The sequence below is a fragment of the Apodemus sylvaticus genome, chromosome 2 (assembly GCF_947179515.1).
Source record: "Apodemus sylvaticus chromosome 2, mApoSyl1.1, whole genome shotgun sequence".
Taxonomy (NCBI): domain Eukaryota; kingdom Metazoa; phylum Chordata; class Mammalia; order Rodentia; family Muridae; genus Apodemus; species Apodemus sylvaticus.
In genome coordinates this window covers 109,025,833-109,097,921 of record NC_067473.1, presented here as the reverse complement: position 1 = coordinate 109,097,921, position 72,089 = coordinate 109,025,833, and positions in this window count along the sequence as shown.

The following is a 72,089-nucleotide window of genomic DNA, read 5'->3' as shown; positions in this document are numbered from 1 at the left end:
ATCAAAAATTACCAATAGCCAGTTCCTACTACTTCTGCTTTCATGAATCTACCATCTTGACACCCTCTGAGGCATCATCTAGCTGTGTCTGACCATGTATTCTTTCCCAGCTGTGTCTAATCCTATATCCACTTCCAGCTTTGTCTGGTCCTGCATACTTTCTTCTACATAATCTAAAGTCTCCCATCTCCTCTCACTGTTTATGGAACAAAAAGACTGTGACATTCCCCCATGCCTTTTGCCTCAGCTCAGGGCCCTTTCTCTCTCCTACCAGTAATATTCTCTATCTGTGTCAGCTGGGACTACCTTGTTTTGTGGTAAAGGTCAGAATAATGGATTTCTGAAAGTCCCTTTTCTCTGGACTGCTCTGTACTAAAGAGGTCATGAAAGTCAGCTTGAAGACTTGGGGCTGATCAATGGCTCTTTGCTTCTAGAAAATCTGTGAGAACTGCAGAATATATAGATTTTCTGAGAAGATTAAATGTTATAAAGTGAGCCAAGGCCTCCATGCTGTGCTCACTGCAGGACAATCATTCACTTTGTGGGGGCTGTATGATCCTTGTGGTAATTCCTCCAGCATCAGGGGAGAGATTCCCACTCATTTCTTAAAAGTCAATTTCTCTGTGCAAAGAATGCTTTTGAGTGTTAAGCCAGCTGGAGGATTCCTGTGAAAAGTCTCCTTCAATCTTCCTGTCAAATCATCTTTTTGTCTCCTCTGCCTAATCCTTTTAGGATTCCATTGAATGCATTTGCTTACTGTCTTGCGTCTTCTGCATTTCTGCCTCTGCGCCTTCTCTGTCAGCAGTGCACCCTTCCCAATGTCTTTCCTCTTTGCAACCACCCTACCAATGCAAACATTTAAATAAGTTAAATTCATTTCCCTACTTTGGAATAATTTCTAGGTTCTTTATGAATGATAACACTTCCCCTAGTAAAAAACATTTGCTTTGTGTGTGTGTGTGTGTGTGTGTGTGTGTATGTGTGTGTATAATCATAATTTTAAGTTCAAATAATTTTCTTTTTTTATAAAATATCCTATGGGCCACCTAACCATTTTTCTTTTGGTTTCTGTTTACTGTACTCCACTGGTTTTGAAGGGTGAAAGTTTGGGGGGTGGGGTGTGCATGTATGTGTGAATGCACGTGCGCATGTTTGCGTGTGTGTGTGTGTGTGTGTGTGTGTGTGTGTGTGTGTTAGTTCTCTGTATGTATGTGTGTTGCTTCTTCATTTCAAATTATTTTTAATATAAGAAAACATAGGAGGGAATTCTTTGCATGTTGGAGTTCATGGCTTCAGTCTCCTCATAATAAGCAGTTTTGGCAGTCAACTTTGGAACTGCTTTTTGAGGTGTCAGCATATTGCCAAGGAAGCCACCACAAGTGTTTAGGCCAGGTATGACCCCACTCTTTGTACATGTACCATGAAAAGCACTTCCTTTTAGAGGCAGCAAACTTCCTAACAGAAATATCAGTTAAAAAATAAAATCACAACGAGATTTTCAATGTAATTATCAAGATTATTTTCCTCTCTCCCAAGTCTTCTCTGGGCTTGGAAGAAGTTAAAAGCACCTTGAGAGAGCTCACAGGTGGTTTTGCTGCAAAGAACAAAGAGTTCCTACCATGAATATTAGTGTATCGAAAACAGAAGGAAGAACTGTATCCTTAAAACAGAAATAAGATGTGATGTACTAGTCTTAAGGGAGAACAGAATGAAGCAAGAAGCATGCCTTCTTCTATCTATCCTATAAGACTATTAGGATGCACCTATAGTCTCTGTGCATATCAGGGAAGAATCCTTCTGAGAATGCTCCAATAAGAAAAGATGGTGTTAAAGCTACTTTAGACTCAAATATCAGACTTTTCTTTCCTCTGGTAATGTCCTGTAGCAAGTGAGGGTGTCATTCTTTGTGACTACTGTTCAGCAATAATTCTGAATAATCTATGTATAGTGATATGGATTCAGTGGTGTCTTTCTCTTTCTGCATTTTATTTTAGTGCTAGGATTGCTTTCAAATTTCTTATATGTGGATAATTGCATTACACTTTCATGCTACTGTTTGACATGGTGAAGCAGCACCGTATCTCACCACTCACTGTGCTTTAAAAACCTGATATCTGAGACGAGGCTCAATACCTCAAAAGAATGCAAATAGAATATCAATTGGCTGAGTTAGAATTTAATAATTAAAGTAAATGATTATAATTTTTGTGTTTAGAAATTTGCAATGAAAGGAAGTATATATCCTTTTATTTTTATTAGGCCATTGCCATAGGTTACCACCAAATCTTTTTCATTTCAGAAAATATCAGACCGCTTCTTTTTAAATCCAGTATTTTCTAAAGACATAAATTATAAAAAATGTTCATGACAATGATCATTTCCTGAAGAGATCTAGACAACACTAATGAATTATTCATAGCAAATTAGTCTGCTCACCACTCTTTTGGTATGTCTACAACTGAGTTATCATGAGAGAGCTGCCTATTAGAGAGGAGTTATCTTTTTTCATTTAAAGAGTAAACATTAGCTGTGATAAATGATTTTACTAGATAGCCCAGACATTAATTTGCTTCTACCACAGAAGCAGCAATTCTCCTGAGTGTCAGTGTCTGAATTTACCTAGGTTATATGAAGCCATGGGAGGAAGGAAAAAACAAAAAGAAAGAACAAAGAAACAAACAAACAGAAACAGTGTCCTAGGGCAGCAAGTAAATTTTGGTATGTAAAATAATTTCTTTTCTCAAGATACATAGGAAAACAGACTGTGCTATTGTGTTTAAACAAAAGCAGACCTCATGATTTTTATGATAAAATTTAAAATAATAAAGTATATTTTATACATTATTTTCATATATACATAATCATTTTTTCTCTTTAAGTACCTCGGACCTTTATTTTCTATGGATGAGAGGTTTCTATTCTCTACTTTCCCTGTACATTGACTTGTTAAGTAAACTTAATAAAGGAAGAGTGAATTTGAGAAGATTAATATTTTAAAAGTTAAAAAACTTGATGGTAAATTTTTTCCTATGACTTACTAAAAAATGGAGGCTGAATATTCCATAGATTTATGTTTGTGCTGTTACCTAGTAAAAATCAAAGCACTTATCTGCTTGTCTTGAGTGCTCATATAATATTTATTCAAGTATAGTATTTCTATAAAGTTTTTAATTAATTAATTAATTTATTTATTTATTTATATGTACACATACAGATTTGTATTTTCCACCATGTCCAGTAAGTAACTGGAGGATATTGCAGTTCTATTTGTGGATAATCTGTTGTGTATTGTTAGCTATAATTATAGCTTATAGCAAATTAGTCTGCTCACCACTGTTTGGTATGTCTACAAATGAATTATTATCATAAAAGAGCTGCCTGTGAGAGAGGAGGTTTTAATGGCCAAGATTATAGTTTAAAGCACCGGTTAAGTTCTTGAATTGCTCTTAAGGAGGACCAGAGCTGATTTCTGGAACCTAAGTTCAATTTCTAGCACCCTTGTAGGATGACACAAACTTCTTGTAACTCCCAACTCCAGATTAAAGCCCTCCTTAACCCCATAGGCACTGCACTCATGTACATAAAACCACACCTATGAATATAATTTAAAATGATAATAATATTATAAAATTGCTTAAATTTATATGTGGCTTATGTGGAAAGGCTCCGAAAAGACAATATCAAGGTCAATTTCTATTGGTCTTTTGATTAGTTGCTATGAAAAACTAGCAGTAGGATTCCAAATAATGAGAAACATGCCACATTTACCATGAATCCTCTGTCAAGAAAATCAGTCAACACCCAACTCTCATGCAATGACTAATGTACCAACATCTGTGAGCTGCACTTTGAGATTCAGTTAACCTCACTGTTCTTCTATGACATTCATCAACCTATTCAAATGATTGCTTGGCTTGGGGTTCAGAACTGGATAAAGTTTCTGTTTATAATTTTCTGTAATTTGGCAAAATCTTAATATTCTTTGACTAGATAATATAAACCTTTATATCTGTGATATTGGAGGTTCTGTGACTTGAAAATATTCACATTATATTAGCTTGTAGGGAATGTGAAAACTTTATTATAAAATAAATGGCATTAGCTAGCATATTTGTGAGGATTTCTATGTAACAAAACATCATGACCAAAAGCAACTGGGGAAGAATCCATTGTCCAGAGATAATGGGTGCAGGTCAAGAACTGAAAGCAGCAACTGAAGCAGACACAATGGAGGAATGCTGCATACTGGTTTACTCCTCCTGCTTTCATTTATGACTCAGGACTGCATGCCCAGGAGCAGCACAAACCACAGTGGGCTATGTTCCCTCATATCCACCATTAGTCAAGAAAACGCCCCCAGCAGATTAGTAGAGCACTTTCTCAATTGAGATTTCTCTTTCAAAATAATTGTGTCAAGTTGACAAAGAAACTAATCAGCATAGTCAGAGATGTATCCACTTTCAGGAAGAAGGTTGGAATCACAGGAAGCCAAAGGATTTCCAGTCTGCTTTATCTCTCTTCTTTGCTATGCAAGAGAATATGAGGTGACTGATGATCTTGGTGAGAAAGGTAAAGTACGGGAGGATAAGTGTAGAAGGGTGTAGGATGACCAAGAGTGTGCCTCATTTTATTTTATTGTTTTTTATTGTATTGTATTTTATTTTATTCTATTTTATTGTATTTTATTTGCCTCTAATTTCTGGTATATAGATTCAGACTTTTGGGGGTTACTGAGTGAGAAAATTTTCTCTGTTGTTCTAATGTGAACATAGAGACCTAATCAGCATTAGTTTGGGATAATGCAAAATACAAAGCCACTAGAAAGTTCAAGTGTGGGATTTAAGGGTTGATTCCTTGTAGGTGCCATACAATTTAGCAATAGAGAAGGAAGGATACTAAATTGAATTATATAGCCAAAGATTCAACCCATTGTGGTAACATAATGGCTCTATAAACAGTCTTCCTGTTTGATGAGCTCATTCACCTGTTGGGAAATGCTTCTGCTGGAGGAGGGTGATGTCTCTATTGCCAATGGAGGATAGCTCATAGCCTCTGGATTTGAGATCTATGATCTCACCCTGCATTATAAGATAGATCCTTAAATATCATATTTTCAGAGAAGTCTGTGAGCTAAAATTTTCCAATATGCAAAAGACTATTTCTCCTAAAAATACAGAAAATAGTTACAGGGTATTTAGCATTGAGCCTATGCTTATTAAACACATTTAGTGTTACAGTATTTGATGTGGAATCAGAGCAGAAGGGAAGAAATGTCTGAACTCTGATAACAGTTTTTGATGAAATACATAGAGTTAGGGCCATTGAACATAAGCATCTTTCTGATCTGCCTTCTGCCAGATTGAGTTTCTGCCATAATCAAAGGGGGACTGTTGGACAACTGTATTATTGGCATGAACTTTTAATATGATTATTTTAGGTAAATATAAAGTCTAGGTATTAAAAAAGACTTACTGTGCAGTAACTTTTCACCATTAAGAGACTTGGTGAGCAGTGCCAGTTCACTAGCTTCTGCATCAAGGATGGGAAGAGCAGAAGCACAGCCACAGTGAACACAAGTGACCCATGAAGCTTCTCCTGCAATGACCTAGATGAGGGATGATTATGTTCATTCACACCCAAGCCTGGCCATTTGCTATGTGCTCCTCTTTCATCTTGACTTTTTATATATCAGAAAAATTCTGTTATTACCATTCAATTCTCCCTTGTTAGAAGAAACCCAGAATTTCAAGTTTAGCAATAGAAAAAAAAACTTTAATACAGACTTTCTAATTATGTCGTGCCTCTCATTTGATGTTTTTAAAGCAGAGAATTAAATATAGTCTCACAGCACCATATATCACATTCACCATGGCAGACAAAATGTACAGCATGTATATACATTAGCATGCATATACATCTATAAACATAATATAATATAAATGTTAACATAATTGGTTAGTTTACCATTATTCTCACTATGGGTACACATTATATTTTCTTTGCAAATTTCTCACAAGTTACAAAGAGTAGAAGTACTATGAACCACGTCTCTGAGTAATGATAGAGATGTTCTCAGTCTACTGTTTAGCAAATAGGAAAATAATTTTTAAATGGCACTTGCAAGATATCAAGAAAATAATGGTAGTGAAAATACTTCATATGAGAATTAATGATCTATGAGGAAATAATGTCAACAAAAATTAAGATTTCCAATTCACAGAGAGACATGATCAAACTTAAAACGTCTTATTTCAGACTTTAGAGTCAAGTTCAGAAACCAGAGATAAAAGGTCTGTGACAGATGTTTCTCACAAGTCATCTTAATATAGACTTTACTGTTAGTCCCTTTATTATTTTGTATTAATTGTTTGAGGCTTGCTTTGTAGACATTCCACTTAATGGTTTCCTCTTTTGCTGCCAGCAGTGGGGATTGAACTATGTTTTCTCTTCCTGTTTGTCTTTTTTGCACAACTATTATGAAATTAAGTTGTGTATGATTCTGAAAACACTTAGAGCAGGATCTTTGAGACAGACTTTTCAAAAGCTCAGCATGGGCCAATGTGATGATTAGAATTAATTAATAGATATTTATTCACATATATGTATGTGCACTCATCTTTATGTGTGTACACAGTTCTCTCTCTCTCTCTCTCTCTCTCTTTCTCTCTCTCTCTCTCTCTCTCTGTGTGTGTGTGTGTGTGTGTGTGTGTGTGTGTGTTCACACAGAAACAAAAGATGGGAAAGGGAAAGTTTTATTATTGAACTGATACCTGATTTGAGAATTTATTTATTTATTATGATGTAGAAATAATGTAAGGTATTATAAAATCAGTCTTAAGAAACACATTATACTTACTTGAAGTTATTTAGATCTGCAGGCCAATATAAATCCCTGAGTTCAGCATCTATGGCAACTACACTGCTGACTAAAGCACATCCAATCTTTTCTTTGTCTCTCCAAAATATTACCTTTCAAGTAGCTCTGTGAAAATATTACAATATATTTGAACATATGGATGCCACAAAGTAAAGTATGCATATTTTTCCTCTTTAACATATAAAATGCAAACAATGAGCTGCTTCTTCATGGCAGCATATGCATTTTTGAACTAATCTTTAATTGCTTCCTAGTAAGGTACCTATTGAGACCAAAAGAAAAAAGCCCAATTAACTAAGCATTTTTTTTTCTTAATCCCTAGCTACTAACATCAGGAGATAAATTGCAAGAAGCCAGTGACTTTTGGCCACAGAGAAGCAAAGAATTAAAGAAAGAATTAAGTTGCCAAAATTAAGCAGCTTTGGACCCTGATGCACACTCTATTTGCCCCATTGCAGACTGTCTTTGTGAACTGGATGCAGGGCTACCCCCCAGCACATTGCCCTTCTGCTGCTTCCTCCAAATATTATTACTATCACTACTATCAAATAAAGATTGGAGCAGAAGAATAGGAAAAAGCAGGAACAATGTTCCACAGATTACATTTGAAACATCAGTAGAAAATGTACATCTAAACTTCCTGAGCTTAAGCAAAGCAAGTGAGCATGTTGAGAAGCCCATAGTATATGAAGTTGTTAGAAGGGGCTCCTACATGAATACTACTACTACGACAAATAAATGGTAACTAACACTCACCCTAGCAGACCTTTACTTGGAGCCAGGACATAGATATATATCCAAGTTCCTTGGTTTCTCAAATTTGATCATTTCACTTCAACAGAAATAGATCATTGAGCTTTGTTTTCAGCTTTTTCCCCTTTTTTATTAATTAATTATTCTTATAATTATTTTATACATTCCATGTTTTATTCCCCGCCCCACCAACCCCTGTCCAACCTCAGACTGTTCAACATCCCATACCTTTCTGTAGCCATGTGAATGTCCCCACCCTCCAATCCATCTGACCTCTAAAGTCCCTGGGGCCTCCAGTCTCTAGAGGGTTAGGTGCATCATCTCTGATTGAAAACAGACCAGGAAGTCCTCTACTATATGTGTGCCAGGGGCCTTATATCAGCTGGTGTATTGTGCCTGTTTGGTGGTCCAGTGTTTGAGAGATTCCAGGGGTCCAGATTGTGACTGCTGGTCCTCCTACAGGTTCACCCTTCTCCTCGGCTTCTTTCAGCCTTCCTTAGCTCAACCACAGGGGTCAGCTGCTTCTCTCCATTGGTTGGATGCAAATATCTGCATCTGGCTCTTTCCACTAATTGTTGGGTCTTCCTGAGTGCAGTCATGCTAAGTCCCTTTTTGTGAGCACTCCATCTCCTCAGTAATAGTGTCAGGACTTGGGACCTCCCCTTGTGCTAGATCCCACTTTGGGCCTGTCCTGGACCTCTTTTTCCTTGGACCCTTCTCCATTTCTATCCCTGTAGTTCTTTTAGGCATGAACAATTATGGGTCAGAGGTATGACCATGGGATGATCCCCCTCCCTCGTTTAATGCCCTGTCTTCCTGCTGGAGATAGGTAGACTCTGTAAGTTCCCTCACCCTACTGTCAGGCATTTCATCTAAGGTCCCTTCCTTTTAGTGCTGTGAGTCTCAACTCCCATGTTTCTGGTGTATTCTGAAGGGTCCCCCCAACCTCCTAGATAATTCAGCTTTTAATTGCTTCATATTTAACACAGAAAATCAATATAAAGACCATTTAAATTCATTTTGAATATGAATTTATGTAAAAAATTAAATCTTGTTCATTAGTATTTCAGCTGGTATCTGAAGACCCTCATTTTGATATCTATTACAATTGCTACATATGTATTTTCCCTTATCTTATTATACCTTTCCAAATAAGTAGTCATAGTAACATTCCCCTAAGCAAATAACCCCTTTATATCCTTCATTGGTTATAAACAAAGTAAACACATTTTCTAGTTCTGAAATTAAGCATTTCCTGCTTTTTTAGAGGAATCTGAGTTCAGTCCCCAGCACACATATACTTAGGCTTCCAACCATCTGTAGTTTTAGCTCCATGGAATCTAACTGTCTTTTGGCTTCCATGAGCACTACATATATGTGCACAAACATGTATCAGTAAGCATGTATACATGTACAGTAAAATACTTCTTTCAAATAAAACTCAATAGATTGTTTTAATATGTATTTAAGGGGAGAGTTTTGTTAAAGAGTTTGGTCACTGAAACATTTCTGGGGAAAAACAATCAATCCAGAAGTTTCTGAGAAAACTGAGCTGAGATGTTTGAAATATATGTAGAGACTCTGCTTCTGGTGTGCTTCGATGGGGGAGAAAATGATCTCATTCTGTTTGAGGTAATGCAGCCCATCATAGTGAGGAGGTGTTTTGGTAGGATCATGGAGAGACCACTGCCATTGCTTCTGCAATCAGGAAACAAACAAACAAACAAACAAACAAACAAAAACAAGGTTCTACACTGTATAAATATTTTACAGTAAAATATGTTTATTTTTAATGTTAATTTTATATCATGTCTATCTTATATATATTCACAAGGTGCTCTGGAAAACACTCAAAGTTCTTTATCCTGGAGACACTCTTAAAAATATTTTCTTAATTACTTGATAATTTTATGTAATTCATTTTGATCACTAAACTCCAATCCCCCAGTTCTCCTCATATCTGTCCCTTTACCTTTCCCATTCCTACCCATAAAGCCTTTTATTTACTTCTTTATTGTTTTGCCTCAGGTACTTTGTTTCCATGTATGTCTATTCACTGTGTGCTTGAAATACTGTGGTGATCAAAAAAGGATGCCCAGTCCTCCTGAGCTATAGTTACTGCACAGGGTGAGTAGTCAGGTCAGTGCTGGTAACTGAACCCCTGTCCTCTGTAAGAGCAGCTGATGCTTTTAACCACTGAGCTGTTGGGCAACATTTTTGCTGGATGAAATCTCCAGTACTCTATTTTATGGCCACTCTACCAATTTTAAATGACATTTTAAAATATCAATAAGATGCAGGCTCCAGGCAAGTTTTATTTTGGTCTATAGGTCAATTTAAAAAATATTCTAAATAAGCAACCAATAAAATGATTCACAAGAAAAATACAGAATGTTAATTATGATATTTATAAGGAGGAAAGGGTTAATTTCATAAGAATATATAAGATGTTACATGTGTGCATTTAATTTGTTATTATGTCTGTAAATAATAATAGTCATAACCATAGTGGCAAGAAAAGAGTATCCTTTATGAAAACAAACACATTCAAAGTATAGCCTTTCTGAATGTATACAGCAGAACACTTTACAACATGTGCACACATGTATACACACACACACAGACACACACACATACCAAATTTACATGTTTGTATATAAAATAGATGCAAGAATTTTTTAATTATAAAAGATTTTTTTACATTTATTGATTTATGATATGTGTATACACTGCACTCATGTATATGCACATGCATGTGCATGAGCAAATATGTCATAGAATGCATATGGTCAAGTGACACCTTTCAGAAATTGGTTCCTTCCTTCCACCATCTGGTTATGTGGGACCCAACTTGCCTATGGGTATGCTTGGGGACAAGTTCCCTTAACTAGCTGAGTCATCTCTCCAACACAACATGACAGCACCCATGTTGCCATGGTACCGAGTAGCGGGAATAGGTATGGGGGATTGACAGAACACACAGACCCTGGTCATTCAGTAAGGAGAATGCCAAAGCTTTACCGAGGGACCAGCAATATATAATTGGGGCCAGGAAAAACAACAGGTAAAAACCATCATAGCCATAGGTCTGGAACCTGTTAAGTCCCTACCACATTGGGCAGGAAAACCAGAATCAAGCTAAGCCATAGGATGTTCTGCTCTCAGGAAACTTGTACAAAAAACTCAGCTGGGGGCATTGAGCTAAACTCCCTGAAGCCCAACACAACACACAAGATTAATTAGGAGAAAGTAATAAATGGAACTGAACTTAGAAGACAACGCACCAGGCTTAGATTAAAGGGGTGAAAAATAACACACTATTTGACCTTCACAAGGTACTCTGGAAAACATTCAAACTTCTTGATGCAGGAGATGCTCATAAAAGTATTTTATTAATTACTTGAGAATTTTAGATAATGCATTTTAATCACAAAACTTCAATCCCCAGGTTTCCCCATATTTGTCTCTTTACCTTCCTCTTTTCTACTCATAAAATCTTATACTTGTGTTGCTGCAATTTTCCAACCCAATTACCCAGTAAACGAAATCTCAACTCAATCAATATCAATACAAGCTATAAGCCTAGATCGGGTGGATCTCCCACTATAATACTCTATTCCCATCTATGTTATTCCATATAATTTGTGGTTTCTCTAGGACATGAGCTTCACTACCTCCTCTCTATTGACCCTCCTTAGTTCTTCCCCCTTCCCGGTGATCCTATTCTCCATCCCCAAACTCTCAACTCCTCCTCCTTCCACCTGCCCAATCATTGGCTCTAGCCTTTATTTGAAAAGTTAAGGTGGGAAAAAGGTTCTCAAGGCACTTGTATACATGAATAACATCTAGTCTGCAGCCCCTCCCAAGAGTGGAATTAGCATAAAAATACAAGACCAGGGCTATTCACAACATACCCACTTATTTTTCTTTTCCCTCAGTGCATCTAATTTCTGTTTTTTTTTAAATTTTTTATTCGATATAATTCATTTACATTTCAAATGATTTCCCCTTTTCTAGCCCTCCCCACTCCCCGAAAGTCCCGTAAGCCCCCTTCTCTTCCCCTGTCCTCCCTCCCACCCCTTCCCAGTTCCCCGTTCTGGTTTTGCCGAATACTGTTTCACTGAGTCTTTCCAGAACCGGGCCTGCCCTGAAGAGTGGTTGACCTACCAAGGGTTATATAATTTAAAAATAAATGTCCCTTCTCTCTCAGAAGCTATCAGTTTCCAATAGCTTCTCAGCTAGAGGTGGGTTTTTTGTACCACTTGCCCAATGCTAGGGTTTTGTACAATGTGAGATTGTGCATGTCTTGTTCATGTTATGGAAATCCATGTAAATTCATATACACAACTGACCTGTTGTGGCCAAAATCATTGTTCCCTTTAAGTTTTCTTGTGATTCTTTTTTAGCTCCTTTAAGAACTTTGCTGCCCTTCTCCTAGGTCTTCTCTTCGGTACCCCAGGTTCTGTCTGATGGTTGGCTGTGAATATCAACACCATAGAACAATATCAACTAACTTGACCACCCAGAGCTCTCAGGAACTAAACCACCAACCAAAGAGTATACATGGAGAGGCCCATGGCTCTAGATGCATATAAAGCAAAGGATAGATTAATCTAGCATCAATGGAAAGGGAGGCCCTTGGTCCTATGGAGGATTGATGCCCCCAGAATTGGGGCATGCTAAAGCAGTGAGGCAGGAGTGAGTGAATGGGTAGAGGAACATTCTCATGGAGGCAACGTGAAGGGAGCATGGAATGGGAGGTTTTAGAGTAGAAACAAGAAAAGGGGATATCATCTGAAATGTAAATGTATAAAGTAATTCATAATTCCTGGAGTTATTTTTATATACTGGATATTAGTCCTCTATCAGATAAAGAATTGGTAAAGATCTTTCCCCAATCTGTTGGTTGCCATTTTGTCCTATTGACAGTGTCCTTTGTCCTGCAGAAGCTTTGCAATTTTATGAGGTCCAATTTGTCAATTCTTGATGTTAGAGCATAAGTTATTGGTATTCTGTTCAAGAAATTTTCCTCTGTGCACATGTGCTCCAGCCTCTTCCCCATTTTCTTTTCTATTAGTTTCAGTGTGTCAGGTTTTATGTGGAGGACTTTGATCCATTTGGTCTTGAGCTTTGTACAAGGGAATAAAATGGATCTATTTGCATTCTTCTACATGCTAACCACCAGTTGAATCAGCACCATTTGTTGAAAATGCTATCTTTTTTTCACTGGATGGTTTAACTCGTTTGTCAAAGATCTAGTAACCATAGGTGTGTGGGTTCATTACAGGGTCTTTAATTCTATTCCATTGATCTACCTGGCTGTCACTGTACACCAATGCTATTTCTATTATGATTGCTCTGTAGTACAGCTTGAGGTCAGTGATGGTGATTCAACCAGAAGTTCTTTTGTTGTTGAGAATAATTTTTGCTATCCTGGGTTTTTTATTATTAGAGATGAATTTCCAAATTTTTCTCTCTAACTCTATGAAGAATTAATTTGGAATTTTGATGGGGATTGCATTGAATATGTAGATTACTTCTGACAAGATAGCTATTTTTATTATATTAATCCTGCCAATCCATGAGCATGGGAGATTTTTCTGTCTTCTGAGATGTTCTTCGATTTCTTTCTTCAGAAATTCTGAAGTTCTGGTCATACAGATTTTTGTGTCTTCTGAGATGTTCTTCGATTTCTTTCTTCAGAAGTTCAGAAGTTCTGGTCATGCAGATCTTTCACAGAGAACAAAATAATCCTATTAAAAATTGGGATCAGAGCTAAACAACACATTCTCAACTGAGGAATACTGAATGGCTGAGAAACGCCTAAACAAATGTTCAACATCCCTAGTCATGAGTGAAATGCAAATCAAAATACTCCTGAGATTCCACTTCACACTACTAAGATTTGATAAGGTCAAAAACTCATGTGACAGCAGATGCTGGTGTGGATGTGGAGAAAGAAGAACACTCCTCCATCGAGGGTGGGATTACAAGATGGTACAACCACTTTGGAAATCTGGCAGTTCCTCAGAAAATTGCACATATTACTAGCTGAGGACCCGGCTATAGCACTCCTGGGCACATACCCAGAACATACCCAATACGTAATTAGGACACATGCTCCACTATGTTCAGAGTAGCCTTATTTATAATAGCCAGAATCTGGAAAGAACCTAGATGTCCCTCAACAGAGGAACTGATACAGAAAATGTGGTACATTTATACAATGGAGTACTACTCAGCTATTAAACCAATGACTTCATGAAATAATTAGGTAAATGGATGGAACTAGAAAATATCATCCTGACTGAGGTAACCCAATCACAAAAGAACACACATGGTATACACTCATTGATAAGTGGATATTAGCCCAGAAGCTCGGAATACCTAAGATACAATTCACAGACCAAATGAAGCTCAAGAAGAAGGAAGACCAAAGCATGGGTGTTTTGGTCCTTCTTAAAAGGGGGAACAAAATACCCATGGGAGGAGATACAACGACAAATGTAGAACAGAGACTGAAGGAAAAGCCGTCCAAAGAATGCCCCACTTGGGGATTCATCCCATATACAGTTACCAAACCCATACACTACTGAGAATGACAACAAGTGCTTCCTGACAGGAGCCTGATATAGCTGTCTCCCGAGAGGCTCTGCCAGTGCCTGATAAATACAGAGGTGGATGCCCTCGATCAATCATTGGACAGGGCACAGAGTCCCCAAGGGAGGAGCTAGAGAAAGGACACAAGAAGCTGAAGGGGTTTGCAGCCCCATAGGAGGAATAACAATATGAACTAACCAGTACCCTAGAGCTCTCAGAGGCTAAACCACCCACCAAACAGTACATGTAAAATGACCCGTAGCTCCAGCCACATATGTAGCAGAGGATGGCCTTGTTGGACATCAATAAGTGGAAAGGCCCTTGTTCCTGTGAAGGCTCATTGCCCCAGAGTAGGGGAATGCCAAGACAGGGAAGTAGGAGTGGATGGGTCAGTGAGCAGGTGGAGGGAGGTTGGGATAAGGGGTTTTTGGAGGGGAAATTAGGAAAGGGGATAACATTTGAAATATAAATAAAGAAAATATCTGATAAAAACATTAATAATAATCAAAATATTTCTCTAAGCCTTGGAAAGGGGTGTGGTATATATATTGTAAATGGGACTATGCACACCAGCTTCTAATTCTCTGTGCACTGAACAGTAGTGAGTCTCTATATTTATTGTTATCTACTGCAAGCCTTATTTTGGGTGGGGGGATAATGGTTGTGATACTCTGATCTACATATGTAGCAAAACACAGTGAGAGTTTAATGCTATGTTACAGAGATTATTTTCTTTGAGGCAGGAGCTTCCAGTTTGCTTCTCCTGCTCCAGTGAATTGCCCTATGCCCACACTAATATGGAAAAACAGTTAATAGATTTAATGGGTTACCACAAAATTAAGGAACATGACAAGGACACATGGTGGAGTACATAGTGAAGGCTGGAGAGAGTAATGAGGCATATATATGATTATATTTCCTTGAATACATATGGGAAATTCTCAAAGTTAATAAGTTAAAACTGAAAAACATTTATGTTACATTTTCATTCTCATTCTCTTCCGAAATCAAAGCACAGAATTGTGATTCTCCCACTTCTTTCCTTCTTACTCAATTTAACTCTAATGATTCATTTTCCTTCAATTCTATACCATCTGCCTTATAGATTAAGTGTCTAAGCTCTATAATACATGCAGTTTCATTGGAGTGGCATTTTGAAATGAATGATACATTTGATCTAGGACAATGGGTCAATGAGATTTTTGAAAGTTTCCTCTCAATTGTTGGGTTGTATTAACTGTACCATGACCCTGTCTTTTTTTTTACAATCAATAAGTAAACATACCATCAACTTTTACTTATGATATAGTCACAGAAAGATAAGCCATTATGAAAAATATTTTTGTGTAGAAATTTGATAATATTTAAAAATCAATACTTTAATATTGTCCTGATCATGAATGTATTTTGTTCTCATGGAACCTATTCAACCTTGCTGGCTTGTGTTATTCCAAATCTGAGACCTCCCTCTTCAATTCTGCAGTTTGGTCTGTAAAATTCACATGTATTTGCTAGGAGATGTAGGGAGCCATTAACCCATTGTCTTCTCTCATTCATATCAAGAGCTGTAACTAGTCCTTGACAAAATCCCATGCTGGAGACCACGCCTGCTCTTGGTCAAGTCTCAAGTGCTTGAACAAGAATCCTACCTTCTTTCCTTCTCTGTTGCTGTAATAGAAAAGTGAACAAAAGCAATTGGGGGGGGGGAACAGATGGGGATTATTTGGGGTTATTACCCTAGCACAGTCGGTCATTGAACCAAGTCAGGAAATGCATGTAATTGAGCACCGCAAGGATTTGAGACTGAAGAGGAGACCTTGGAGGAATCCTACTTTCTGCTTTCTTTCTATGCCTTGCTCCACTTGTTTCCTTAAGCCACCCCAGCACCCTGCTGAGAGGGGGCATTGCTTACTTCATTGATGAATCAAGAAAAATGGCCTCTGACCATTGTGATGAATGGCATTTCTCAATGGAGATTATTTTGCCCCAAGTGACTCCAGGCACACATGTAGTGCTCAAACATACATGTAGTGAAACACCCAAGTTCATAATAAAAAAACATAAATGTTAAAGAGAACTAGGTGGGTTCACAGGAGGTTTTAGACAAAGAAAAGGATGGGGACATGTGAACTTCTATTATGATTTCAAAAATAAATGATAATTTTTAAAACTCTTAAAATATTGAAAATATTTTGGCAAATGGACAAAGTATATTTGATCTAACTTATAACTTTCTTCTTCTTCTTATATATGATCTTTACAATTTTCACTTAAATAGACCTCCTGAACATCAGAAACACAGAATCACTGAGAAAAAGAAAGAGTTTAACAATTTTTTCATAGATGTAGCATCTGAGTTAAAGTGTGGCAGTGGCTGATATTCCCTATGGACAGAAAGTCTAAGGTGATAAGAATTGAAGAATGAATGTTTATTTTTTCAATGGTTCCTGTGATGTGGCCTTGAAGTGAAAAATAAAAAGTGATAAGTGCGAAGCAGTTGTCTGTTTATTGGCTGTGGGGAATTGCATGATAAAATACCTGGCAACTGCTATATTATCAAAGTAGCATTCATGCAGTCAGTTGAGATAGGTATCAGTAAGCAGAAACAACCATAAGCTAGAGAAAGATAGACCCATTTTCTACAGCTATAGGGATCTGGGGTAAGGCAAGTTAAGTCTCTTTCCTTCATCAGCAATATAGAAGGTGCCAGAGAAAAGCTGTAAGTCTCTATGATAAAAAAAAAAAGTTATGAGTAGCATACATAATTACATCTTATCAACTCTAAATTATCGCTTATCATAAGGTGAGCTGTTTATACATTAAAAGTACCGAAAGGTGCTGCTAATGAAATGTTTACAGAATCTATTACTTTCATAGAGAGCTTTGTTTTATATGTAATGAAAGGCCTTTAGATGGGCCTTAATTTACATTTCTTTTGATTGTTCCCAAATTGTAAATGTAAGCAAAGTAGGTTGAAGATACCATTAAAATGATTTTATGCTCATGACCTGATCTACCAAGTCACTTTTCCACTACAAGCCTTTTGTGAAAATAGCACCCTTTATCTTATTAGGAAAGTGGATGAGAACAGCATATGGTTGAAAATATAAAGTGTGCTCCTTTTATGAATATTTCAAGGCAGTGAAGGGTGTGTGAGAATGTGCTGTCTTTGGCTCTCACCATACCTCAGTGGGGGTAAGACAGATGATGACTGTGACTGATATCCTGGGTACACTCAATTATCCACTTGCCCTGGATTCCTCAACCCTTTATTTATTTTTTTTCTGGGTTTATCTTTCTTCTATTTTAGCCCTGTTAGTACTCCCTCAGGCAGAGTGACTAAGCAGATAGAAACACTTGACCTGGAGACTTGTTTCAGTTTTTAGAATTCACAGAATCAACCCCATAAATTTGCCCTCTGTCCTCCATATGCAAATACAAGTGCACACCCATGTGTACATACATGTACACACGTAACCATGCACACATATATTTACGCCCACATAAGCACACACACAAGCACGTAAGCATACACACATGAACACATGAACAATTACAAAACAAAACAAAAGAAAAACAACCAACATCTCAATCTTCATTAACTTTTCACCCAATTCTAGATTCTGTCTCACAGGAATGTTTGGAATTATGTTACCAGCTTTTCTCATTGTACTCTTGGATGACACTTCTAAAAAATACTCATTTTCATAGAGAGTGGTACAAAAAAAAGGCTAGTGTTTATACTAAAGGTATCAGAGGAGAAGAATAATTATACCAAATAATATATGTAAACCCAAAAGGATTATGAAGTCCTTTGTGCTCAAATTCTACATAAATGATGAAAATGAAATACTTGTTGACTCTCTCATAATCAAAGCATCTAAGTTTCTTGATATCAACCATTAACTTGTCTAAGGTGCCTTCTTATTTTTAAAAGAAAAAAGTGATATGTGCTTCATACATAACAGAACATGAAAATTGTTTTAAAGATTTACTTACTTTATTATCCATGATGGAGAGTTTGCCTGCATGCATACGATTTTTATCACATGTGTGACCTTCCTGTGGAGGCTAGAAGAGATCATCAAATGCCCTGAAACTGCAGTTACAGAATATTTGGAGTAAGCACATAAATGAAGGAAACTGAACCTCAGTTCTTTGCTAAAGCAGTGAGTGCTCCTAACCTTAAAGCCATCTTTTTTAGCAGGAATAATTGTACTAAATGTTTACTTATAAAAATTTTATGGATTATTTAATTTTCAAACCTGATAAATGGCAGAAAAAATAGTATATTAATATATATTTAAAGAACATAAACAATATAAATGACTAAATCATAAATGCAGTTGAAGTTCCATTTAGTAGCTTAAAACATTACAGTTGAGGATAAATAAAAAAAAATCATTTAAAGAGAATTTCTATTATTATTTTAGAAGAGAGGGCAAAGTTCTTCATCCCTAAGTGTGCTTGAGGGAGCCATATAGGCAAATACAAGCCACAAAATTTTTCTGAGCGAAGATGAATCCAATACGAGTATCAGGATTTTGACACAGGATTTTTTTTTTAATTCAAGTAATATTTACTCAAAACAATCCATATTTGGGGTATTTACTTTATTTATGTCAAGATATGAGTGTCTATGTATATATGCATATGTATGCAGATACTCATAGATCCCAGAAGAGGGTGTCTGAGGCCTGGCAGGCATTTGGAATTACAGGTGTTGTGAGCAGCAGGAGGTGGGTACAGAAACTGAATTAAGTTCCTCTGAAAGAGCAGCAAGAGTTCACTGAGCCACTTCTCCAGGACCCACATTCCATATATTTTTAGACTAGTAATTTTTCATCATATGTGGGAATAAAGGAGACAGATTTTTAATTTAAAGTGGTTTATTTATTTTACTTGTATTTTAAATCACCCACAGAATGAATAAACCTTCTTTCATACTATTGATATTTTAGCAAATCATAACATAACACATCAATCAGAAATGTTTAATTTGCAATGCGTCAGAGCTGACTGCTTTAGTAGTCATCTCTCCCAGGCTGTTTATTGGTGATACCTTGAGAATGTTTTATCTTGTTGTATAACTAGTAATTGAAGCTTAGGACTCCATGAACCCAATCAAGTGTCCTTCATGTTTTCCATTTTAAAATCTTAACAGCATCACTATCAAAGATACCAATTGATTACTTCCTCCTCTTTCTGAACCACTTAGGAGACTTTTTAATGACTTCTTTCCCACTGACATCTTCATTTTATCTCCCTATTTGTATCTCTCTCTCTCTCTCTCTCTCTCTCTCTCTCTCTCTCTCTCTCTCTCTGTCTTTTTCTTCCTCACCTCACTCAACTCTACTCCTCTCTCTCTTCCAACCTCTCTATTTGAATGTCCTATTTGCTATGTCCTTGCATTGACTGAAAGGACAATCTTGTTTAAATCTGAAAAGGTTCTCAAAATTGATTCATTTTGCCCTTCCCTGCCTTTATTATTGCCTCCATTCCCTTGAGTTCAAGAATTCATTATAAATATTTCCATTTTAAGTGCTTTAAGAAATCAAGTATAAGGTAGTACTTTTGGGACAAGATATAGTTCTTTTAGATATCTAACTTTCACTCTGCAATAACTCAATTTATTTTTATAAAAAAGAATATTCTCCATTGGAAACTAGGAAAGATCCCACTACCTGTGAAATTTAAAGGAATGTATTGACAAGGAAAATTCAGGGGAAAAACAGTAAAACTAACTGTATTTCTCTGGGTCCTGAAGGGAAATCTACTGAAATGCTAAATTAATATGTCTCATCTTCTGTCAGAGCTACAGTAACCATTTGTAATCTATGGTCATGTGAATTGAAGCTAAGAAAAGCATTGCAGCATGTTCATTTACTAAGTACAAAGTAATATGCATATTAACGACATGGATGTTATTAAACATTTATTCATTGAGACTTTTTTTAAATTATGCACCTGTGTGTGGGGTATGTGTATGCTTTTGTCACAGAGCACAGTACATTTCTGCTTTATAGCAATATTGAAAATAACTTTTTCTGACTTGGCTGAATTCATGCCACACAGTCAAACAGTAATACTTCTGCTCAGTGTTTAAGAGCCTGCTGTGTATCAGTTACTAATAGTTGGCAAACAAATGCATATAGGAAGGGATGGGTGTATGGATACTGATATTTTAGGGACTGTGGAATGCAATCACATCTGGGAGAACAATGTGACCGTGATCATTAAAAATGAGTCACCATTATATTTATGGACAGTTCTCTCCTACAGGCATAATCTTCATTAAGTACATATATCTGAGACCCCAGATTATCCAGTCTTATGTGCTTCCATTTCTAAGGAAGCCTCAGGCTCCTTTTCTGTTTTTATTCATGTTTTTCTTTTCCTGTACTAATATGAATTTCTGTTGATGTGAGAAAAAATTGACCAAATCCAACATGAGGAGTATATTTTTCCAATTTACAGGTTATATCCCATCAATGAGGGAATCAAATATAAGAACTCAAGCAGTAATGAAGCCAAGAACATGAAGAAACCATGCCTGATGTTTTGCTCATCCCAGCTTGCTCAGCCATGTTCCTTGAACAACTTGGGCCCACCTGACCTAAGATGGCAACACGTATTGCAGTCTAGGTCCCTCTATACCAGTCACTAAAAAAAGAAAATGTTCCACAGAAATGCTCACAGATTAACATGATGGAAGCATTTCCCCAGTGGAAAGTCTCTAGGTTTCTAGGTTCATGTCAACCTGAACAGCAGAAGCTGTTTTTGCTGTTTGTTTATTTGTTAGGAGAGTGTCACATTATGTGTCCCCAGGTGGTCTGGAAAGCACCAAGAAATCCAACCAGTCTCCAGCTTATTGAAGTTCTGGAATGATAGGCCTGAGCTACATGGCTACATGACTACTATTCATCCTTCATGTGTATGAAGAAAATAATTAATCATTTCATTTTTATTTGGATCTTATGGTATGACTGTTTTGCTGAATGATGTTTGTAAATTTTAAACGCAAAGATATAGCAAAGCTACCTTTTAAAAGTGTTTGCGAGTGGTGAACATGTTATTATTGCAGATATCTATTGATTCTAAAATTTACAAAGTGTGGTGCTTCTGTAATAATGAGCAAATTATGCGTCACCAAAATTGCTTAAGGTACTAAAGATGCTAAAGGTGCTTGACATCAAACTTGAACACTTGAGTTCAATCCTCGGAATTCACATAGTGGAAGGAAAAAAATAATACTTGCAAGTGTTGTCCTCTGACCTCCTCATCTGTGCTACATGTGAGTGAACACGTGCGTGTGCGCACACACACACACACACACACACACACACACACACAAATAAACACACAAATATATGAAATGTAGATATAAAAATTTTTTAAAATAGCTTCCCTTCAAAAATTAAGCATTAGAACACTAACCTTTTAGGTTTATTTTTTTTTTTTTTTGTATTTTCACAAAACAACCTGAGTTTATTTTATTTGACACAGATCTCTAAATGTGTCATCAGATCCCCTCAGTGTTGAAACATGAATAACTTGGCTTACCCTGAAAATTAACTCACACTATCAAATTAGCATGCTTAAAGCACAGCAGGACGTGCATTATTTCTTTGTTCTCCCATCCAGATTCAATTTACTATCTTGGGCACTGTATTCATGATTAGGATAAACAAGACACTGGTGTCAATGAGTGTATATAATTAGTCACCTCCCAGGAATCAAGCTCAAAGGAAAGAAAAATACCTTTCCATCTTCAGGCAGCCTCACCTCTGTCCCACTGAGGAAGCACTTTTATTTAAAACACATTACATTATTCAAAGTTGAATTTCATCCATATTTTTGCTCAGCTCAGTTTCTGGTTTGTTTTGCATCTAAAATAAAGTGCTTAATGTAGCAGGGCATGGTTGCCATTCTACTAGAGAATTCAAGTTCTGGTCACTCTATACAGCAAGTGCTAAGCCGGCATGGACTACAGAGTAAGATCCTAGATGAAAAAATTCAAACAGTAAAACAAAAGTAAAAAGATCTGTATAGTCTGGATGTCATATTGAGGAATGAAGCAAATTTGTTTTGGTAGGCTGTTCACTAATTTGCACTGAATTTATTCTTCATAGTTCTAGAAATTAGTCTTTTCAGACTCATAAGAATGAGGGAAGGTGAGAGAAAATAAGAAGGATAGGTTTATGTTTCTGCTTGAAAGATAGATTGCAATAAATAAATTTACTAGGGAGTGGTGAAACAAGTTGTATGGGACTGAGGAGGCATCAGGGGGTAAAGTACTTGATATCCAATGTAAGGACTTGAAATCAGATGTCCATCACCTAAGTAATGTGCCAGATGACACGGTGCAAGCTTGCAGCCCCAGTACTGGTGGTGAAATTTGAAGAAAATACCATCCCAGAGGATGTCTTGCCTAGTAATTTAAAGATTCAGTGAGAAACTCTGACTGTAGTTTAAGAGAGTCAGACACTGAAATCAGCCCCTACATGTGGCATCTACAAACACACACACACACACACAAAGAGAGAGAGAGAGAGAGAGAGAGAGAGAGAGAGAGAGAGAGATAGAGAGACAGAGAGACAGAGAGACAGAGTGAGAGAGAGACAGAGAGACAGAGTGAGAGAGAGACAGAGACAGAGAAGAGGGCAGGAATGGTAAGGGAAAGAAAGAAACAGAGATTAAATAAAAATTATCTTTTTCTAGTATGCAGTATACAGACATTTTGTATCCAAATTAAGTAAAAATCCTATGGTTTATGAAAGCAACAAAAATTAAAGACTAAAATATGGGGATAAGAAAAATATAACCCAAGATTATATGGTGATGGCAGTACTAACTAAAAATCAGAAAACTTATTTATTTTTCTGTTTCTAAGACAGAGGAATAAGGTACACTGACACCTACTTTTAGTCTCAGAATTCAGGAGGCAAAGACAGCCAGGTCTATGGGAGACTGAGGCCAGCCTATTCTACATAGTGAGTATCAAGGCAGTTTAAGGTTATGTGATCAGACACTCTCTTAAAATAATGGAATTTTAGAGATATATGCTTAGGATTACATGTTCAAGCTCATTTATTTTTATTTTTCATGTAGTCAGAAAAGCTGAGATTTGCCACATTTATACCACATTAGAGGGGCAGTCCCTGAACTGAGTAACACTTTGGATGATAAATATTTACATTTGATAAGCTTCTATCTCCAACCTCATTAGCATCTACTCTAGGCTGCGTGAGGATGAACATGTTTCCTAGAGGAAAAAGGTGACAAGGACTGAAAGAGTTTTACTTTTCAATAAACATCTTGCGAGACTTCTAGAAACATTTATCATAAATGGAGTGTATTTTGTTAAGTTGTATTTTAAAAAATACAATATTTAAAAAATCTAATAAGTCAGAAATGAAGCAATATTTTGTCTTCAGAAAATAGTTCAATGACTAAAAAATGTATATTGGCTAAAAGATGAGTGAAGAGTTTTGATCATCTTTGTACTCTATGAACCAGTCATAGATTCTTTCCCCCCATTTTTCCATTCATTTTGCACTGGAATATTTAGCTGCATCTGTGTGACTGTAAACAGTTCTGTAGGCACAATGTTAGTTTCAAAAATTTAAATGTGGCTGACAAAGTCCTGTTGCCTGCTACAGGACTCAAAACTTTCTCCACTTAGGACCTACTTTCTTGTTTTCTTTCTGTTGTTTGTTTCTGTGTTTACTTTTAATGATGAAAATGAAACGATCACAACAAAAGCTTCTATATGAACCATTTGTTCTCATGGATCTAATATATCTCTTCAAGCTTGACCCTAAGTTTCAGAACTCCATTTCTAAAGACATCTCTAAAGAAGAGGGAAGGTTTGCCCCCAAAGCTTTTTGGGAGTGATAAGTGATTGTGGTTATAACCTTCACAAACCATTTGATATTTAATTTCTTGATTCTTTTCTTTTCCTTTCCTTTCTTGTTCATGGTGGTTTTACAAGCAGGGATAAGTGTTGATTAATAGCCACCATAGCATAGCAGTCTGAGGTGTGGGTTTTTAACCAGATGTTTTTTTTTTTTTTTTTTTTACCTTAGTGGCATTGAGTCAGGGTAATAACCACTTTTTAAATTTCAGCATCTTGATCTTTTAACAGTTAAGCATAAAGCACACAGCAGAAAGAAAGGAGATACCTTCTGCTAACCCGTAGTGAGAAATTTGTTTCTTAAAATTCATATATCATATGAATACTTTTTTTTAATCACAGGTGTGGGATAAATGGATATTTCATATTGTCCACAGCAATTGACTATGATTTGCTCTATCATGGGAATGATTTTGCCAGATGAAGATAGTTTTGTGCAAGGTTGTAAGATTTGGATTTCCGGGAACTCTTGAAAGGGTTTATCCTACAGTCCTGTAAAGGGCTGCTGCTGCTGCTTCTCCTATTGCTGCTGCTGGTATTTTCTTAAAGTAGAATTTTCAACTGGAGGTCAGCATGCAGAAGAATGCGAATTGATCGATTCTTATCTCCTTGTACTAAGCTCAACTCAAAGTGGATCAAGGACCTCCACCTAAAACTGGACACACTGAAACTAATAGAAAAGAAACTGGGGAAGACCCTTGAGGACATGGGCACAGGGAAAAAGTTCCTGAACAGAACACCAATAGCTTATGCCCTAAGATCAAGAATTGACAAATGGGACCTCATAAAATTACAAAGTTTCTGTAAGGCAAGGGAAACTGTCAAAAGGACAAAATGGCAACCAACAAATTGGGAAAAGATCTTCACCAACCCTATATCTGATAGAGGGCTAATATCCAATATATACAAAGAACTCAAGAAGTTAGACCCCCAAGGAACCAAATAACCCTATTAAAAAATGGGGTACAGATCTAAACAAAGAATTTTCACCTGAAGAAATTACGATGGCCAAGAAGCACCTTAAGAAATGCTCAACATCATTAGTCATTAGGGAAATACAAATCAAAACAGCCCTGAGATTTCACCTCGCACCAGTCAGAATGGCTAAGGTTAAAAACTCAGGAGACAGCAGGTGTTGGCAAGGATGTGGAGAAAGAGGAACACTCCTTCACTGCTGGTGGGATTGTAAGATGGTACAATCACTCTGGAAATCAGTCTGGCGGTTCCTCAGAAAACTGTACATGACACTTCTGGAGGACCCTATTATATCTCTCCTGGGCATAGACCCAAAGGATTCCCCAACATGCAATAAAGACACATGCTCCATTATATTCATGGCAGCCTTATTTATAATAGCGAGAAGCGGGAAAGAACCCAGATGTCCCTCAGTGGAGGAATGGATACAGAAAATGTGGTATATTTACATAATGGAATACTACTCAGCAGTTAAAAACAATGAATTCATGAAATTTTTAGGCAAATGGTTGGAACTGGACAATATCATCCTAAGTGAGGTAGCCCAATCACAAAAGAATACACATGGAATGCAATCTCTGATTAGTGGATATTAATTAGCCCAGAAGCTCTGAATACCCAAGGAACAATTAGCATAACAAATGACTTTCATGAAGAAGTAAGGAGAGGGTCCTGATCCTGGAAAGGGTTGATCCAGCATTGTAGGGGAGTACCAGGACAGAGAAAAAGGAGGGAGGTGATTGGAGAATGGGTGGAGAGAAGAAGGTTTATGGGACATATGGGGAAGGGGAAACTGGGAAAGGGGAATCATTTGGAATGTAAACAAAGAATACAGAAAAAAAAGAGCCAGAAAGATCAAAGGGAGGGGGGAAGAAACTTCTGGTTTGTTTGGAAAGTCAGTTAAGTCAAATAATGGTTTGCTGGGTGGGGCACATAGGTGAAAAGATGTCTTGCAGAAGCAGACACAGGAAAGACTGTTTTCCTGAAGTAGATACAGGTGACAGAATGTTTTAATTAAACAAATGTGAAAAGACCTGTGATGAAGGAGCATAGATAAGAGCCTACAGACCGTGGGGGGGGGGGAGCTTGGAGCACTGGTTTGGATTGCTCCACCTTGGTATTCTTCACTAATGGCACACATGTTTTGGTTCACCTTATATAATGTTATGGATCTCCACAGTGGTGACACCAGGGAGAACTGCTGGTGAGGTTCCTGAAGCAGCTTGCCACATCTGCAGCCTCGCCGCAGGTGGATTGGCAAGCCTTGGGTTTTCATCAGGACTGAACTATAGGTGTTAGATCAGATCGTGCCGGGTGTTTACCTGCCTAGAGGACTGCAGCTGCTAAGTCATATGGAGTCTTTGCTACAGGACTGAGCTATTAGCAAAGAAGATTCATCTTGCCCCCAAAGAACTATTGCTGAACAGGTCCAGGTCCCCCATATCATGATACCTCTTCTCTTCTCCTACCTCTGGTGGGTGGTGGCCAAGAGGAGATGTTGAATGTTTATTAAAAGTACATTGCAAAAAATATTATACCTATAGTATCTGGTTGCTGCTGTGTTTTGTTAGTGATTGGTGCTCAGAAGAAGCTAAAGTAATTGGATATCCTGTCACCGAAGATCAACTTTCTCCCAAAGAACTCTATGCCCTTAATCAGCAGGAAATAATCTAGTGATATCATTGTCCCCTTTCCCCCCTATCCTTTATTCTCTTCTGCCTAGTAAAAGGGTAGAGAAAGAAGAAAGAAAGACATGAAGAAGTCAAAAGTCCAGCTACACTCACCTGTGATCCCATCCATCCTATAACTGGTGCATGATCCTTATACGTGCATAAAAAAAAGTCATACACAAATGTTTTCTAATGAAATTATTAAGAGCTAGGTTTCAGCAAGGTACCATTCAACTCATAGTATAATTATAATTCTTTTGAATTTGTAACATTTCATTCATTAATTGTAAACAGTGACAATGAGTATAGTAATGACTCAATATGGGGGTCCATTCTCCTCGTGGATTGTTTTTGACCCCCAGCATACTGGGAAAAGGAAGCAGAAGTGGTGAACAAGGTTCAGAAGGCTATGAGGATGAGAGAAGAACTTCCAGAGACTACTGCAGTGAGACAGCTCTACTTTATTGTTCCAGGGATAGGGTATATGATATGAATGAAAGGGGCTAACTGGTCATAACAAGGTACCTCATTACCATGTGGACAGGAAGTGTTGATTGGTAAGAATATAATACTTAATTATCATGTGGGCAAAATGCCAGAACGGGACTTATGTGCTAAATTATGTAGCACTTGCCTAGAATTCTGCACAAGGTCATTTTTCAGACAAGGCCAGGTACCTGTCTTCAGGGACTCTTTCCAGACAAGGTCAGGCAAGAGAGGCTCCACCGTGAAAGGGGGTTCTCCAATTCATGCCAAATTCTTTCACTAACCCCACCTACAATTACATGACTCCATATGAGGGGGAAGAAGCCACAATTTTAGAGGCTAGATTCTTATTGAAGTTGTGGCTATCTCATCAGAGTGAAAGGTGAATTTTATGTTTGAATGGCAGAACTTGAGTAAATACCCTACTCTGTTCTCTTTCGAAAAGGACAATACAAACATTGTGTGGTGCCTACCAGATTTGTGGTGATAAGAGCTTTTGTATTGGCTTTGTATTTAGAAGATTTTTCTTTGTCTTTACAGTATATTTTGTCCATTTATTGGGAAAAATAAATGTAATAAATAATAAAAAATTTAGATTCCTAACAGTTACATAAACTTAAATACACATGCATACACATTCATATATAACAAACAGTAATGTTGATATGTACATACATGAGAAAAATATTCAGGTTCAATATTTTACATTGTAAACACAACTTTGTTTTCTAAATTCTGACATGAGGAATAAAATTGTTTGTGTTTGAAACAAACAAACAAACAAACAAATAAACTGTGTCTGATTTTGCCTCATGGCATTCTGCAGGATCAAGATGTTTTAGGTTTATTGCTATTTCTCCCTATTGTCTGAAGCTTTGTTCTCAAATTACTTTTCTCATTAAAAGCAAATTAAGTAATAATTCCTTCCAGGCAGATACACATCACACACAAACATGCATGGTATGTCTTACAATTAGAACCCTTGCCACATTTTGTCAAACATATGAGAGCTGAAGGCATTGCACACTTGGGTGATATTTGAAATCATAATTCAAAATATAAATCAATGTACCCAGTGGGCATTAAAAATTCATTTCAAATCTCACCCTAAACTGTCAGGTAATTAAGCTAGCATTTTATTGCAGGGTTTGATGATAGAGACCTCCGCTTTCTTTATTGTTCTGACAGCAATAAAATGACTTGACAATATGTTTATGGGAGGTAATTGCCAGCAGAAGGAAAATGCCCATTAAAGTATAAAAATCTGTCAATGTCACCAATAATCCTGAAGATATTATAAAGCAGAGTAAGAAATTTGTTATAAATATGGTATTATTTAGCTTTGAAAGTATTTCCATAAATATTAATAGATTTGAGGAATTCATAGTTTGCATGTGCTAACGGGAATGTTGCTGTCATCTTAGCCAGTAGGAATATTAGTAAGCAGACAAACTAAACATAATTTATTAAATGCTTCCTTGTGTAAAGATGCAATTGAAAAATGCAATTAAATTTGAGCTCAGTAGTTTTGTGGATCACCAAATTATTATTCATTTTACCATTTAATTTTTCTTTCCTTTCAAAAATACTTTTTAATACTGGTAGATAGAGAAGATGCAATGCATTGCTGGGTTTGAGCATTGTTTTATGTCCAATCAATATGTAGAAGATAGATATGAATTCTCAGTCCACTATTAATATGTGCTTTATATTTCAAATGGTTAAAACTTCCAACTGTCCTCAGTTTTGAAATAAGGCATGAAGATAATGATGGCATTTTTAAATACAAAGCATATCAGAACTTAAAATACATGTGGATTTGACATCAGACTAATTGACCACAGTTCTTTTTCTCCATCTTATGGTTTCTCCCCATATCAATCAATCCATTCCTAGAAAGAGTCTTGAAATAAAAATATAGTCACCCACAGCCATTTCTCATTGCTGGTGGAAGTACACATTTGAACAGCCACTATGGAAATCAATATGGTGTTTCCCTGGAGAATTAGGAATCGATCTACTTCTAGACCCAGCTATACCACTCTTAGGCACATACTCAAAAGATGCTCCATTCTACCACAGGAATATTTGCTAACCTATGTTCATAGGAGCTTTATTCATAGTAACTAGAAATTAGAAGCAACATACGTATCCCTCAACTGAAGAATGTGTAAAGACAATTTACATTTATACAATGGAGTATTTCTCAGAAGTTTAACACATGGCATTATGAAATTTGCAGGCAAATGGATGGAACTAGAAAACCATCATTCTGAATGAGGCAACCCAGACCCAGAAAGACAAACAATAGGTATGTACTCACTTATAAATTGATATTAACTATTAAGAAAATGATAATCATGCTAAAATCCACAGACTCAGAGTGGCTAAATAACCAAGAAGTGGCTAAATAACCAATAATCCAAGGCTCTTAGAGGTCACATGGATTTCCCTGGGAAGGGGAAATAGAATAGATTTTGATGATGGACTCTGTGTATGTGTGTGTGTGTGTGTGTGTTTGTGTGTGTGTGTGTGTGTGTGTGTGTGCGTGCGCGCATGCATGTGCATGTGTGTGCATATCAGCATGTGTGTGTGTGCATATCAGCATGTGTGTACATTAGAACAGAACATATCAGGCAGCAGTTGGGGCATTTGGAGGAAATGTGGAAGCCTAGTACTATTCCTGGAAATAAGGGTCCTAGTAATGATGGATACAGGCCTCAAATGATTCTTAATGCTATTCTGCTATATTCATGTATCAGTGTATAGTTCAGTTGTTATCAGAGAGGTTGCCTCCAACAACTGATGAAAGAGGATGCAGAGACCTGCAGTCAAACACAAATCAGTAGAAGAGCTCAGATCTGAGGTCTCCTGAGGAGAAGCTGCAGGCAGGAAAGGATTGTGAAGATGGGTGGTTAGGGTTTAGGATTCCAGGAAAGCATGATCTGAGGGAAGAATCAACTAATGGCTCATGAGGGCTCACAGAGACTTGACAGGACAAAGGTGGATCCTGCTGGCTTCCGAGCTCAGTCTTCTCCATCTACATGATGGTTGTTGACCTAGAGTTTTAGGGAGACTCCTCAGAGTAAGTTGCCCTCTGATTCTCTTCCTGCTCTTAGGACTTTTTTCCCCCACTAAATTGCCTTTCCCAGCCTTGATGTGATAATTTGTGCCTGGTCTGATTGTGTATTTCTGTGCCATGTCCAGTTAATACCACTGAGATGTATGCTATTTTCTGGGAGCAGAAAGGGGCTTCTTGGAGTGGATCTGGATAAGAGGGTATTCAGAAAGGAACTGCGAGCAAATGGTAGAAGGAAAAGAAGCTAAAATCTGGATGTACTGTGTGAGCAAATAGATAAAAAAGAAATCAAAATAATACAAATAAAACATGAAAAAATTAAATCACATTAGAGTGACATTTGAAATAAAAGAACCCTGCTTGTCCTAAAAGGTTAAAATATAGCATTATTTTAATAATTTTATTATTAATCTACTACTTGTTTTCAACAGGGCATGGAAGGAAACAAAAAAAAAGACTAGCCTATTTAGTGGTGATACAACTTTTGACGTTTTCAGAGAAATGAGTATCAAATTCCTTAGATTAGTATAAAGAAGCAGATTTGTGGCATAGATCTCAGTGTAATTCACAGGAGGAGGAGAGCTAGTCTTCTAGAGTCCTTCACTTTCTGTTCTGGGGCTGTGGTGGGAGTGGAGTAGGAGGGGAGTAATAACTGTGTGTGCTGGGGACTTAATGAATCTGAACCTGAGAGAAGGTGGAAAGAGAATTAGAAAGAATGCTTGGTGCCATACCCTCACCTTTTAGGGTATGAACTTTAAAATTCACACTTTTCAGTATACAAATGATAGAAAATACACATTAGAGATGGATATTAAAAAGAAGGGTCCAGTTTCTAGATTTCAGTCAGTCTCAGTACTTAATAGGAACTTCAAGAGACCCAGCACTCCCTCACAGAAGACCATTTAAACCTTAGTATAAATGACTAAAAATAATATTCTAGAGTTAACTTTGAATTTACCTGAAAAAGTGTTTAAAATTAAATGGTTCCAAATACTGCCTTTATTAATTGGGTTATTATCTCTTATATATAACTTTCCACAGAACTGGGATACTTGTGAATTTTCTATCCATTTTTAGTACATAAATAAACTATCTGTGGTATATCAACAACTCTAAGTAATAAATGGCCTGAAAATAAATCAAGGCTTCCTTGAAGAAGAAGAAGAAGAAGAAGAAGAAGAAGAAGAAGAAGAAGAAGAAGAAGAAGAAGAAGAAGAAGAAGAAGAAGAAAGAGGAGGAGAAGGAGGAAGAGGAAGAGGAGGAGGAAGAGGAAGAGGAGGAGGAGGAGTACATAAATGAGAGGAGTAGTAGAGAGTCCCCCATTCCACAGGATGACTATTCCAGAAAAATAAATCTGCCAGCTTTTTCAATATGAACAAATGGTATTTTAAAAACTAATTGATGCCACTCCTGTGAGGATTCTGCAGAGAGGAGGGATTATGAATACAAGGGGGTTAAGTTGTAGGATACCAAGAAAGCATGATCTGAGGGAGGAGTCAACTAATGGTTCATGAGGGCAGATGGAAAAAGAACGTGTCTTCAACATATTGTGACCTAACTTGATTCTGTATGTAGAAGAATCAAATAGAACCATATCTATCACCCTGCACAAAATTCAAGTTCATGTGAATTAAAGACTTCAACATAAAACAGAATATTCTAAATCTGATAGAAGAGAAAGTGAGGAATATCCTTGAACAAATTGGGACAGGGGATACCTTCCTGAACAGAACACCAACAGCTGAGGCACTAAGGTCAAAAATTAATAAATGGGACCTTATGGAACTGTAAATTTCTACAGGGAAAATATACTCAAATGCAGGACCAAATGCAGCCTAGAGAATGTGAATTTATTTTCGGCACCTCTACATCTGATGGAGGACTGATATTCAAAATATAAAAAGAACTCAAGAAATTGGAAATCCACATTCAAATAACGCAATTAATAAGTGGGGTTGAGATCTAAACAAGAAAGAATCCTTTTGGAGGAATATCTAATGACCAAGAAGTTTTTAAAGAAATGCTCAATTATCCTTACTCATCAGGGAAATGCAAATCAAAATGACCCCGGGATTCTTTCTTACACCTGTTAAAATGGCTCAGATTGAAAACTCAAGTGATGGATAATGTTGGTGAGGATGTGGAGCAAGGGAAATACTTTTTCACTGCTGGTGGGAGTGCAACTTGTACAATCTCCTGTTTTCTCAGAATATTAGGAATAGTTCTACTTCAAGAACCAGCTACACTAATCCTGGGCATACACCTAAAAGATGCCCCACAATGCCACAAAGACACTTACTCAACTATGTTCTTAGATTTATTCATAATATCCAGAAAGAGGAAACAACCTATATGTCCTCAACATAGAATAGGTAAGGAAATTTACATTTATACAATGAAGTATTCTTAGTAGTTTAAAAAATAGCATCATCAAAATTCCAGGAAAATGGCTGGAACTAGAAAAAAAATTATCCTGAGTGAGATAACCTAGACTGCAAGAAAGAAACATGATACTCACTTATAAATGGGTATTAATCATAAAGTATAGAATAACAATGATACAAACCACAGACCATAAAAAGCTAAGTAACAAGGAGGGCCCAAAAGAGATGTGAGGCTTGAATCTCATTGTTCTCCAGTTCTTGGAGCTTTCTAGCTACATTACCACACACAATAGATTAGTTAATTTACTGTGAACATATGGTTAAGAAGTGACTTTTGTATGAAGATAACATTGTTTGCATCCACATCTTTTAAAAGCAGATTAACTATTTGATATAAACATAAAAGTTGTCTAGATGAATGAAAAATAAAAAATAATATTTAACATTTTTTTTAGAAGTCACTGCTTATATCATTAGTAATCAACCTAATTAGTGAAAACTTTGGAACACAAATGATGATGGACATCATTTAAAGTTCTGTTAATTTGCATTGCAAGTGTGTTTTTCTTCTTCATATATGTCTCTGCACAACTTGCATACAGTGCCCATAGAGGTCAGAAGATGCATTATACCCTCTGGAACTGGAGTTATGAATAAACAGTTGTGAGATGCTATGTGGGTACTGGAAGACAAATCTGGGTCATCTTAAATAACAACCAATGCTCTTCACAATTGAGTCATTGCTCTGGCACAGCTCCTTAAATATGGGAAAACTGATATATTAGTATGTACTGTCATAACTCAATTCAGTTAAATGACTGGATATTTTTAAGGAAATATACTAGGCTCTAAGGTCTGTCTCCATTAAAGAGCACTGATATAACTTTGATGTCCTTCATAAGCAGACAGTAGAGGGGCATCATACTTATTGGATTGTATAAGCCAATGCCCTGACCTTGGCTCAGGTACATTATAATAGAACTTTAAGACACAAAGATAAACTTAAAAAGTAATCTGGTCAGTGAATTGTGAAAGGATCTACTTAAAATCAGGTTATCCTTGCGTTGATCAGAGAGTGGGTCTCATACAGATTATCTTGCATTTGAAGGCAACATCCTGATTAGACAACCCAGTAGAGATGAATTGGTATATCAATATCTAGGTATTGGGAATATAATTTTACTTAAAGAACTTTTAGCTGAGTCAACAACTGTCTGAAAGATTTGGGTCCCTAGAGATACAATTTAAAGTGCAGAGAAAGGCACAAAATGAATAGAAAATGTAAGCCTGCTCTGTACTCACGTTACCCAGGAGACAGGAGTCTAGAAAAGTTTCATATCAGTCTGAAATGCACACACACACACACACACACACACACACACACACACGTAAGCATGGTTTCCCCAATGCTCTTACAACTTGTACAGTGTGCCCCTCCAAGTCAACACCTCACATATCTCCAGGGAATCATACTGCAGAGTTTGTGATTACCTTGGCTAGAATTGCATAAAAGTTAGGAAAACTTGCCCTGTGTAGAAAAAGGGAAAGAACATTCAAGTTGGAGAGACACTTTCTAAAGTTTCCCAACTTTCTGATGCTGTGCCTGAAATAAAGGCTAAAGATTGAAGGTGGTCATCATCAAAGACATCTCTGACATCATGAGATTTGTAACCCAATTTCATCCCTTTTCTTTTCTGCACTTTTGGTTGAACCAGGGCCTTATGCATGGTGGAAGTATTCTATCATTAATATGAATCTACAGAGTTCATCTCTTTTCATATTTATTTGCTTGTGTTTTTATTTTTATTTTAGGGTCTCATTAAGTGTGATAAGTTGCTAGTGCCTCGCAGAATGCTAGCCCAGTGTTGTTTACCATTGCTTCAGTCTAAAACAAAGAAAATCTCTTGGCGTAAGGAAATAAATCTTTATTCATTTTCTCTATGTGTCTATACTTTTATTCTGGTTATTTGCAAATTATTTTCTCAACTAGTAACTTGAAAATGAAATTATTGTATTTATTTTAATGCTACTTCTTTATGTGCATTACTAGAATTTATCAGAAGAATGTGTAGTAAAATATCATTAACTGAAAGATTTTTTGGGGGAATGAAACATTCTGTAAAATTGGGAACATTTATTTTCCTATATTTAACAGAGATATACTAGAAAATATCTCATCTAATCTCATATTTTAACATATAAAATAAATCACATAATAATATCATATATGTAGATATATAAAGTGTCCTACAATATATAGAAATTAAATTTATTTTATTTTTCAGAATTCTCAAGAAATACTGAAGGAAGAACTATGGTAAAAAACTAACAAGGTGTTAGTGGCTGAAGAGAGAAACATTAAATATTATTGTTCCCTGTGATGTGTTCCATGGTATGATGGGCTCAAAGTAAGAACTGATATATCATTACTGTTTATAAAAAGGTGGTATTTCATAGAAAATGGATTACACACAAGTCTAACAGATACACAAATAAATGTAGCAATTGAAAGGCTACAGTGATGACTCCAGCACTAGCAGTGTTTTTGCTCCAGAAGGGGTTCAGTTTTCTGTATCCAGTTAGGGCAATTCACAACTAACTGCCTATAACTTCAGCTCCAAGGTATCTTGCACCTTCTTTTGGCCTCTGTGGGCAGCTGCATATATATTATACAAATACATACATGTAGATTCACATGCATATGCACACCAATATGCTAAAACTATATAAGTGTTAATTATTTAAAGTAGAATTTGATAAAATTATATACATGTTGATTTTTTAAAGTAGAATTTACAGATTTGGCTGATGAACCAATTCTATGTGTAGACATGGGATGTTTACATTCAGTTTAAAGACACTTATACAGCAGATGTTTGCAATGTTGGTAATTTTGCATTACATCACATGGAATACATTTAGAGTTTTGTGAAAGTGGGATCTACACTTGAAAGTGTCTGACCCTAATATCCAAATGGGAGGACTGGGACAGACACATCATGACTGAATACTTTTTATATAGAGGAAAACCTACAGAACACAAAGACCTTGCTGATTGGGTATTAGGAAGATTGCATGAGGAAAATGGCTATTGTGAAACAAAACTTCTATCTAAACACAACACACATATTAACAAACTGTACTTTACATCAGAAGATAACCAACACTGTTTTACAAATATGTTCAACTTATTGCATGAAAAGCCTCCAGAACTCAACAGGGAGTCCTAACAACTCTAATAAAAGTTATAAAATGAACGAGGTATGTTTGATGTCTTACTCCCTTGAACACACTTTAGGTTCTTTTCTACATCTTCAATATCATACCCTCTTTGTTCTTAGGAACAAACACTCAAACTTCCTTTGTTTTCACATATAAGTTTGACCCATTCTCAAACACATAGTCGACCTTTCACATATATGTTGCCGGTATTCCTTTCAAGTGGCTCCTTTATAGTTCGTTAACTTTTGACTACATCATTTTTCCCACCTATCCAGGAGAAATGTATAACTATGTGAAGGTAATTCTCATCATAAGATGAAACTATCAAAATGTCCTGCAGATGTATTATCTCATTCTTCTCCCAGCTAAAGCAAAATGTTTGAGTAATGGTGGCAAAAACATTCATTCATGTTCTTCAGAATAAGCAGTTAAAACACTAAGGGCATGAATCTAATAAGTAATTAAAAACAAATCACCTAGCTACCTAAATAACTCATTCCACAAATTAAAAAATAAGTCTTTTGACAGTCTTAACTACACTTCCAAATACAATAAGAACACCATTTCCTATATTAGTCATGGTTCCCCAAATGGGAATGACTGATAGAACAGATAAATATTGAAGGGAGATTTATTAGATTGCCTTGTATGATTTGGCTCAGGTAGTTCAACAGTATCCAACTTGCCTTGGAGTGGATGAGGAAACAGAAATTGTTCCTTCTAAGAGGTTGTGTTCTTTGGCAGTACAAGTCTGGCACTGGATACATGGTAAGTTCCTGTAGGCCACTAATGTTAAGTCTATATTGGAAGCCTGAAGAATTTGGGTTATGCAGTAGCAAGTAGCAGCAGTTGGATGAACTTGCTAGTGAAATGTGACATGAGTCATGAAACCTAACATACTATAACAGGTGAATGATTAAATGTCTCGTATCTTGACTCTAAACAGAAGGTAGTACCTACATTTGTGGTAGATCTTTTCACCTCAGATAACCTGATAAAGGAATTCATTAACAGATATGTCCTGCAACTTACATGTTAAATAATTCTATGTCCAGTAAATGGGCAACCAGGATTAACAACCACAGTGCCAACTTAAGAAAATCACCTTGCAACAGAGTGGTCAGGGGAACAAAACTTGTGGAAACTTGCAGAATTTGGCACATTGATTTTTTTGTACCCCTAACATAATATAAAATGGATTAGTCAGTGAAAATCATTCTGAAACTTGATATATAAACAGTTATAGTTACTGAAAGATATGATACAATGGGTATAAATACAGTTGACACATTTAGATTAAAAATTTAGAAAACTGCCAATAAAGACAGTGTAATGAACAAGAACTCAAAAAAAATCAAAGAGATATTTGATTGTGGCATTAAAAGGAAGGAAGAGGTGAAATGAATTTCAATTCCAAAAAGTTTAGAAAAATAATATTGTATAGGTATATATGTTGATAAAATTTATTTTTTCTGCAAATTTGTGTAAACTTGAAGGAATGAAAATTAGTGGCTTGAACAAGTACAATAGTAGACATGAAAACATGGACTTGGATAAGACAATGAGTCCTCAAACCTACAAAAAAATTACAGGCAACCAAGGAAAACAGCATAGAAGAAATAGTCTACCCCAGGGCAAAACATAGGAATAGGTTATACAATACCAAGCAGGCATCCCTGAAAATAGCTTTATATAGACGGGGTGGGTTATATATAGGAATATATTACATGCAAATACTATGTATGGAAAAATAATAAAAAGGAGTCCATGCATCTATAATAATCTATAAATGAGCAAGGGTTTGGAGGGAAGAAAGGGAAGAAGGAAATGATTTAATTACTTTGTAATTGAAAAACACTAAAAGAATACCCACAATAAAACTCACAGACCATATGAAATTAGGGAAGAAGGAAGATCCCAAAATGTGTGTGCTTCAGTCCTACTTAGACAGGGGAGCAAAATAATAATGGTAGAGAGAGGGAAGGACCTTGGAGGGAGAAAGGAGGGGTAAGGAAAAGGGAGGCAGGATCAGGTGTGGGAGGAGAGAGGGGAGAAGTACAGAGGGTCAGCAAGTTGAACAGAGGTGTGTAGCAGTGAGGGATGGGGAACTGGGTGTAGCCACTAGAAAGTCCCAGAGCTAGGAAAGCAAAAGGCTCCCAGGAACCAACAGGGATGACATAAACTAAAATACCCAACAAAGGTGAGAGAGAACCTGAAGAGGCTACCTCTAGGCATGGATAGGAGCTGAAGGGGTTTGCAACACCATAGGAAGAACAATAATATTAACCAACCAGACAGCCCAGAACTCCCAGGGACTATACCCACAACCAGAGTATACATGGATGGTTCCATGGCTACAGATACATATATGTAGCACAGGTTTACCTCATCTGGCATCAGTGAGAGGGGAAGCCATAGGTCCAATGGAGGCTTGTTGCCAGTCTAGGGAGATGCTAGAGTGGTAAGGTGGGAGTGGGTGGTTACATAGGGGATCATTCTCTCAGAGGCAAAGTGGAGGATGAATGATATGGTGGATTTGCAGAGGGTAACCAGGATGTGGGAAAACATTTAAAATGTAAATAAATAAAATAACCACTAAAACCAAAATTTGTCAATACATAGATTCCAGTCTGGCTTTCACCTATTTCAGCTGTTCAAACATTAGGGCTTAGAGTTATTACCATGTGATTAACTCCTTGGCTGATGAATAAGTTATAATAATAATAAAAATAATAATGATAGTAATAATAATAAATACTTATTTCAAATATCCTAGGTTTAGTTTATTTTTATTCTTTGCAGCTAAATAACTTTCAATATTAATTGAGAGTTCTTTGACTAGATATTTGCCCATGGTCAAGAGCACTGTTAATATTTGTGGGTTTCCCAGAAGAGATGGATATATTTTCCAGATTCTTTTATAAAATGATCTGTCCATGATAAAAAAGAAGTGACATACATTATCACAGATATTCTATGGGTAACATTCTAGTGTATGTGGCAGATAGTGCCTAGGCCATTTCTATCATGTTCATACCTGGCTGAGATATTGAAAGAAATACAGTAGGATTTCTGATTTTATGTAAATATCTTATTCCCATATTATGGTGATGCAGTATTAAAAAGTCATTATTATGAGGATCTTTTGTGCCAAAGAAACCAGTAAATTCTTAGGTTTTTCAAAGAATAAAACAATTATACTCTGCTCAAATACTGAGCCTGGCGTTTGCAAAGAATGTGAGCTAAAACCCACAAGATATTCAAGATGAAGGTAAGGAGCCATGAGGATATAGGTAAGCTAAAGCAGAGGAAGGGGAAATCATTTGGAATATAAACAAAGAATATAGAAAATAAAAATATTAAAAAAAGAAAGAAAATATACATTCACAGTTTTACTGGCTTTCTGATGCTAAGATAGCATGCCATGTCTTAAAGCAACTTAGAGGAAAGAATGGGTCTCTTTAGTTTATGATTTCTGAGGAAGACTCTATCATGCCAGAAAAATCTTGTGGAAAAGGACTGCATGGCAGCAGGGGCAGGGAGCTGACATATCACATTTTCATCCATACAGGAAGCAGAGAGACAGAGCAGAGGAAATGGGAATATGCTAATAGATGGCCCCAAAGTGTGTCTCTAAAGAAGTACTTCCTCCAGCAAGGATCACCTTCTGAAGGTTCTGTACTCTTTCCAAACAGCACCATCATCTGGGAGACAAGTTTTTAAATCATAAGCTTGTATAGAACATTTCTTACTTTAACCACATTTTTCTTTCTAAGACAGAGCTGAAAAGTAAAGAGTCCTGGATTAAAAAGTGGAGAAGACAAGAACTACGTGATCAAAGTGAAGAGCTAAATCAGCAAGGACTTAGGAAATTCCTAAAATCTTTGCTGTCTAATGCTGATGGATGCTCCACTGTGCACAACTCAAATAAAGCATTTGCAACCACTTCACTGCTAAAGTGATGGGTGTTTTCAACAAAAACTATGTACTTCGTGTAGCAAGTAAGAAATCAATTTTCTCTAGTATCTACAAAGCATGCAATTTCTCAGTCCTTATGGCTTCTTTTAGATAGACTTCAATGGCCAATGCACCTTGTTCCTTCCAAGCACTAAATTAAAACTCATTCTTTCTCTGCTCAAATAAGTGATTGGAATGATTTAGTGAGGAAAGTATTGTGCAGTCATGAATTAGGTAATACAAATATATTGAAAATGTAAGGCCTAGAACTTTTATCACATGACCCTATATAGGTCACTCAATATCATTTCTGAAATGAAGCTTGCTGCAAATTGTTTTCACCAGTATCTTCTCTTCAGAAATCTCACACCATATTTTCATTGTTTAGGCTTATTTTATTTTTATCTGTGTAATATATAAATATGTATTTGTTCCTCTGTCTGGGTGCCTGCAGGAGCCAAATGTCCAATGCCTTGGAGCTAGAATTATAGACTGTCATAAATTGTCTGACATGGGCACTAGGAACCAAACTCTAATTTTCTGAAAGATCAGAACATATTCTTAACCACTGAGCCATCTCTCCAGCATCTCAGTTGAGGTATAGTTTTACTGGGACTTGTCATACATACAATCAAAGTTATTAAAATATTTAAAATTAAATCTTCAACTTGTACAATTCACATTAGTGTCCTCTAACCCCACAACTGGAAGTCTCCCACTCACTCATCATCTTCTTTCATATCTACTTCCTGTGTATCATACATACCTCAGCCTGGATTTGTCTGTGATACTCATCATTATCTCCTATGTCTACTATAGGAGCCCATACTGAGGCTGACTACTGCCTTCACTTTTTCTTCTTTTACGGAGTAAGAGCATTCTGCTGCTTTGGTTTTGTAAGATGGAATTTGAAATGCTGTGTCATGTTGACATGGTAAAGTCTATGACCGATATGTAAGTAGAAGAAATTAAGAACAAATATTTACTTACCACTGTATTGACCTACTTGCCAGTAGGAATATCTCACAGATGAAGAAAATTGGAATTGATCCAGTGCTAGAACATATTTCTTGAGTCTGTGAAGGTCCCAGTGTCTCTTACTGCAGAGAGAAGAAGTCCGTTTCCAAGTTGTTTCTTTCCTATCCAGAGTTTCCTCTATTAACATACTAACAGTGATGACTGATCCGTATTGAAGGATAATAGGGACCAAAATCTTCTATATATTTTTTATTGAAAGTTGTAAATAATTTTAAATAGTAAATGCTATAATTATATTTATAGCCATAATTATACTCAATTATAATTGCCATATATTTATAATTATGATTAAATTTATGATTATAGTTACATTTATAGTTCTTGTTAATGTTTAACTCTCTGCTATGAATCTATAACTTTAACTGTGAAATCCCCAGCCTTAAAGAAATCACATTGAGTTCTGCATAGGCATAAGTAGAGTAAATAATGTTTATCTTCATCTAACATGTACATAATTAGCATCACTACACATTTCTGTTATTTTTTTCTTTTCTTTATTCGATGTATTCTTTATTTACATTTCAAATGATTTCCCATTTTCTGGGTCCCCACTCCCCGCAAGTTCCATAAGCCCTCTTTCCTCCCCCTGTTCCTCCATAAACTCCTTCCCACTTCCCTGTTCTGGTATTCCCTTATACTGTTGCACTGAGTCTTTCCAGAACCAGGGGCCACTCCTCTGTTCTTTTTGGACATCATTTAATATGTGGATTATTTCTTGGATATTCCAAGTGTCTAGGTTGTTATGTACTTATCAGTGAGTGCATACCATGACTGATCTTTTGAGACTGGGTTACCTCACTTAGTATGATGTTCTCCAGCTCGATCCATTTGTCTACGAATTTTATGAATTCATTGTTTCTAATGGCTGAATAGTACTCCATTGTGTATATATGCCACATTTTTTTGTATCCATTCCTCTGTTGAGGGACACCTGGGTTGTTTCCAGCTTCTGGCTACTACAAATAGGGCTGCTATGAACATAGTGGAGCATGTGTCCTTATTACATGCTGGGGAATAATCTGGGTATGTGCCCAGGAGTGGTATAGCAGGGTCCTCCGGAAGTGCCATGCCCAGTTTTCTGAGGAACTGCCAGACTGATTTCCAAAGTGGTTGCACCATCTTACAATCCCACCATCAGTGGAGGAGTGTGCCTCTTTCTCCACATCCTCGCCAGCACTTGCTGTCTCCTGAGTTTTTGATCTTAGTCATTCTGACTGGTGTGAGGTGAAATCTCAGGGTTGTTTTGATTTGCATTTCCCTAATGATTAATGTCAATTCTTGATCTTAGAGCATAAGCTATTGGTGTTCTATTCAGGAACTTTTTCCCTGTGCCCATGTCCTCAAGGGTCTTCCCCAGTTTCTTTTCTATTAGTTTCAGTGTGTCAGGTTTTATGTGGAGGTCCTTGATCCATTTGGAGTTGAGCTTAGTACAAGGAGATAAGAATGGATTGATTCGCATTCTTCTGCATGCTGACCTCCAATTGAACCAGCACCATTTGTTGAAAAGACTATCTTTTTTCCACTGGATGCTTTCAGCTCCTTTGACAAAGATCAAGTGACCATAGGTGTGTGGGTTCATTTCTGGGTCTTCAATCCTATTCTATTGATCCGATTGCCTGACATTGTACCAATACCATGCAGTTTTTATCACTATTGCTCTGTAGTAAAGTTTGAGATCTGATACTGAATCCTCCTGAAGTTCTTTTACTGTTGAGAATAGTTTTATCAATCCTGGGTTTTTCGTTATTCCAGATGAATTTGAGCATTGCTCTTTCTAGCTCTATAAAGAACTGGGTTGGGATTTTGATGGGGATTGCATTTGTAGATTGCCATTAGCAATATGCCATTTTAAATATATTAATCCTGCCAATCCATGAGCATAGAAGATTTTTCCATTTTCTGAGATCTTCGATTTCCTTCTTCAGAGATCTGAAGTTCTTGTCATATAGGTCTTTCACTTATTTGGTTAGAGTCACCCCAAGATACTTTATGCTGTTTGTGGCTATTGTGAATGGTGTCATTTCCCTAATTTCTTTCTCAGTCTGCTTATCCTTTGAGTATAGGAAGGCAACTGATTTACTTGAGTTGATTTTGTAGCCAGCCACTTTGCTGAAGTTGTTTATCAGCTGTAGGAGTTCCCTAGTAGAGTTTTTTGGGTCATTTAAGTATACTATCATATCATCTGCAAATAGTGATAGTTTGACTTCTTCCTTTCCAATTTGTATCCTTTTGACCTCCTTATGTTGTCTAATTGCTCTAGCTAGGACTTCAAGAACTATATTGAAAAGATATGGAGAGAGGGGGCAGCCTTGTCTAGTCCCTGATTTTAGTGGGATTACTTCAAGTTTCTCTCTGTTTAGTTTGATGTTGGCTATTGGTTTGCTGTATATTGCTTTTACTATGGTTAGGTATGGGCCTTAAATTCCTGTCCTTTCCAGGACTTTTAGCATGAAAGGATGCTGAATTTTTTCAAATGCTTTTTCTGCATCTAATGAGATGATCATATGTTTTTTTTCATTGAGTTTGTTTATGTAGTGGATTGCATTGATGGATTTCCTTATATTGAACCATCCCTGCATCCCTGGGATGAAGCCTAATTGATCATGGTGGATGATCATTTTGATGTGTTCTTGGATTCGGTTGGCAAGAATTTTATTAAGTATTTTTGCATCAATACTCATAAGGAAAATTGGCCTGAAGTTCTCTTTCTTTGTTGGATATTTGTGTGGTTTTGATATCAGTGTAAAGGACATCCACGTAAAACCAGTCACACTGAAACTAATAGAAAAGAAACTGGGGAAAACCCTTGAGGACATGGGCACAGGGGAAAAGTTCCTGAACCAATGGCTTATGCTCTAAGATCAAGAATTGACAAATGGGACGTCATAAAATTACAAAGTTTCTGTAAGGAAAAGGACCCTGTAAAAGGACAAAATGGCAACCAACAAATTGGGAAAGGATATTCACCAACCCTACATCTGATAGAGGGCTAATATCCAATATATACAAAGAACTCAAGAAGTTAGACCCCAGGGAACCAAATAGCCCTATTAAAAAATGGGGTACAGATCGAAACAAAGAATTTTCACCTGAAGAAATTTGGGTGGCCAAGAGGCACCTTAAGAAGTGCTCAACATCATTAGTCTTAGGGAAATGCAAATCAAAACAACCCTGAGATTTCACCTCACACCAGTCAGAATGGCTAAGGTCAAAAACTCAGGAGACAGCAGGTGTTGGTGAGGATGTGGAGAAAGAGGAACACTCCTCCACTGCTGGTGGAGCTGTAAGATGGTACAACCACTTTGGAAACCAGTCTGGCTGTTCCTCAGAAAACTGGACATGACACTTCCGGAGGATCCTGCTATACCTCTCCTGGGCATATACCCAAAGTATTCCCCTGCATACAATAAAGACACATGCTCCATTATGCTTATAGCAGCCTTATTTATAATAGCCAGAAGCTGGAAAGAACCCAGATGTCCCTCAAAGGAGAAATGGATACAGAAAATGTGGTATATTTACACAATGGAATACTACTCAGCAATTAGAAACAATGAATTCACAAAATTTTTAGGCAAATAGTTTGATCTGGAAAATATCATCCTAAGTGAGGTAACCCAATCACAAAAGAATACACAATGAATGCAATCTCTGATAAGTAGATATTAATTAGCCCAGAAGCTCTGAATACCGAAGGCACAAATAGCATAACAAATGACTCTCAAGAAGAACTATGGAGAGGGCCCTGATCCTAGAAAGGATTGGTCTAGTGTTGGAGGGGAGTATCAGAACAGAGAAAAGAGGAGGGAGGTGATTGGAGAATGGGTGGAGAGAAGAAGGTTTATGGGACATATGGGGAAGGGGGATCTGGGAAAGGGGAAAACTTTTGGAATGTAAACAAAGTATATAGAAAATAAAAATATTTAAAAAAGAAAAGAAGAAAATATTGGCATCCTAACAAATTCCAGACCCAGCTTTCTAATTTAGTTCTGGGGTTCTAATACTCCAAAGAAATCATAAATAAGGAAATAGGATTAGATACTTCTTTGACTGACAAAAGCCATCTGAGAAAGTACATGGCAAGCAATTGAGTTTTCAGGAGATGCTCCACTATTTTGCATGCCTGTTATAAGTATACTCTGGAGAGACATAAAACCAAAGACTCTATCCCAGGATTGTTTTTCATTGTGATATGTTTGTCCTGCCATTATTACACAACCTAATGATTCTTGGTCTTCAGCCCACACTATGGGGCAAATTTCCTGCCGATAAAAAGGAAGATTAACTTTCACAAATTAATGCTATTTAGATGAATAAATGACTTTATAAAATTTCCAATATGGTTCAAATAATTTTAGGAAGTAAGTTTAAGGACATGGTTTTAGTTGTCTTGCCAGAAAATTGCAATATCGTTAGAATCAAGAATAGAATGTGCCCTCTCCTCATAGAATAGTTAGTAAAGGCTGTATAATATGGAGTACAATGAGATTTCATTAATTTCACTAACAAGAGAAATAGGAGTGGGACAAATCTGTGATCAAGGAAAAACAGTTATCCTAAGTCAGGTTCAAGGACGAGGTCACCATGATAAAGCAAGGTCATGTTAAGTTGTTTCTTTGAACATATAAGGAACTTATAGAATGAAACACTGCTTTGAACTTATTATCATCAACTTCTGTAAGTTCCATTTTATGCAACATTTTATCTATGAAAATATTTTTAAACATTTTGTGTAGGAAGGTATAAAAAGGAGGACAAAAAAATATCATGTGCAAAATTTGTGATGTCCTCATTTTTAATGGCTGAGTAGTATTCTATTGTATAAATGTACCACATTTTCTGTATACATAGTTCCATTTAGGGACATCTGGGTTGTTTCCAGCTTCTGGCTATTATAAATAAGGCTTATATGAACATAATGGAGCATGTGTCCTTGTGAAACAGTGGAACATTTTTTTGGGGGGGGTGTATGCCCAGGAGATGTATAGCTAGGTCTCCAGTTCAAACTATTTCCAATTTTCTGAGAAATTGCCAAATTGATTTCCAGATTGGTTGTACCAGTTTGCGTTCTGAACAGCAATGTGTTCCATTTCTCCCCATCCTCATCAGCAAATTTTGTTAGCTGACTTTTTGATCTTACCCATTCTGACTGGTGTGAGGTGAAATCACAGGGTTCTTTTTGATTGGCATTTCCCCAACTAAGGATGTTGATTATTTCTCTGCCATTTGAGATTCTTCAGTTGAGAATTCTCTCATTAGCCCTGTGCTCCATTTTTTAATTGGGTCATTTGTTTTTGGAGGTTAGCTTCTTGAGTTCTTTGTATATTTTGGATATTAGCCTCTGTAAGATGTAGGGTTAGTAAGGATCTTTTCCAATTTTGTTGTTTGCCAATTTGTTTTATTGCTAGTGTCCTTTGCCTTGCAGAATCTTTTCCATTTCATTCAGGTGCCATTTGTCAATTGATCATCTAAGAGTTTGAGCCATTGTTGTTCTGTTAAGGAAATTGTTCCCTGTGCCAATATATTTAATATATGTACCTGGTTTTATGTGGAGGTCCTTGATCCACTTGGGTTTGAGCATTGTACAAGGAGATAAAACGGATCAATTTGTATTCTTCTATATGCAGACCACCAGTTAGAACAGTACTATTTGTTAACAATGTTTTTTTTTCCACTGTATGGTTTTGGCTTCTTTGTCAAAGATCAAGTGACCATAGGTGTGTGGGCTTATTCTGGGTCTTCAATTCTATTCCATATATCTACCTGTCTGTCTCTGTACCTATACCACGTGAAATTTTTTTCACTATTGCTCTGTAGTACTGCTTTAGGTGAGGTATGGTGATTCCCCCAGTAATTCTTTTATTTTTCAAAATTGTTTTAGCAATCCTGGATTTTTTCATTGTTCTATCTGAAGTTGAGAATTGCTGTATCTCTGTGAAAAAATGAGTTGGAATTTTGATGGGAATTACATTGAATCTTTAGATTGTTTTTGGTAAACTGGCAATTTTTACTATGTTAATCCTACAGATTCATGAGATCTTACCATCTTCTGAGATCTTTTTTGATTTCTTTCTTCGGGGACTTGAAGTTCTTGTCATTCAAAACTTCTACTTGCTTGATTGGAGTTTCACCCACGTATTTTATAATATTTGTGACTATTGTGAAGGGTGTTATTTCCCTAATTTCTTTCTCCAACCTCTTTTCTGAAGTTGTTTATCATCTGTTGGAAAATATGAACATGAGGTAATTAGCCCAGACCCAGAAGGACACTGTGGTGTGTGTGTGTGTGTGTGTGTGTGTGTGTGTTTGTGTGTGTGACTGACCCTCTTCTTTATTTTGTTTTATATCTTTGTCACAAAGAGTTAATGAACTTGGATCCTCTGGGCTGGCCAGCAGCCTCAGGTCTGGCCAACAAGAAGCCTTTGACCCAAAGTGAAAAGAGCCCAAGTAACTAATCTTTTATTCTTAAACATCTGATGTTATCAGCAAGAGTTAAATGTCCAGAAGCCTGCAGCTTTTGGCTTCAGAATAACAAGAGTGATAAATTGCCAAAAGTTAGTACATTTTGACCCCAGTTAACACCACCCCTGTGCAGGTTTAGGGTTTTCAAAACCTACTTTAAATTATGGTCCTTTAATGCTTTAACCTCCCTTCTAGCCCACCATCCACCGAAGGTAGAGGAAAAGAAAAGTAATAGGAAACAGGGGTTATGGATCTATTTAGAAATAGTTCTTTGGGAGTACTTCTAGTCTTTACTGACCTTAGTTAGTCTACTAGCAAAACAACAAACGTAAATCAGCAGCACCAGTACAGGCAACTCACCAAACATGAATCCAAAACAAACCTCAAGACTCCAATGATCAGTACAATTCTACAGAAGTAGTTAGAAACAGAGTACCACCAGAACTTCTTTGGAGAATTTCTCCTTACAAAGCCACAACAAGTGAAGATTAGAAAAGAAAGCAAGGTGAACCAATGTATGAGAGTCATCAGTGAAGAACAGCAGCAGTGTCAGTGAAGTCAAATGATAACCAGCAAAGAGTTGCAAGGTGAACTAATAAAAGAGGATCATCCACTGTCTATTGGGTTATATTTATACTCTTTCCAAACATTATTCAATTCTCAAGCATCCACTCCATCAAAATATCATATGCACTTTCACTATGCAACTTCCTGAAAAACACGTTTGTTATCAGCAAAACACCCTTTCACATGTCTGCTTCAGCAAAGCATCCTTTTATAAGACAGTTTCTAGAAAAATATCACGTGAGTCAACTGAGTCTCCAAGAAAACAAGAAATTCCTACTTCAATACCCCCTTGTACCTGCCTTGGCTTGCCCTGTGATGTTAAAGTGGTCTTAACATTTGATATTTGCAAAATCTATGTACATACTATTCATTTACTCTAAAACTCAGTATTTTAATTTGTCTTCTGTGGGACCATGAAAGATAGCATGGTTGTTTGAGCTAAGGCTAGAAGCTCAGAGACCCTGAAGAGATAGTAGGAGCTTCACCTGCCCCTGGGCACCAAGGCCCTGTCACTAGTTGCAGTCCCCCAAAGATTTGTGGCCATCAGTCATGTAAGGGCAAGGCCCTAAGCCCCTTCACTCATAAAGGATTTGACTTGTGGTCTTGTAGGCTAAAGGAAAAGATCTCCATTTTAATGAGGTACATAGAGGCCTAGAGGGCATAGCCAATAAGCTTTTCTTTTCTTTTTTTTCTTTTCTTTTCTTTTCCTTTCTTTTCTTTTTTGTATCTAAGAATTTTCATTTTGAGAGAAATACAAATATAAACCCATTGAAACATAAATAATCACACACTTTTGCATAGCATTGATAGATAATTTATCAAAAGTAGGTGATATGTTGCATTAACCTCCTAGGAAGTAGAATATGGTGAAAACATCATGCAACTGAATACAAAGGGTATGTAAAGGTAAACATAAACAAATTAAATTCCAAAGCATCCATGGAACACCAGCTTTTTCTTTTTTATATTCTTTGTTTACATTCTGAATGCTTTCCCCTTTCCCTGTTCCCTCCCCACTGGTCTCATTAGCCCTCTTTCCTCTGTCTATTTCCCAAAATCACCAGCCTCCCATTTCCCTGTCCTGGTACTCCACTACAAAATCAACTATTTTCAGAACCAGGGCCCTCTCTTTCCCTCTTCTTGGGTATCATTTGATATGCTAATTGTGTCTTGAGAATTCAGAGCTTCTGGGCTAATTAATATCAATTTATTAGTGATTGCATTCCATGTGTATTTTTTTGTGATTAGGTTACCTCACTTAGGATGATATTTTCAGTTCCAACCATTTGCCTAAGAATTTCATGAATTCATTGTTTTAAATTGCTGAGTATTCCATTGTATAAATATACTACATTTTCTGTATCCATTCCTCTATTGAGGGACATCTGAATTCTTTCCAGCTTCTGGTTATTATAAATAAGGCTGCTATAAACATAGTGGAGCATGTGTCCTTATTGCCTGCCAGGGGAACCTCTGGGTATATGCCCAGGAATGTAATAGCAGGATTCTCTGGAAGTGTCTTGCCCAGTTTCCTGAGGAACCACCAAATTGATTTCAAAAGTGGTTTTACCATCTTGCAATCCCACCAGCAGTGGAGGAGTGTTCCTCTTTCTCCACATCCTCGCCAACACCTGCTGTCACTTAGTTTTTAACCTTAGCCATTCTGACTGGTGTGAGGTAAAATCTCAGGGTTGTTTTGATTTGCATTTCCCTAATGATTATTGATGTTGAACATTTCTTAAGGTGCTGCTCAACCATCTGAAGTTCTTCAGCTGAAAATTCTTTGTTTAGCTCTGTACCCCATTTCTTAATGGGTTATTTGGTTCTATGAGGTCTAACTTCTTGAGTTCTTTGTATATAGTGGATATTAGCCCTCAGTTGGACTTAGGGTTGGTAAAGATACTTTCCCAATATGTTGATAGCCCTTTTGTACTTTTGACAGTATCCTTTGCCTTACAGAAACTTTGTAATTTTGTGAGATCCCATTTGTCAATTCTTTATCTTAGAGCATAAGCTATTGGTGTTCTTTTCAAGAACTTTTGCCCTGTGCCCATGTCCTCAAGGGTCTTCCGCAGTTTCTTTTCTATTAGTTTCAGTGTGTCAGGTTTCATGTGGAGGTCCTTGATCCACTTGGAGTTGAGCTTAGTACAAGGAGATAGGAATGGATCAATTCACATTCTTCTGCATGCTGACCTCCAATTGAACCAGCACCATTTGTTGAAAAGGCTTTTTTCCACTCGATGGTTTCAGCTCCTTTGTCGAAGATAAAATGACAATAAGAGTGTGGGTTCATTTCTGGGTCTTCAATCTTATTCCATTGATCCACTTGCCTGTCATTGTACCAATACCATGCAGTTTTTATCACTATTGCTCTGTACTAATGTTTGAGGTTTATGATACTGATTCCCCCAGAAGTTCGTTTACTGATGAGAATAGTTTTAGCTATTCTCCTGTGTTTTTGTTATTCCAGATGAATTTGAGAATTGCTCTTTCTAACTCTATGAAGAACTGAGTAGGGATTTTGATGGGGATTTTGCTGAATCTGTAGATTGCTTTTGGCAAGATGGCCATTTTAACTATATTAATCCTGCCAATCCGCATCCAATGGAAAAAAGATAGCCTTTTCAACAAATGGTGCTGGTTCAACTGGAGGTCAGCATGCAGAAGAATGCGAATTGATCCATCCTTGTCTCCTTGTACTAAGCTCAAATCCAAATGGATCAAGGACCTCCACATAAAGCCAGACACTCTGAAGCTAATAGAAAAGAAACTGGGGAAGACCCTTGAGGACATCGGTACAGGGAGAAAGTTTCTGAACAGAACACCAATAGCGTATGCTCTAAGAGCAAGAATTGACAAATGGGACCTCATAAAATTACAAAGTTTCTGTAAGGCAAAGGACACCATCAAGAGGACAAATCGGCAACCAACAAATTGGGAAAAGATCTTCACCAATCCTACATCAGATAGAGGGCTAATATCCAATATATATAAAGAACTCAAGAAGTTAGACTCCAGAAAACCAAACAACCCTATTAGAAAATGGGGTACAGAGTTAAACAAAGAATTCTCACCTGAAGAACTTCGGATGGCGGAGAAGCATCTTAAAAAATGCTCAGCTTCATTAGTCATTAGGGAAATGCAAATCAAAACAACCCTAAGATTTCATCTTACACCAGTCAGAATGGCTAAGATTAAAAATTCAGGAGACAGCAGGTGTTGGAGAGGGTGTGGAGAAAGAGGAACACTCCTCCACTGCTGGTGGGGTTGCAAATTGGTACAACCACTCTGGAAATCAGTCTGGCGGTTCCTCCGAAAACTGGGCACCCCACTTCCAGAAGATCCTGCTATACCACTCCTGGGCATATACCCAGAAGACTCCCCACCATGTAATAAGGGTACATGTTCTACTATGTTCATAGCAACCCTATTTATAACTGCCAGATGCTGGAAAGAACCCAGGTATCCCTCAACAGAAGAGTGGATGCAAAAAATGTGGTATATCTACACAATGGAGTACTATTCAGCCATCAGAAACAATGAATTCATGAAATTCTTAGGCAAATGGATGGAGCTAGAGAATATCATACTAAGTGAGGTAACCCAGACTCAAAAGGTGAATCATGGTATGCACTCACTAATAAGTGGATATTAACCTAGAAAACTGGAATACCCAAAACATAATCCACACATCAAATGAGGTACAAGAAGAAAGGAGGAGTGGCCCCTGGTTCTGGAAAGACTCAGTGAAACAGTATTCAGCAAAACCAGAATGGGGAAGTGGGAAGGGGTGGGTGGGAGGACAGGGGAAGAGATGGGGGCTTACGGGACTTTCGGGGAGTGGGGGGGGGGTAGAAAAGGGGAAATCATTTGAAATGTAAATAAATTATATCGAATAAAAAAAATGTAAGGAAAAAAAAGATTTTTTCCATTTTCTGATGTCTTCTTTGATTTCCTTCTTCAGAAACCTGAAGTTCTTGTCGTATAGATCTTTAACTTGTTTGGTTAGAGTCACACCAAGATACTTTATATTGTTTGTGGCTATTGTGAAGAGTGTCATTTCCCTAATTTCTTTCTCAGTTTGCTTATCCTTTGAGTATAGGAAGGCTACTGATTTGCATGGGTTGATTTTGTAACCAGCCACTTTCCTGAAGTTGCTTATCAGCTGTAGGAGTTCTCTGGTAGAGTGTTTTGGGTCACTTAAGTATACTATCATATCATCTGCAAATAGTGATAATTTTACTTCTTCCTTACCAATTTGTATACCTTTGACCTCCGTATGTTGTCTAATTGCTCTAGCTAGGACTTCAAGAACTATATTGAAAAGATATGAAGAGAGGGGGCAGCCTTATCTAGTCCCTGATTTTAGTGGGATTGCTTCAAGTTTCTCTCCATTTAGTTTGATGCTGGCTACTACTGGTTTGCTGTATATTGCTTTTATTGTGTTTAGGTATGGGCCTTAAATTCCTGTTCTTTCCAAGATTTTTAGCATGAAAGGATGGTGAATTTTGTCAAATGCCTTTTCATCATCTAATGAAATAATCATGTGTTTTTTTTTCCTTTGAATTTATTTATGTAGTGGATAGCGTTGATGGATTTCCGTATATTGAACCATCCCTGCATCCTTGGGATGAAACCTACTTGATCACGGTGGATGATTGTTTTGATGTGTTCTTGGATTCGTTTAGCAAGAATTTTATTGAGTATTTTTGCATCGATATTCACAAGGGAAATTGGCCTGAAGTTCTCTTTCTTTGTTCGATCTTTGTGTGGTTTTGGTATCAGCATAATTGTGGCTTCATAGAATGAGTTGGGTAGTGTTCGTTCTGTTTCTATTTTGTGAAATAGTTTGAAAAGTATTGGTGTTAATTTTTCTTTGAAGGTATGATAGAATTCTGCACTAAAACCCTCTGGTCCTGTGCTTTTTTTGGTTGGAAGGCCTTCTATCTACCCCTTCCATTTCTTTAGGGGTTATGGGACTGTTTAGATGATCTATTTGATCCTGATTTAATTTTGGTATTTGGTATCTGTCTAAGAAATTGTCCATTTCCTCCAGATTCTCCAGTTGTGTTGAGTATAGGCTTTTGTAGTAGGATCTGATGATATTTTAAATTTCCTCAGTTTTTGTTGTTATAACTCGCTTTTCATTTCTAATTTTTTTAATTTGAATACTGTCTCTGTGCCCTTTAGTTAGTCTGGCTAAAGGTTTATCTGTCTTGTTGATTTTTTTCAAAGAACCAGTTCCTGATTTAGTTGATTCATTGTATGGTTCTTTTTGTTTCTACTTGATTGATTTCAGCCCTGAGTTTGATTTCCTGTCTTCTTCTCCTCCTGGGTGAATTAGCTTCTTTTTGTTTCAGGGCTTTCAGTGGTTACATTATGCTTCTAATGAATGCTCTCTCCAGTTTCTTTTTGAAGGCACTCAGGGCTATGAGTTTTCCTCTTAGCACTGCTTTCATTGTGTCCCATAGATTTGGGTATGTTGTGCCTTCATTTTTGTTAAATTCTAAAAAGTCTTTGATTTCTTTCTTTATTTCTTCCTTGACCAAGATATCATTGAGTAGATTATTATTCAGTTTCCATGTGTATGTGGGATTTCTGTTGTTTTTGTTGCTTTTGAAGACTACCTTTACTCCATAGTGATCTGATAGGAGGTATGGGATGATTTCAGTCTTCGTGTATTTGTTGAGGTCTGTCTTGTGACCATTTATATAATCGATTTTGGAGAAGGTGCCATAAGTTCCTGGAAAAAAAAGGTATATTCTTCTGCTTTGGGATGAAATGTTATATATATATATATATATATATATATATATATATATATATATATATATATATTTGTTAAATCCAATTGATCCAAAGCTTCAATTAGTTTCACTGTGTCCCTATTTAGTTTTCGTTTTCCTCATCGGTCCATTGAAGAGAGTCAGGTGTTGAAATCACCCACAATTATTGTGTTAGGTGCAATGTGTGCTTTGAGCTTTAGTAAAGTTTCTTTTATGAATGAGGGTGCCCTTGCATTTGGAGAATAGATGTTCAGGATTGAGAGTTCTTCTTGCTGGATTTTTGCTTTGACCAGTAAGAAGTGTCCTTCCATGTCTCTTTTGATGACTTTAGGTTGAAAGTCAATTTTATCTGATATTAGAATGACTACTCTGGCTTGTTTCCTGAGACCATTTGCTTGTAGAATTGTCTTTCAGCCTTTTACTCTAAGGTAGTGTTTGTCTTTGACACTGAGGTATGTTTCCTGTATGTAGCAAAATGTAGGGTCCTGTTTCCATATCCAGTCTGTTAGTCTATGTCTTTTTATTTGGGAATTGAGTCCATTAATGTTAAGGAATAGTGATTATTGCTTCCTGTCATTTTTGATGTTAATTTTATATTTGAGTGGTTATCTTATTTTGGGTTTGATGAAAGAAGGTTACTACCTTGCTTTTTCCATGGTATAGTTTCCCCTCCTTGTGTTGGCATTTCTGCCTTATTATCCTTTGTAGGACCGTGTTTGTGGAAAGATTGGTTTTGTCATGGAACATCTTTGTTTCTCCATCTATAGTGATTGAGAGTTTTGCTGGTACAGTAGTCTTGGCTGGCATTTGTGTTCTCTTAGAGTCTGCATGAGATCTTCCTAGGATGTTCTAGCTTTCATGGTCTCTGGTGAAAAGTCTGGTGTAATTCTGATAGGTCTTCCTTTATATTTTACTTGGCCTTTTTCTCTTACTGCCTTTAATATTCTTTCTTTGTTCAGTACATTTGGGGTTTTGATTATTATGTGACAGGAGGTGTTTCTGTTCTGGTCTAGTCTTTTTGGAGTTCTGTAGGCTTCGTGTATATTCATGGGCATCTCTCTCTTTAGGTTAGGGAAGTTTTCTTCCATAATTTTGTGGAAGATATTTGCTGGCCCTTTAAATTGTAAATCTTCACTCTCATCTATGCTTATAATCCTTAGGTTTGGTCTTCTCATTGTGTCCTGGATTTCCTGGATGTTTTGGGCTACAAGCTTTTTTTATTTTGCATTTTCTTTGACTGTTGAGCCCATGGTTTCTATGGTATCTTAGGCATCTGAGATTCTTTCTTCTATCTCGTGTATTCTGTTGTTGATATTTGCATCTATGGACCCTGATTTCTTCCCAAAGTTTTCTGTCGCCAAAGGTATCTCGCTTTGCTATTTCTTAGTTGTTTCTACTTCTGGTTTAGGTCCTGGATAGTTTTGCTCAGCTCCTTCTCTTGCTTGTTTGTGTTTTCCTGTAATTCTTTAAGAGATGTTTGTGTTTCCTCTTTCATGATTTCTGCATGTTGACCAAAGTTATCCTGTATTTCTTTAAGTGATTTTTGCATTACCTCCTTATTGGCTTATATCTTTTGACCCATATTCTCCTGAATTTCCCTAAATGACTTTTGTGTTTCCCTTGTAAGGGCTTCTAACTTTTGATGTTTTCTCCTGAATTTCTTTAAGAGATTTATTTATTTATGTCCTTCATGTATCCCTCTAGTAGCATCATGACCAGTGATTTTAAATCCAAATCTTGTTTTTCTGGTGTGTTGGGTATCCAGGACTTGCTGTTGTTGGAGAATCGGATTCAGATGCTGCCATAATGCCTTGGTTTCTTTTAGTAACTTTCCTAAGTTTGCCTTTTGCCTTCTAGTTCTCACTGGTGTTAGTTAGTCTTGTTTTCACTGGCTAGTGCTTCAACCTCCTGTGAGCCTGTAAGGCTATTTCTGCAACACTGGATGACTGGGTTTCCCCTGGTACAGATTGCTGGTGTGCTGCCCTCCTCTTATGTGCCATTGGAGCCCTGCTGTGCTTTACCCCAAGCAATGTTATACTTGGGTTGTCTCAGTGAACCTGGTGCTCCCCATCTGCTTTGTCGTGGAGCAAAGATGGTGGTGGGGAGTCACTCCAAATGCTGATTACCACATAGGGCACAGGACCCACGACCAGTTGGCACACAGATGAATTGATGATCTGCCCAGGTCCTGGGTGCAGGCAGACCCCCGGAGGTTTGCATCCCCAGAGATCTTAAACTCAGGATATCTCAGTACCTGGTGCTGCCCTTCTGCTCTGTCAGGCAGTGAAGATGTCAGCGGGGAATCACTCCGTGTGCTGATCCCCATGTCATACATTGGACCCACAACCGGCTGGCTCACAGATGAATTGCCTATCTGCTCAGGTCCTGGGCGCAGGCAGACCCCCGGCAGTTTGCTCCCCCAGAGATCTTAAACTCAGGATATCTCAGTACCTGGTGTTGCCTTTCTACTCAGTCAGGCAGCGAAGATGGCGGTGGGGAATCACTCCCTGTCCTGATCCCCATGTAGGGCACTGGACCCAGGGCAGGCTGGTACATAGATGAACCACCAATCTGCCCTGTTCCTGAATGCAGGCAGACCCCCAGCGGTTTGTGCCCCCAGAGATCTTAAACTTGAGATATCTCAGTACCTGGTGCTGCCTTTCTGTTCAGTCAGGCAGCAAAGATGGTGGTGGGGAGTCACCCCCAAAAGGTTTTCTTCCCAGATATTCTTCCCTGCAAAATGAATTTAATCTCAGGCCCACACTGAGAAGTGGGTTAAGGTTTTACACATCTACTTTCCAACATGGAAATAAACAATTCAGAACCATGAATGGTCTCTTTTCACCAGGATCCACCATGAGAAGACATGGGGAAGGCCATATAGAACCACCATCTAGACTCTGGCACAGGCACCCAATTCATTCTCAGCTGTTCTTCAGCTACCATTGCTGCATGGATGTCTAAGAGCCTGAGGACCAGTGGGCTTTTGCCTCATGGCAGGCTTAGGGACCCTCTGAACCATCTCAAGCTGTCCTGAACCTCAGACTGTGGTTTCCTACCACCAAGCAGTGTCATGGGGGCTTCTATGCAGTCTTGGAGTAAGTGTGGTCAACTCCTGTGTCCTGCCTCCCTGAGGCAGGCACGCCCTGTGGCAGGCAAACCTACATACCACCCTTTCTTTCCTTCTTTCTTTCCATCTTTCCTTCCATTCCTCCCTCTCTCCCTCTCTCTCTGTCTCCCCCCCCTCTCTCTGATTATGTAGGTCGGGCAGAAATAGAACTCACTATATATGCCTGCTGGCCCCAAAATTCCATCAATTCCTTGTTTTACCCTCCTAGCAGTTGGCATGCATGGAATATTTTATGTTTTCTTAGACTACTTCATTTTGTCAGGAATCAGTTGCAATATTTAGATGAACAAACAAGAAGACTACTAATAATAGAACTTATGTTTTAAATTCACATTAAATTTTAACCACAGCCCCAATCTTTCCTGTCTTCCCAGTTCCACCCTTACAAATGCTATCTCAGATTGCCCCCTACCCTTCTCTGTAGAGAAGGGAGCCTACCTTGGATACCATATCACTTTGGAGCATCTAGTCCCAGTATCTCTGGCCCCTCCTCTCTCACCAAGACCTAACCAGCCAATCCAAGTGGGGGGGGGATGGGGATACAAAGGCAGGGAACATACACTTAGACAACCCCTGTACCATTTGTTAGGAGACCTTCATAAAGACCAAGTTGCATATTTGCTGTAAATATGTATGGGATCTAAGCTGAAAGACCTCAACCTAAAACTGGATACACTAAATCTAATAGAACAGAAAGAGGGTAATAGCCTTGAACTCATTGGTACAAGAGACATCTTCCTGAACAGAACACCAATGGCTTAGACTCCAAGATCAAAAATCGATAGATTGGACCTCACAGAACTGAGAAACTTCTGTAAGGCAAAGGATGATGTCAATATGACAAAATGACAGCCTCCAGATTGGGAGCATCTGGAGCATCTCAATAACCCTACACCATACAGATTGCTAATATCCAAAATTTATAAAGAATTCAAGAAATTAGACACCAACCACCAACCAAATCCAACCAACCTAATTAAAGCTTGGAGTACAAAGCTAAACAGAGAATTCTCAGAAGAAGAATGTCAAATGGCTGGAAGGCACTAAAGAAATGTTCAAATTCTTTAGTCATCAGAGAAATGAAAAATCAGAACTACTCTGAGATCCCATCCTACATAGGTCAAAATGGCTAAGGTTAAAAACTCAAGTGAAAGCACATGCTGGTGAGGATGTGGATCAAGGTAACACTCCTCCATTGCTGGTGAGAGTACAAACTTATTCAACCATTTTGGAAATCAATATGAAAGTTTCTCAGAAAACTAGAAATAGTTCTACATCAAGACCAAGCTATTCCTCTCTTGAACATATACCCAGAAGATGCCATCTTATACACATGGATACTTGCACAACTATTGTCATAGCAGCTTTACTCACAATAACCAGAAACTGGAAACAGCCTAGACGTCCTTCAAAAGAATTGATAAAGAAATTGTGGTTCATATATAAAATTGAATGATATTCAGCTATTAAAAACAGAGGCATCATAAATTTGGCAGTCAAATGGAACATGGGAATATTATCCTGAGTGAGATAACTCAGAGCTGTAAGGGCACAAGTGACATGTACTCCTTTATAATGGAGCATTAGCCATAAAGTGCAGGGCTACCATGCTAAAATCCATAGACCCAAAGCAACATGACATGGAGGTCCCAAGGGAGAATGCACAAATCTCACTGTGGAGGGGAAATTAAATAATATTGGAGGTGGATGGAGAGAGGGAATTGGATAGAAAAGGAGGTGAGGGAGTACAGATGGGATCAGGTTTGGAGAGAGGAAGTGAGAGAGTAAAAATGGAAATTTGGGGGGAGAGGGAATCTCTGGTGACTATCTGGAGTCTGAGATGGGAGAAACTACTGAAAGTCTTAGTTTCCTATGAGAAACTACCAGGGATGACCCTAGCTTAGATTACTACAAGAAGGGTGTGTGTGTGTGTGTGTGTGTGTGTGTGTGTGTGTTTGTGTGTGAGTATAGTGTGTGTGTGTTGAAGTGGCCATATCTTATAGCCAGGCAGGACTTCCAGAGGAGAAAGGGGAACATCAATTCACCCACAAAACCTTCAATTCAAAATTATCTTGCATAAAAAATGTGTAGGGATAAAGATGGAGCAAAAACTGAAGGACTATCTAGCCAATGACTGTCTAACTTTAGACCCATCCCAGGTGAGAGACCCAACCTCTAATACTATTAATGATTTGGTGCTATGCTTGTGACATGAACCTAACATAAGTGTCTCCTCAGAGACTTCATCCAGCAGTGGAAGGAGGCAGATGCAGAGAACCACAGCACACCATCCTATTTTAAGAATCACGAGAATCACATTGCTTTCTGGGAATTCTTCTCCATCACAAAACCTATAAAGATTTTAATTAAGATAAAAAGAAAAAATATTATAAGCCAAGAAATACAGTATTTATCAGATTTTAGTTCTCATTTATGCTAGTTAAGTAGAATACTTTAAACCACTTATAGTTCCACACGCTTTTAACCCCACAACTTGGAAGGGAGTGTCAAGTGGATCTCTCTGAGGTCAAGGCAAGCCAGGTCTACACAGCAAGTTTCAAGACAGGCAGATGTACATAGAGTGACCTCATCTCAAAACAATACAAAACAAAACAACAACAGCACCACCACCATCACCACCACCAATAATAATAATAATAATAATAGCTCTTAAAATGATTATTACATTCCATAAGATAAAACTCAAGTCTAGTTCTATTTTACTGGAACATGAACCTAGATTGGGCTGATCAAAGATAGACCTTAGGAAAGAAACTACTACTATTTACTAAATAAACAGTATCACACCTCTCCCTAAGTGCGTTCTTTATACCCATATATTAATGTGTTCATCAGTTATCCTTGGGGAGGCTTCTTATTGCAGTGATGCTTATTCATCAAGAGCCCTGACACAAATCAACATGCAAAATAAGAAAGTCTGAGAAATGTTCAATGGGATATTTACACCATGTCCTTTCTTTCAAAAGTTTAAAAATTGTCCAAAATGAGAAAGAAAAAAAAACTGTAGGAACCAAAATTAGTGAATGACTGATGTAAAATGGTGTCTTTAGAATGTGAAAGTCTTATTACAAAAGTGAACTCATATCCCTGTAATTGTATAAACAGACTATATAAGATCAAGACAGAGTCCAAACATGAATGGGAAAATTCCACTATAATTAAATTGTACCCTTGAGAATTATTGACAATTGATGGCTGGTGTGAGGAGGAGATTCAGTTTTCCACAGTAATGAAGCCTCTAAGAGATTATCCATGTCCGGTCACCAGTCCTGTACTCCTGCCCATATAGGAAGGACTAACTATGTTCTGACATTGAAAGAAAAGTCTGTACACAAAGCTTAGAAAGAAAGTGGAAAAGGGATAGTGGACGAATGCAAAATCATTAACACCACATTTTTAAAAAATAGGAAAACAAGAGAAAATATAAAAGGCTACACAGGAGAAATACCAGATTTAAAAGCCTTCTACTTTCCATCAAAGCCAACCTCTTTCTGTACTAATAGGATAATGTATTTTCATACAATGTATTTTCAAATTTATATACGACTATATTTTTAAAGTTTACTTAAAGTAACCTCCTTTTTCTACATTTTTATTATTGATAGGGACTGCATAAATATAGTGCTGCAAGCATTCTTATCTTTACTGCTGAATATAGAGCATAATTTATATGTTATTTCCCTGAGACAACTAATAATACCATTTGTTAATTTTTTTCACTGTTTCTATATCTATTTAATATAGTATTTGACATTTTAGATAATCAGAGTAACAATGGAGATCAAGGGAATACAAATTGGAAACTAAGAAATAAAAGTACTTTTATTTGTAGGGTATATAAGTGACCCTAAAAATTCTACCAGGGAAATCCTACGACTGATTTTTTTTTTAAGTCAGACCGAATGACATCTTTATTTTGTATGTTCAAACCCCAATCTAGTCAAGTTAAAAGGATTAGAAATGATTTATGAAGAGAGGGATATTTTTTTAACCATCATAGACTTGGGATTTTAACTTGAGATATAGACAAGTATCTAAGCAATGTGGATATTGAGTGTTTTTAGTTAACCAAATTATACTTAGTTTCTTCCTGGGATAGAGCTGCGGTTTGGCAACTTCTCTGATGACAATGACAAACTGGAGGAACACAGCCAGCTATGTAATTACCACTTACTAAACCCCTTCTGTATTCTTTGAAAAGACTGATTTCATAGCTTCTCTCTATCACCCTCATGGCCTTTGCAAAATAAATACCCTTCTAAATGGTCACATCTGATTTCTTTTGGCTCACAAACGGCTTAGTCAATGAAATAAACTTTGTAGCTTATTTCTTCACTTGACATTGAATCAAATTTCATGGTGAAGCAACAACAAAAAACCAAGTTGTGTGTGTTATTCATGTAACTCATATTACTTCAAAAGTGGTTTAATTCCCAGAAAGTCATTAAGTGAAGTTATTTTCACATTTGTTTATTAATTCACTCACTAATATTTTTGACTCATTCAGCAAACACTAATTAGGTGCTTTCAAATATCAAATGTTCTTTTAAATTAATATATATATGAATTTAATTAATTCATATTTCATTTAATTAATTCATTTTATATATATACACATGCACCAAAGATCTTATTGTCAGGGGTCTCAACCTTGAGTTTATAGTCCTAGAGACAATGGTAGCCAAATAATAAAGAATAAAACAGTTCAATATTATGAGGAATAACTTAGCTAAGAGAAATATTTATCATGAAGATTCTTGTTTATATTAAAAATGAGGTTATATGCCAGATAAGAAATAACCAGTTCTTAATTGTGTTACTTTTTTCATCACGAGAAGAAAAAAAAAAGGTAATCAATTCCTATGTTCATATGGAGATAACTTAAAATTCTTTGCTGTAAAGTTTGCAAAGATTAGTCTAAAAGCTAATTTAAAAAATTATTTTACTATTATATGCATACAGATGTGGGCATACACAGGGAATGTGAACCTAAGCCCGGAGTCTGCAGAAGACTGAGCTATAGACAGGGGAGAACTTTCTAGAAAGGGTGCCAGGCAACAAGCTCAGATTCTCTTCAGGAACAGCAGGAGCTCTGAACTGCTAAGTCATCATCCACTCCTGAATGTGGAATTTTTAACGCAGGAAAGGAGTCACAAGGGAGATTGGGAATTGGCAGACATAATCAGAGTTGAACATAATTCTGTTTGAATGGGCAAGAAAAATGCAACGCTGAAATATTTAATAACTAGAGTAGAGAGATGAAAAAGCAAAGATGGACCTTGCTGGTAAAAAAAAATAAGTGGTTTATAATTTGTATTGCATGGGATGGTGAGTATTTGGGAGAATCAACTAGATAGGGGTGACATGCATTTTGCCCTAACCTTTTATCATTGAGAATGTTGTTTCTGTGAGTACAGGCAGGCACAGGTGTACCATGATGCTGGTACCTACCTCTCATCAAAGGGAAACATTCAGGAACTTTGCCTCTTCTTCCACCATGAAATCCAGGAATCAAACTCAGGTCATTGTTCTTCTACCTGTATAACCTATGTCTTGAGCCATCTTGCCTGTCATACCTTGGGCCCTTAGAAACATGGTTTTCTTGATAGTATCCCCTGAGAAGTGGATATTAGGCAAAAAGCTTGGAATACCCATGATACAACTCACAGACCATACGAAGCTCAAGAAGAAAGAAGACCAAAGTGTGTATGCTTCAGTCCTACATAGAGGAAATAAAATAATGAGGGGAAGTAAAGGAAGGGAAGGACCTGGGATAGAAAGAGGAGGGGGAGGAAAAAGAGGTGCAGCATCAAAGGTACAGAGAGTCAGGAAGTTTGTAGCAGTGGAGCTGGGTTACTAGGGGAAGCCACTAGAAAGTCCAAGATGCCAGGGATGCAAGAGGTTCCCAGGACCCAGGTGATAACTTTAGCTAAAAAAATCAACAAAGGGGAGGAGATAGAACCTGTAGAGACCATATCCAGTAGTTAGTTATGGCCCCAAATTTAGATATGGGGCCACACACCCAACTCAAAAACATTAAGCCAGAAATGCTTTTATCTAAAGGAAATGCAGGGACAAAGAGTGGAGCAGATACTGAAGAAAAGGCCATACAGAAATTGCCCAACATAGGGATCCATCCCATCTACAGAAACCAAACCTAGACACTATTGCTGATGCCAAGAAGTGCTTGCTGACAGGAGCCTGGTATAACTGTTTCCTAAAAAGCTCTGCCAGGGCCTGACCAACACAAATGTGGATGATTGCAATCAACCATCAGAATGAGTACTGGGACCCCAAATAGAAGATGGACTGTAGGAACAAAAGGTGTTTGCAACCCTGCAGGAAGAAGAATATTAAGCGAACAAACATTCCAGAGCTCCCAGGGATTAAGCCATCAACCAAAGGAGGTACCCATAGCTCTAGCTGCATTTGTAGCATTTATCTAGCATTAATTGTAGTGAGGTCCTTGATCCTGTGGAGTCTTGATGCCCCAGCATAGGGGAATGCTAGGGTGGTGAGATAGGAGAGGGTGAGTGTGTGTGTAAGCACCCACATAGAAGCAGAAGGAGGGGAATAGGATAGGGTGTTTTTCAGAAAAGAAACCAGGATGGGGGATAACATTTGAAATGTAAATAAATAACATAACCAATAAAAAACTCCACAAGTAAAATATAACGCAAAACCTCAAACAGAACAAGTTACATTAGGTTGGACTTACACATTAGGTTGGACTTCCACATTCTATTGAATTGTTTCTTCTCCACTATGCCTGCTTTGTTTTAAATATGTATTAATGTTTAAATATTAATTTATTGTTATTTAAATATAGCCTCTGTGTACATATACATACCAAATGTCTGCTATTGAATGGGTTCCTCACAAATATTTGTTGATGAATAATGTTTAAGTGTTGAGGAATGAGACATAGTGTCATCACTGACAGAATATGCTATTTATTATAAATTTATTTTTAAATACCTGTGAGAAAAGAGCCAAGTTGTAACTTCGTGGGGGAATGAAGTGTCCACATTAGTAAGTCTCCTCTGCACTTTGTGCTTCTCTAAGGCCAAACATTGGCTGCCATATCTTTGCAAAGTTTACTTTCAAGACAATTCTTCTAAGTCGGATAAGTCTGTAAACTTGCCATCTTTTTCAGTCCGTACATCCAGAACTCCTTCTGCAACACCCCAACAACTTGCAAATCCAGAAACCCTTTATCACTATGCTTCTTATAATTATAGTTTCATACCCTTTCCTCCAACCTTGCTCCTTAATTTCACATTTCTGTTTATTTGTAGATGTAAAATTCTATTTGTGTGATTTTAGATAGTGTTATATATCCAACTTTCTCCACATGTAAAGTTGTGTCAGTGCTCCCTAGACCTATTATCATGCCCAGTGAAATTTTAAATGAAATCTGCTTATCCAAAAAAAATATTCACAATTGTTTTTGAGCAATATTCAGCACCCAGCTTGCCATGGAGAGCTAAATTACTAAATCGATGATATACATACTTCCACCATGCCCATTTTAAATCTATGGTCTTTTACCCTCCATAAATGTATTTGAAAATGGTATATTTATCCCTTCATATACTTTAACTAATTTAGATCTCTCTCTCTCTCTCTCTCTCTCTCTCTCTCTCATCTCTCTCTCTCTCTCTCTCTCTCTCACACACACACACACACATACACACACACTATTTGTCTGTCTCTGTTTCACACACTCATGCACATGCATGCACACACACACACACACACGCACACACACACACATACACACACACTATTTGTCTGTCTCTGTTTCACACACTCATGCACATGCATGCACACACACACACACACACACATGTTCCTTAACCAGATCTTTCAGAGATAAATTTGAATCTGTCATTGCCTAGGCAGTGGTAGTTATTGAATAATTTTGGACATGCACTAATTTTGGACATGCACTAAGAGCTTGAGCAGTGATTTAAGCCAGCAGCTGATGAGGAGGGGGCCTTTGTCCTCATCTGACTGATGAGCAGGAAACGTGAAAATGTGGGACAAGAAAGAATTGTCCAATCAGTAAGAAGTACCAAAGTCATGAGATGGGAACCAGTCACTTAAATTCAATTAACAGAAAGGAAATCATAGACTCTTCTGACTGATAAATGGTAAGTAGATAAGGAAAGAGAAGTCTGAATGGTATGCTGGGACTTATGTGGGTAATAAATTAAAATATTTTTACTTTCCATGATCAAAGGCTATTAGAATATTTACAGCTAAGGACTAATCTAATCTGATACTCATTTTAAATTCTATGTAGGAAAGGAACAGAACAGGGTAAAAGTGGACACCTGGAGACCCCACCTCCATCCCCAAAAATTGAGTCAGCAGTTTGATGACTTCAACTAATGCTCTAAATGATCACATCTCTAGATCAGCAGATGCTGCTTTCACCTAAGTAAAAGGAGTCTGTAGATGTGGACAACTCCTCCCAGTGGCCAGCCATGAAGCATAAAAAGATCTAAGAAAAATGTTTTTGAATTTGCCTGCTTCCCTTCACCTGCTATTTGTGAGTTTTTATACCCTGTTGCTGTGACTCAGCTGCTTCAGAAATTGTTATTGATATCTTCTGCTGACATCAGAACCCAGCTTCATTTACTATCTAATATCAAAGGCCATTGACCCTCAAGGAATCATAAGAGCCTTGCATTCCAGGGCTGGACTGCTGTAGCACCCAACTTTGTGGACTGAGCAAATGTCAGGTTCTCAACCACTCCTCCACTGTGACAACAATGACGATGTTGGATTACACAGACCACTTAGGCTCAGATATCGCCTTTTACTTGCTGGAGATGACTCTTCAAATGATCAAGAGCAACCTCCCTACTTCTTGTTCATCTTAAAGATGTTGAACTTTCTAAGGAATAAACCACTGTTCATTTCATATAATTTAATTTTACAAATCTTCCAGGTAACATAAAATATTTGGGTTTTATTTATTGTTCTCAGCAGGAGTAGAACTAATAATTGATTTACAATCTTTTGTAATTCATTTCTTTACTGGTGTGTCTTTGACCACATTCTCAGTGATATTGTTATAGTACTTTTACTTTTATCTCCAAATATTTAGTCAGTTCCTTTTGTCTTTATTTTGTTTGGGGTATTTGTAGCATTTCATTTGCATTTTAAAAATATTTTGAAGTTTTATAAATGTTATGGAAAAATATAAGGTAAAGCTTAGCAAATAAAATAAAAAGCTCAATAATACCATAATGTGGCTGTATAGTATTTGGCTTTTAGATTTTACACCTTGTGTATAAGTAAGACATTTATCAACCTCTATTTCAATATATACTGGAAACTTTTAAAATGTAATGCTTGTTGAATATTCTTAAATGTAAAGTTTTGAGTAAAAAACTTGGAAATTTTCAGTATTTTAATCTTTAGTGTCAAATTCTTTCCAAGAAGCTCATGCAAAATTCTCAAACAACCTTTGGTGTGTTGAGATTTCAGAATGTTATTAATTGTTCATATTTTTATAAATCTTATGAACATACTAAAATATTAGTTAATTCAATTGACTAACTATACTGAACATTAAATTATTTCTTAAAATAATATAAATGTATTTACATAACTTCATTGAGCACTTTTAGTTAAATATTTTGGTCCTATTAAATTTTCTTTATGAAATTTGTGATTGTATTCTTGCCCACTTGGACCATGCTTTATTCTTAATAATTTGAATTGATTAAACATTTAATGTCAACTATTTTATCAGTTGAGGTAATATAATTTCAATAAATATATCAATTTTAATTTAGTACTTTGCTTTTAAAGGCATAAGTTACTTTAGTTAAATGTTCCTTCTTTCTCTTATACATTTTACTTTTTTGAATGTTGAAAGAAACCATTGACTGAGACACAGTATCAAACAGCAAGATTAAATATTCTAGATATGTACAGTATAAAAGTGTAAAGCCCAAAATTTTTAATACCACATAATGCATGTCATCAGTCTCTGCTTTGTAAGTTTGTTTGTATATTAGAATATTAATATTAGTACATTGGAATAAGGAAGGCAAATTAATGGGGATTGTGTAATTTGTTTAGTAGCTCTCAAACTCTCACAGGTATTGAATAAGATCAACGCTAAGGTTAATTCTTTCTCACTTTTGCTGTCATGAAATTCACTATGCAGTTTAAGGAGAGAGGGCAAAGAGGCCTTGTTTAGAGGAATTGTGCATTAGGCAGTTGTAATCAACTTCTATTGGCATTGGTGTTCAGAGACTGAAGTAATCAATAAATGTCTGTTTATTTTTGCTGTAATTACTGGAACTAAATGTCTTTGCTTACAAATGACTTGTCCTGAAAAATCATATGCACAAGATTAAATACCAACAAAAAATTCTTACTAATTCCTCTCTGGATCCTATCTTTTTTTTTTTTGGCAGTAAACACTTTAACATACAGATTATTTTTGATGCTTTATAACCTAACAGTCAATTGTGAAAGCTGAAAATTTATAGAAGGCACAGATTATGGTAATGACACTTAGACATTGTACAACCAAATTCTGCTGGTCATGTATTTAACTTTTATAAGATAACTAATAATTTTTCAGTATTTTTCTTTCGTTATCAAATAGACCAATTATTGCTTCCTCCAGGAAGGTATTTATTTTCTTTCTTTAATACTAGATGAATTCCCAAATGGAAATGTGAAGTATAAAATCAGAGATATAAGCTGAGTTCTAAATGATTGCTTTGTGGTCTATTTGTTGTTTGGCCATTTTCTTCTACCTTTATAGTTTGCTAAGAGACTTAGGACATTCTGAAGGGGTTCTCATGAAGTACTTAGGAGTCTCAGAAAGTGTCTGAAACTGATTAGAAGCATATGACCTTTCCTTTATCAAGACCGTGTAAGCAGTACATGCCAGGGATGAGGCAGATCAGATAAGCTACCTAGAAACACTTCCTGACTTGTCCAGCTGTGTGAAAGTCACTCAGTGGGCTCCAGAATTATTCCAGCTTTCATGAGGTGCCACCTATGGTTAGGTGACCTTTTGTTGATATGACTGTCATTGAATCATTTCTGCACTTGTAATAAACCTTATCCACCTTCCTATAATAAACTCAAAAAAGTTCACTGATTTATCAAGTTAGACTCTGTTTGCTTAGTTATTTTGATCTGTCGTGAGTTTCCATTCTGTGGAGTAGACATTTCTTCATATATTCTCCAAACTCTTACACAAAACCATTAGATCTTTATTAAGGACAAATATAATGCTGCCCATTTTATTAAAATCTTTAGAAATTGCAACTAAGATTTGATGGATATCTCTGAAACTAGAAGTGACCTCAACTTTTATTTTATTGGCTATTTTATTTATTTACATTTCAAATGTTATTCCCCATCTCACTGGGAAAAGATCTTTACCAACCCTACATCTGATAGTGTGCTAATACCCATTTTAATTCATTGATTTTTTTAAATTTTTAATTGTTTATTTTATGTATTTACATTTCACATGTTATCCCCCTTTTAGGTTTCCCCTCTGCAAACCTCCTCCTATTCCATCCCCTTACCTGCTGCTTGCATGCGGGTGCTCCCAACTCTTCTACCCTTTCCTGCCTCACCACTCCAACCACTCCGACCACAGCTCTAGCATTCTCCTACACTAGTCCATTGAGCCTCCCACAGGACCTTGGGCCTCCCCTCCAGATCCCTCCTATTGCTGCCAGATAAGGCCATTCCCTGCTGCATGTGCAGCTAGAGCCATGGATCTCTCTTTGGTTAGTGGTTTAGTCCCTGGGAACTCTGCGGGGTCTGTTGGTTGATATTGTTTTTCTTCCCTTCAACTTCTTGTGTCTTTCTTCTAACTTCTTGGGGTCCCTGTGCTCAGTCTGATGGTTGACTGCAAGCATCCACATCTGTATTGGTAAGGCCAGGGACAGCCATATGTTTAAGTTTTGATGATAGGATTTTGCTATATTAATGAGGATGATTTCAAAACTTTATAGCCTTCTGTCTCCACTTCCAAATGCCAATTGTAGGCATGCACTGGGATTATGAAATAGTAGGGTTGAAACTCAGAGATTGGCATATTCTTGGTTTGCAATTCACCAAATGAGCTAAGTTCCTAGTCACTCTTCAGGTTTTTAAGAATTAGTTGTGCACTTGGAAAAAGGGGAAATCCAGAATATATGTAAAACATTAAGTGTTAATAATTCTTATAGACTATTGAAATATACATTCCTGTCATTTATAATATCCTATATTTTTATAAATATAGAATTTAAATTAAATTAAAACAAAAATCCAGTAAAGAAAAAGTTAATAATAAAATAGAATATGGACACTAGTGCTTGCAAGGAGACCATTGGAAGACTTTTCTAATAATTCTCATAGAAAATGAGTGTTTTTTAGAAAATATCAGTGAAGCTGGTAATCATTAAGAGAGAGATGGATTCTGGGCACATTGTAAAGTTAGTCACTATTCCCAACAGAAGGAATTAAACATGTGAAAATTATTTTCTCAACTCCAATGCATTATTTATCATTTTATTTCAGCATTTTCACACTACTGAGGTATAAAGATTGCCACTGTAATAGATTTTTAAAATAAAATATCTTCTTTTCTTGTCATTTTTCTCTCCATGGGCCTTTGGTAACCTTTAGCAGCGTGCCTGGCATTACAGATGTTTCAAGCACCTGGCTGTAGCCCATATTCTTTCCTCTCTGGGTTTATGAATTCCAATCACTAGGGTCTCATATGAGCCAAGATGCACAGGCTGCTCCTCTCTTTAGAGAGAGCCAGTGTCTCACTCAGCAATTCTCTGTGTTAAAATAATGCCATCTGTTGCTAGCCAAGCTGTAACCAGAATCTCTCTTGCAAAGAAAGATGTGGCATTTTACCAGAACTCATGACACTTTGTGTTTCATCTCAGCCTTTAGAGAGAGAGGTTAGAGGCTCTTCAGTGATTTGGTAACAGTGAGCAGTACTGACTCTCTAGAACAAGTCAAAATATCTTTTTAATTAATTAATTAATTTATTATTTTAAACTCCAGATTTTATTACCCTCCAAGTCCATCCTCCGACTGATACACATCCCATACCTCTTCCCTGCGCCCCTGTCTCCACAAGGATCTCCTGAACCCTCACCCCCACCCCACCTGACCTCTAAACCCCCTGAGGCATCCGGTCTCTTGAGGGTTAGGTGCATCTTCTCTCACAAAATCCAGACCCAGCATCTGGGTTCCAATATCTGAGAGATCTTGGGAGTTCGGGTTAAACTGAGACTGCTGGTGCTCCTACAGGGTTGCCCTCCTCCTCAGCTTCTTTTAGCTTAACTAGTTTATTTTTCTATATTAAAACACTAGCCAATTTATTTAATATCTTTGTTAAAAGTATTAGAAGTAATTAGAAAGAAGGAGTTTAAAAATCTTCCTTAGGCATTGCCATTGATACTTTTTACTGCACATTTTCAGAATGATAATTGATAATACATAATGTTTATATGTGTATCTGAGATTATTAGTAAAGTAAACATGGTGCAGGCAAATACAAAGAATGTATGAATGAAAACTGCACAGAAGAAGAGATAATTAACCTCAGGAGAAAAATAAAGGCAAATATATGACTTAATAACTAAGGCCTCAATCCACTTGCAAATATAGAGTAGTTACAACTCATGTGCCTCAGCAATGCTAGGTTGTTCCTAGGGAAAAAATAACCCTCACCCTCTAGTATCCAGTATCAATTACAAATATACCTTCTTGTCCTTTCCTTTTCCTGGTAAAAATAAAAGTGTTGTAACCTAACTCATAGAATTTCATACATTTATATAGATATTGAGCATAAAAATAAGGCCATGGTATCCATGTACTTAGAAAACTCTTAATATAAAGAGAAGTAAATATGATGTGACAAAGTCACACCAGGGTGCTTTTTAAGAAGCAAATGCACATCCCACAGGGAGAGACACCTTGAAGTCAGTCCAGAGAGAATACCTGGCTCATAGCACTCACCAAACTGTTCATTTTGTGAAGTTAAAAAAAGGTGGAGGAAGTAATTCACCCAGGAAAGAGAGTCAAACGTCAGATCTGACTGACAAGAGGACAGAAGCTTTAGGGCTGTCAGCAAAGAGTGATCATAAGCAGATCATAAAATATGAATAGAGAGGGTAAAAAAAGTTCTAAAAGGCATTTTAAAGATTTATTCTCTCTCTCTCTCTCTCTCTCTCTCTCTCTCTCTCTCTGTGTGTGTGTGTGTGTGTGTGTGTGTGTGTGTGTGTGTGCGCATGTGTATATGTGCATATGTGTGTATGTGTGTCCCTTTTTTGGATTTTGTTGATGTGATATTATTTATTGCCCATGTTTTCCTGGGTGCAGTTAATCATGTTGGTAAGGAGTTTTCTTTTTTAATATTTTCTCTAAGGTCGAATTGTAGATAGATATTGTTTAAATTTGACTTTATCATCAAATACATTTTTTTCCTATCTATAGTGATTGAAATTCTTACTGGATATTGCAGTCTGTGTTGGTATCTTTGGTCTCTTTTAGAGAATGCAGCACATCTGACCAGGCCCTCTTGCTTTTAGTCTCCATGGAAAAGTTTTGGTTTAATTCTAATGGGTGTGCCTTTATATGTTACTTGGCCTAGTGTGGCTACAAGTCAGAAAAGGGTAGTCACTGAACTACATAGAAAGTAATAGTCAATGCAGAGATTCATATCTGGTCAAAATGTTAAGAATGCATGACAATTAACATGACAGGTAGTCTTGAGCACACAGTAGCTGTGGATATCTGTGCAAGATTGGGCCTTTGACATTCCATTATGAGGAGAGGATATATCCACAGGTCTCACCACTTTCTGAAGAAGAATACATCTATTAATGGTTGCTTCTAAAGGTGAATGCCCTTGACTTCTGTCTTAGTTTTGCTTTTACTGCTGTAAACAGACACCATGACCAAGGCAACTCTTATAAAAGCAACATTCAATTTGGGCTGACTTACAGGTTCTGTGGTTCAGTCCATTATCATCAAGGCAGGAGCATGACAGCATCCAGACAGGCATGGTGCAGGAAGAGCTGAGAGTTATGCATCTTCATCTGAAGGCTGCTAGCCGAGATTGGTTTCCACACAGTTAGGATGAGGGTCTTAAAGACCACACCCA